This window comes from Pelodiscus sinensis, chromosome 31, assembly GCF_049634645.1.
Source record: "Pelodiscus sinensis isolate JC-2024 chromosome 31, ASM4963464v1, whole genome shotgun sequence".
In the NCBI taxonomy this organism is placed as follows: Eukaryota; Metazoa; Chordata; order Testudines; family Trionychidae; genus Pelodiscus; species Pelodiscus sinensis.
The window spans coordinates 1,467,279-1,537,796 of NC_134741.1; the positions used below are offsets into that span (position 1 = coordinate 1,467,279).

Consider the following 70,518-nt stretch of genomic DNA (forward strand, 5'->3'; position numbering starts at 1 on the left):
ATGGAACCTCTGTGAGGTCACTGCCTCCCAACCAATGACCTGAGGTGCTGCAAAAGGCCCTTGTGATGTCGCTACTGTTTGAGCTGCTTCTCCTGTTCCCCGTCCCCTAGTCACAGCTAGTTCTGGGGCTCAAGTAGGGAATATCAGAGGCTGCTCAGGGCACCATATGCAACCTGCAGACTTAAGGCCAGAAGAGACAATTAAATCATCTCATCTGAACCACTGCACCCCCCGAGTACCAGCAGCTTCCTGCATGGCACAGTAGTGAGGTTTGCACTCAATCAACTCTAGAAAGGCATCTGATCTTCACTGCCAGCCCCAGAGGTGGGAGAAAGCACCATGATCTTTGGGAGTGGGGACGGATTGAAACAGTGACAGAAAAGGACTTGTGAGTCTGTGTTACATGCACAACAGCCCTGGGTCCAGGCTGTACAGGCACCTTCATTCTGCTATTTCCTTGCACTGACAGGGCTGACTGCCCCCAGAGCTTGGTACTGACAGAACTATTGGGAGAGAGATGCACTAAGTTATTGATAGTGAAGGGCCCCCTGGTTTGCCACCTGAAACTGGGCCCCTCCCAACATCCTGTGTCTCCCCAGCCTGGGCCCCTCTCACCCTGTGCTGCCAGGATAAAGTGGAAATGGCCCCTAATGCTGCCCTCACACAAATATTTATACAGCCTGGGCCAGACCTAGCTGCAGCTACTCCCATCCCCAAAGCCTGGTTCTCCAGCCCTGTCCCATCTTGACCAAGTCACAAGCCTCAGCAGTGTAAGTGTGCTACCCGGGGCACTCACCCCGCCATGTTGTGAGGCCAATGCACCAGCTGTTGTTCCTGCACAGGTTCCTGCAGCACATCTAGCAACACACCGTAGTTTAGAAAAAGGCGAAAAGCTCTATCAATCCAGAGATTGGCTGGAGTGATGTGAGCACACAGGGCAAAGCAGATCACGCAAGAAATAAACACAAACACCATCTAAACCTCAGAAACAAGATAGGCTGAGAATGAAGCAGCATCTCACCCTCATATACAGCAGGAACAGTTCCCCAAGCTTTGATACACAGGCAGGCAGAGGCTGAAGGAGCTGAGTTTCTCTGAGACCTTAGGGACCCAGCATAAGGCACCATCCCTGGCATCTCTCTGAAAGTGGCAGAAGGGGATTGATGGGGGATGAGGAGTGTGAGGAGAATGTCTTGGGGGTTGTGCAGCTTGCATGTGGCCAAAACACAGACCTCACTGGAAACAGGATTTTTACCTGCACTGGGAAACCACAAACTCCTGCTGTGCTTCGGGAGCCAGGTTTGCTGTTTGAATTCTGTGTGGCAGGTGATGTCAGGCCTGGGCACTGGGATTATTTACCAGTTTTCCTGGCCCTACGGCACTACTGCACTCATAGCTGTAATGCCTGAGTGGTTAAGGTGTTAGAACTGAAATCAAATAGGGCAGCAGTTCCCAAACTTTTCCGCATCATGCCTCCCTTTTTGTTTTTTGAAAAACCCGCAGGCCCCCCCTCGCCCCCGCCAAAAATAGCAGCAAAACTTCTCCCCAGTTTGGGAACGCATGCAATAGTTTCCCTGCACAGGTTCAAAGCCTGCTCACAGTGAGACCTGTGTTTTGGCCACACTCTTTCCACCACACACACTGAGTTGATGCAAACCTTTCCACATACTACAAGTTGCTAATGGACACACACAGTTAATTATATCATTATACCTGAGCCATTATGCTAGTGCAGCAGCTGGGGAGATCAGTTTTAATTACATTATAAAACAGATCAAGCATTGTGACTGTGTTACTCTGTCAAACTCCACTTTAAACAAAATAAAACTTTATGGCCAACACAAAAAGTTTCAATGTCTTCCTTTATTTAAGACAGGGGTGGAGAAACCATTTTTCAGTTGGGGGTCACTGATCCACAGAAAACTCAGCTGGACACCACACAAGTGAGAAGCCAAAAAACAAATAAAAAAAACCCTCCAAAACTTCCAGTGGCTGCTTGGTAGAAAGAGGGGCAGGGCTGAGCTCCTTCCTCTGCAGCACATGCCCATAAGGAGGTGGGGCCTGGCACTGACTCATGGGCAGGATCAAAGCCCTAGGCAGGCCAGATTCTGCTTGCTGAGAAGTTTTCCCCACCTCGGCTACGTCTACACTGGCCCCTTTTCCGGAAGGGGCATGTAAATTTCATGAGTCGTCGTAGGGAAATCCGCAGGGGATTTAAATATCCCCCGTGGCATTTAAATAAAAATGTCCGCCGCTTTTTTCCGGCTTTTAAAAAAGCCGGAAAAGAGCGTCTACACTGGCCCTGATCCTCCGGAAAAAGCGCCCTTTTCCGGAGGCTCTTATTCCTACTTTGAATACTTTGAATAAGAGCCTCCGGAAAAGGGCGCTTTTTCCGGAGGATCGGGGCCAGTGTAGACGCTCTTTTCCGGCTTTTTTAAAAGCCGGAAAAAAGCGGCGGACATTTTTATTTAAATGCCGCGGGGGATATTTAAATCCCCCGCGGATTTCCCTACGACGACTCATGAAATTTACATGCCCCTTCCGGAAAAGGGGCCAGTGTAGACGTAGCCCTCTGGTATTGGGTCTCTCCCCTGTGTGGGTTCTCCAATGTACAAGGTTTGAATTCTTACTGAAGTTCTTCCCATACTCAAGAGCAGATGAAGGATTTCTCTCCTGTGTGGGTTTGCCGATGTCTAACAAGCTGTGTCCTCCAACTGAAGCTTTTCCCACAATCAGAGCACTTGAAGGGTTTCTCCCCGTTGTGGATTCTCCTATGTGTATTAAGCTTTGATCTACAAATGAAGCTTTTCCCACAGTCAGAGCAGTTGAAGGGTTTTTCCCCCGTGTGGGTTCTCTGATGGATAAGAAGATATGACCTCTGAATGAAGCTCTCCCCACAGTCAGAGCAGCTGAACGGTTTCTCTCCTGTGTGGGTTCTCCAATGGATATGGAGATTAGAGCTACAACTGAAGCTTTTCCCACACTCAGAGCAGCTGAAGGGTTTCTCCCCAGTGTGGGTTCTCATATGGAGAAGAAGATTTGAGCTCCGACTGAAGCTTTTCCCACAATCAGAGCAGCTAAAGGGTTTCTCCCCTGTGTGCGTTCTCCGATGAGTAAGAAGATTTGAGCTCCGACTGAAGCTTTTCCAACAGTCAGAGCAGCTGAAGGGTTTATCCTCTATGTGGGCTCTTTCATGTTTAATAAGAGTTGCACAGTCACTGTGAGCACAGGGGGACTGTTGATGGGGGATTTTCTGTTGAACATTTTCTGTGTTTGTTTTCACCCCTCTGCTCTTGTGACTGGATTTACCCTGTCCCTTCCTTGGATGTTTTTCTTGCCGCCTTTGTGAGCTACACTGACTCTCACAGGCCTCTCCTTCCTCAGGACTCTGAGTAGCATGCCCTTCAGATCCTCCCAATAACATCCCACATGGAGCCATTCGTGCTGGTTCTTCCTGCTGAAAATTCTTCTCATGGTTCTCAGTCAGTGTCCCACCTCCTGTTGGGACAGGGAATCCAGAGAAGAGTTATTTCCTTTGCTTAGCTGAAAGAAAACTCTAAAACAGAAATAGAAAAGGGGGAACACGCTCAAAGAATGGCTGGAAAGATTGAAGCCAAGTAGACTCTTCTTCCACATAACCCTTTTGCCCACCCAGCACCCTAACACTGGAGTTGAAGACAGGCTGAAGGGTCAGTTAGACTTGATGAATTTGCACAAGAGCCACCTGCTACAAGAACAGAGAAAATGGATTGTGAATCAGTTTAGCTGACTAATCACCTGTGTGGGTGTCACTGGTGATCTCTCCTTCTTTACAACCCTGAAGATCCAGAATCTGCAGCTTTTCCCCTCGGTCCACCCTGGAGAACACATGAGCTTTAGAGAGTGAAAATCCTGTTTGGGGAGCAATTAAAGAAGAGTTGATGTTGTTCATTAGGGTCGGTACCATTATTGCTTCCAGAGCCAGGATCTGAGTCTCCCACCCAGAGAAGCTCCTTCCGTATCTTACACAGACAAGATCCCACGACCCACTCTCCTGGAGGCCAGGTGCATCCCCCTTGCCTCAGGAATAGCCCAGCTTATTCCCCAAGGAGCTGAGTGCTCTGATGCACTCTGTAGGGTACAACTAAGTGTCCTTCACACCCCATTCCATCCTCCTGGCATGCCAGGGCAGGACAGGAACACACTGCTCAGAAGGAGTTCTCAGGGTTGGCAGGTCTCACACTGAGGCCCCCAGGCAGGGGTCAGATAGCTGCTGCCACTTGGCAGGTCACTAGGGCTTGGAGAGAAAGGACCCAGCAGACCTCTAGAGCCCCAAAGGCTCTGTCCAGAGAGCTCCTGGCTGGGGGCTCGGCTCACCCTGCTCCTCGGCTCAGATGCTGTACTTGGGCCAGAATGAGGCAGGGGAAGTTGTCAGAGCAGGAAAATGAACCCTTGGCTGGCTGCTCCACACTCCTGATCCCGACTTCCTGTCGGAAGGGGGCATGGAGGGGACATTCTCTCACACAGGAGCCAGGATTATTGGGGCAAATATTCTTGACATCGCAGATGGGGGCAATGAGCAGGGCTCGACAAATCGCTGTTTCTACTCACCCATGGCGAGTAGATTTCAGCCCGTCGCCAATTTACTGGCGGTGCACACATGTGCAATGCGGGTCTTGCGCATGCGCAGTGCAGGGCTGGCAAGTAGATTTCACCGCTGTTTGTCAAGCCCTGGCAATGAGAGTCCCTGAACCAAATCTAACTCTGGAGCCCACCCAGCTTCTGATACCCGAGGGGACAGGAATCCTTACCCAGCCAGCTCACAGCCTCATAATTCTCCTGCATCACATCCCAGTAGAGGGCTCTCTGGCCCAGGTCCAGCAGAGCCCATTCCTCCTCAGAAAAAAACACAGCCACCTCCTCAAAGCTCACTGGCTCCGCCACAGCCATTTCCTGTCCCTGGCTGTGCAGGCCAGGGATTGAGCCGGAGACAGACATGGGTGTTCTGCAGCCTAGCAGGGGAAGAAGGGGAATTGGAGACATTTCAAAAGGGGCTTTAAATCCTTTTCCACACCCCCATTCTCCCCAGACTCTGTCCCTAGTGATGGATATGCTAGACTCTGCCATTGTGGGCAATTGCTGAGTCTAGATATTCCATAATCACCACGCACAAATTAGATGCCAAATCCACATTCATTTCTGTCACCTGGCTTGAGTTTCAACATTACTGCACCTGTAACAATGGGATTCAGTTCTGAGCACCCAGGCTACGTCTACACTGGCCCCAAATTCCGGAAAAGTGATGCAAAGCAGGTAAGTCAGAATAGGGAAATCCGCGGGGGATTTAAATATCCCCCGCGGATTTAAATAAACATGTCCGCCGCTTTTTTTCCGGCTTGTAGAAAGCTGGAAAAAAGCGGCGGACATGTTTATTTAAATCCGCGGGGGATATTTAAATCCCCCGTGGATTTCCCTATTCTGACTTACCTGCTTTGCATCACTTTTCCGGAATTTGGGGCCAGTGTAGATGTAGCCCCAGTGTTTTCAAGAAACAAGCCACTAATTATGCTGCCTGAGCATGGATCTAGGTGTCTAAATTTAGGTTCCTGCAGCTAAAATACCTCAATTTCCTCCATTTATTTGTAGCACAGACTCAGGCCTTCTCATAAGGACTAAACCAACAGAGACTTTATACCCCTCTCCACAACAGAGATGCAGTGAAGTTAATGCCAGTTAAGCATGCGTGATGAGTGTTTGCAGGATGAGACCCTAAAATTCATAGATTTGCAGTATCCAAGGGGAACGTTAGCCCTGCAGTCTGACCCCCTCTGTGGCACAAGCCACTACACTTAGCCCAGAAATCCAAGCACAAAGTTCTGTTTCCTCACAGCATGTTTTCTAGAAAGTTGCCAGCGTTGAGTTGAAGAGATCAAGAGAAGGAGAATCCACCACTTCCTGTGGCCATGGATTTCTGTAGCTCATCATCGTGCCTACCAAACATTTGTGCCTCTTTTCTAGCCTGAAATTGTCTGGCTTCAGCTTTCACACAGCCATATCCACTAGATCAGGGCTTCCCACTTTATACCACAGACCAGCAAACCCATTCACAAATGTTGGCAGACCAGGAAGATTTTATTTGCATATTTATTATGGAAAAATCAATATGCAAATATGCAAATGAAATGCTGCCAGTCTGTAATGGACCAGTTTGCCAATATCTACAACACTAAAAAAATCAAAATGTAAAGAATTCCCTTCTCGCTGCTGGGTGGACGACTGGTGCCTGCAGAGGGAGGGGCACCCACAGAGGCTGGGGGCATTTGGTGCACCCTAGTAGCAATTAGCAACTGAAATATTGTCCGGGACATGGGGTCCCCTATTGCTACCACCAGTCACCTCTGCCGTCTTCCCACCTGCCCCATGAGGTGGGAGAGTTGCCATTGTATCTCCCCCATTTCCTTCTGTACAACCTAGGTCTCTCGCTTCCTCAGCCAGGCTGCTCTTGCTCCCAGCTCTTGCATCTCCCCTGCCCCCACTTCACAAATCCCTGTTCCCGTCTTCAACCCCCTTCTGATTCCTTCCAGGGCTTGCTTCCCCACCCCACACACACTGGGATGTGGTGGCAGTTTCCCTGGGTCTTGGGCAAGGAGCACAACAAGTTCCACTGGAAGCAGCCTCGGGCCAACCTGCTCATCTGCAGCTCTGGGCACCGGGGAACTGCTCCTGGGGAAGGAAGGGGAAACTCTTACATGCCCTGCAAGGCTCCCAGGGAGCAATGAGACCTGTGGTATGTAGAAAGCTGCTCCCTGTACAGCTGTGCTACTTACGGAGAATGTAGGGGCACTGAGCATGCTCAGTAATTCTGCTGTAGCCTCTGCCCTTCACCCTGCCCACTCTAAGGCTATGTCTACACTGCAAAGAAACGTTGAAAAAAGTATGCAAATTTTGCTTTCTTTCTGTTTTTTTTTTTTTTTTTTTTTTTAAAGAGGCTTTTCCAAAATTTGGCCCGTGTATACCACACCAACTTTCAGTAAAACCTTCTCTTTTGAGACATCTCTTCCTCCTCCTCAAACAAGGTTTAAAAGGATGGTGAAAGAACATGTCTGTGTTCTCAGAAATTTTTCTGAAAAAGCAGACATTCCTTAGACTTAGGCATAGCTTTTCCCGGATCCCTCCTATATCTGTCTATATCTGTCCTGTAGTAATGCTCTGAACACTGCACCACTATCTCAATGTGGAGGTGAATTTGGGGGTGACTCACTGAGGGAGGATGCCCAGGCCAGAATGTTTACAATGACTGAGGCTCATGGTAATCTTAGCCTTGGAGGGGTGTATAATTAGAGGACACCATTTGCCTGGGAAGCTGGACAAAGTTTCACATGGGGCTAGCTGCAGCAAGGGATGAGCTGCATGTCTGGGTTGGGGCCAGAGATCTGAGCTCTCTTCTCCCCAAGTTGAATTAGCATGTCCCCTAGGTATCTGACTCTCCTGTTCCTCAGAAGGAAGCATGGTGATTCAAGTGTCTTTCACATGGGGATTGTAGGTCTTACTCCACTCTAATTAAATTGAGCCGATGCAGAAACGCTGGCCCCAGGACTTTGGTAGCTGAGGTAACAGGAATCCTTACCCAATGCAGCCACCATCTCGTAGTTCTGCATGACATCCCTGTAGAGGGCTCCCTGAGCAGGGCCCAGCAGCACCCCCTGCCCCGCAGTGAAATACACAGCCACCTCCTCGAACGTCACCAGCATCTGAAACAACAGGGCTCCTCATTCAGCATCTGCTGCCCCAGCCAGAGCCCCACTACTCACAATAGAGGAAGCCGGAGTAGAATCTCACCTCAATCCTGCCCAGAAAGGCCAGGAGGCTCCAGGGGAGAGAGAAGGGAGAGATCTTTGTGCCTCCCAGCAGGGTCTTCTCAGTCACTCACCTGCCAGCCACAGGCTACCAGGGAAGCAGAGTTCTGCAGAGGCCACGGGGACAGGAATCCCAGCAGCCTCTGGCTAGTGAGCTCGGTCTCCAATGTGAGGAACAGCAACAGGAAAGGCCAGGCTGAGTCAGACCAAAGGCCTCTCTAGCCCAGTGTCCTGTCTGCCCACAGTGGCCAATGCAGGTGCCCCAGAGGGAATGAACAAAACGGAATCACCAAGTGATCTACCCCCTGTTGCCCATTCCCAGCTTCTGGCAAACAGAGGCTCGAGACACCCTCCCTGCCCATCCTGGCTAGTGTAGTAAGTTGTGGGTCAGTAATATAGAGTCAGCAGGCCTAAATAGAGGCCTGTAACATAGTGAGCAAGACTTTGGTTCAGCAGTATATTAGTCAAGCAAGAGGCCCGAGGGATGACTGTGTGAGCAGGTCAGTTAGGACGTAAGGAGGCACCAGGTATAGACTGTACACTAAAAGAGATTTGCAGAACATCTTAGTAAGGAATGTGTCGGTACAAGGACTCCCTGGGAGCTATGCAGTTACCGACCTAGGTTCAGGACCAGGTAGGAACTGACAGCATGAAGGTCACTTACGTAAGTAAGCCCTCCTTCTGTTAGGTAAGGGTGGTAACTAGGCAACAGAGGGTGGTAACCTGGTATGTAAAGAAGTGATGCACCTGTACCTGTCTCTAAAAGAACACCACTAAGGGTGCTCTCTAGCCGACCTTGGGGGGAGGGAGAGAGGGAGGGGCGCACTAGGGGCCTGAACGGCAGGTGTCATTGCTAAAACGTACAGAATGTACAGCGGCTTAACTCTGACTAACTGCTGTTAATGTCTGCTATATGGCAATAGGCCTGCTAGGTGTTGGTACCTTGTCAACGCAGGCCATAAGGCACAGTGGTGTAGCATTGTAGGATCTCTGCTACCAACTATTAGAGCTTTGCATTTGACAATAAACCTGCTCGACTGAATTCAAACCTGCCTGCATCTGTTGTTTCCGGGGGCTCTCAGAGATATCCTGTGTTGACCCAAGTGCACGGGCTCTAACACTCTAGATAAAGTGAGCACAGATAGTTTGGCATGCAGCCGAAAGTTTATCATCACCGATGGAGTAGACTGAGGTTCTGTCAGGAGTGCTCCGGGAAAACCCCAAGAACCCTGACCAGATTACGCTGACGCTGACACTCACACTGACAGTATAGACCACTGAAGTTACTGAAGTACGACAACAAGTCGCTACTGATAGACCAATAGAGACTCTGGTTAGTTTCCCACACCTGTCCATGGGGTGTTTTCTCTTTCAGAAATAGAACTTCATCCCCCTCCCAATGGGCCTGTTCAGACCATCAGGCCCTAGGCTAAGCATGTACCAGAAGTTTTATCCCACCTTGCCCATTTCATAGACACATAGGCTGCGTCTAGACTGGCATGATTTTCTGGAAATACTTTTAAAAGGAAAAGTTTTTCCATTAAAGGTATTTCCGCAAAAGCGTGTCTAGATTGGCAAGTGCTTTTGCGCAAAAGCATCTGTGGCCAGTCTAGACGCGATTTTGCGCAAGAAAGCCCCGATTGCCATTTTAACCATAGGGGCTTTTTTGCGCAAAACAATTCTTCCCTGTCTACACTGGTCCTCTTGAGCAAGTATTCTTGCGCCAGAAGGCTTTTTCCTGAGCGGGAAAGTATTTGCGCAAGAAGCACTAATTTTGTACATTACAAAGTCAGTGCTCTTGCACAAATTCAAGCAGCCAGTGTAGACAGCTGGCAAGTTTTTGCACAAAAGCAGTTGCTTTTGCACAACATCTTGCCAGTCTAGACACACCTATAGACTTTAAGGTTAGAAGGGACCATTTTGATCATCTAGTCTGACCCCATGCACAATGCAGGCCACAGAATCTCACCGACCCACTGTGGCCTGCACATCTAAGAAAATCTGAGCCCTATTATTATTATCAGTATTTGCTCTCCAGTCTATATCTGGAAAGTTGAAGTCTCCCATGATTAAACAGTTTCCATTAGTATTTACTTCTTTAAAAACATTAAAGAGGTCTCTATCCATACCCAAATTAGATCCTGGTGGTCTATAGCACACCCCAAGCACTATCCCAAGGGAGGATCTAATAGTTTTCTTCCCCAATGTGATTTTTGCCCAGACAAACGTCTTCTCCATTCCTTCACTTTTTAATTCTTTGCAATCTACCTCATCATTGATATACAGTAAAACTCCATTAGTCCAGCATCCAATGCTCTGGGACTCCGGATGGTCCAGCACCATCAGGAACCCAGAAGTGCTGTGGCAGCCAGACAGGCTTCCCCCTTTCAGCTGCTGCTGAAACTGACCAGCAGCTGAATCGGGGAAGCTAGGAGCAGAGCAGCTGGGGTGCTGCCAGGTTGGTCCCGCAGTGCCAAAGGACAGCTCTGCCCCGGGCTTCCTGCAATCAGCCGCTGATCTGTTTCAGCAGCGGCTGAATCGGGGACCCCTGGGGCAGAGCAGCTGGGGTCCTGCCGGGTTGGTCCCACAGCGCCGTCCTTTGGGCAGCGCCCCAGCTGCTCTATTGCAGGCATCCCCGATTCAGCTGCTGCTGAAACTGACCAGCAGCGGCTGAATCAGGAACACCTGGGGCAGAGCTGGACTATCGTAAGGGTGGGCTATGAGGGGTCTGGGGTGGCATCCTCTCCCACCCCACTCCAGACCCCTCATAGCCCCCCCTTCTGATAGTCCAGCATAGCTGATAATCTGGCACCCCCTGGGTCCTAAAGGTGCCGGATTATCGGAAGTTTACTGTACAATGCTACTCCACCACCTTTACCTTTATTCCTGTCTTTCCTAAACAGTTCATACCCTTCAATACCTGTACTCCAGTCATGCCTAGTATTCCACCATGTTTCTGTTATTCCTATAATATCTGGTTTCACTTTCTGGACCAGTAGCTCTAGTTCCTCCATTTTGTTACCTAGGCTCCTCGCATTGGTGTACAAACATCTTAATTTTTGCTGTTTCACCTCACTCACATTCTTTACCCCATTTGGCATGGACATTTTACCTCCGATATGACCTATTAGACTAGTATCCACTCTGCCCTTCCTCCTTATGTACATTCTCCTACCCTGGCTATATCCTTTCTTACTTCGTTTTCCTCCCTCTCAATGCTAAAATCCGGCGTAGAGATTACCTGGACATCTCCCAACCATCTCCCCCAAATTCCTAGTTTAAAGCTCTCTTAATCAGTTGTGCCAGCCTCCATCCTAGAAATGTGTTTCCTTCCCTACTTAGGTGAAGTCCATCCCGAGAGAACAGTCCTCTGTCCGTGAATGCCTCCCAATGGCCATACATCCCAAAGCCCTCCTTATAGCACCACTGCCTGAGGCACCTATTGAGCATCATAATCCTATCACAGCTTTGTTGCCCTTCTCTAGGAACAGGCAGAATCCCACTGAAAATCACCTGAGCCTCGATTTCCTTAAGCGTCCTCCCCAACCTGACATAGTCTCCCTTGATTCGTTCCAGCGAGAATCTAGCCGTATCATTTGTTCCTACATGAAGGATGATCAATGGATTCTTTCCTGCTCCCTTTAGGATCCTCTTCAACCTTAGTTCCACATTTCCTGCCTCACCTGGGTATTTTCTGCCCTCCCCCTCTACTAAGCCCCCTTCACACACACAGCTCTCACAAAATTCCTTACCTGAGCTGGCTTCACCACAGCCATTTCCCTGCCCTGCCTCCAACAAGATGGGACGATCTGGAGCAAAGTGTGGATGTGATACTTCAACCTGTCAGGGCAACAGAGGCAATTGAAGAGGTTTCCAAAGGGGGTTGATCCATTTCACACCCTCCTCCAAGAGGGGTGCCTCTGGTACCCCAGCCCCTGAATCCCCAACCCTCTGCATCCCTACCCCAAGTAATCCAAGTATTCTATACCCCTGCTCCATCCCCATACACTGTATCCCTTCCTACACTCATAACCCACGCTCAGACCTTGCACCCAAATTCACTACCTTTGGTCACAGCCCAAATCCCTGCACTTCCGCCCCAGGTCACGATTCCCTATTTCAGTGTTTCTAAACCAGTGGTATGACTACCCTTGGGGTACTCAAGGGAAGTCTGGCGGTACTTCAACACAACTGAAATTTGGAGAAAATGGAATTTTTGTTTTAAGTTCTACAGTTCTTTATTATTTTTGTACCTTTTACACCCAAAAATTTCATCGCATGCTCAGCTATGATGAAGCTATTTAAACAAATGTGTTGTAATGGTAGGAAAAAAAATGTGTGAGAGAAAACTGTAGTTACTAGGAGTATTTTTTTTTAAACAGGTACTTTATAAAAAAAGGTTGAGAAACAATGGTCTATTTCACCCAAACTTCCTCCCAGATCGCAAACCCCAAGCTCCCTTCTGCACCCAACTTCTCTCTCAGACCCCATAGATCCTCCATTAATAGCATGGAAGAACGGCAACGATTAAGTTGTTTAAACAAACGTGTTGCAGTGGTAGAAAACAAATTATGTGTCTGAAATCAGTAGGTACTGGGGTACTTTTTTTAAGGGGTACTTATAAAAAAAGGTTGAGAAACACTGGTCTATAGCAATAACAAATTAGCTTTTGGTTATCGATTAATGAACTGCACTGTTACATCCCCTACAGGTCACACCTGTCTCCTACACCCTCCCCTCCCTACTGCCCCCATCCCCTCCTCAGATCCCTCCCCGCAACCTCCCACTCATACCCCCCACTGGACCTTGCACACCCCCACACACCCCACTACCCTGCCCCAAGCTCCCTTCTGCTCCCACCCCCCTTCAGACACCTCAGGAGAGCTGCATCTTTGACATGCTCACCCCACCAGGCTAGCAGAGGAAGCCTGACCCACAGGGTGGGGCCCAGCCAGAGAAATTCTCTCTGCCCCAGGTAACAACCCCCCCCGTCACCAGATTGGTGCCAGTGTCATGTGATCTTTGATCCCCGCCCCCCCGCCATGTGTTACACCCCCACGCAGCCCATCCTGGGGAATACCTCCCCTCACAGGCCCCCCCCAGCAATTGATCCACCCCAGCCTCAGCCAACCCCCATTCCTCCTTAGCACCTCCCCAGTGGACACATGACCTGTCCCCACCCACACTCCTCCTGACTTCCTTGGCCGAGCCCCACAGCTCCCGATTCCTCTGGCCCCATCCCTAACCCAGCGCTTGCCAGAAGCAGCTGGCGACTAACTGCAGCAATGGCTCCCTCATAATTTGCAGCGCATGCTGTCACATTACTGAATTGGAGGGAAGCAGCCAGATCGCTGCTGCACCCATAGGTGGGGGTGCTGGCCCCAACAATGATATAGAAGGGGGCCATGTGGGGTATTGAATGGGAGCTTGTTGTTTGCTGATCCTGTGTACACTGTTTATGTGAGTATATAATGTCTATGTGTGTAGATAGGAATCTGTGTGGGAGCTGAATATTTCTTGGAATGTGGTTAAGCATTGCTATGGACAGGCTGAGTAGGGAAACCCTGTAGAACATGGCACTTGATGGGCCAAAGACACACCTATAGCAGGAGGGCGGAGACCCAAGAGCTGCCAGCAGAGAGAGGCTGAGGACCAGGTGACCGGCTGAGACCAGAAGAGGCCAGGAAGGGGGTATAAAGAGGCCATGTGGTCAATGCCATTTTGTTCTCAGCTCAGCACTTCATCCCAGAGGCAGCATTGCAGGGATTGAAGAGCCTGGAAGACCTGTGAACCCATCCTGATCGTAGGATGTGCAATAAGAACTTTTAAACCAGCAGCTGCAACATCTCTGCTAGAGCCTGCATCGAGGACTGGGAGATTCGGTGCATGTAACGTACTGTACTTTAATAACCTTACTCTCATGCTTTTCTTTCTTGTAATAATAAACCTTTAGATATAGATTCTAAAGGATTGGCCCAGCGTGATTTGTGGGTAAGGTCCAGAGGGTAAATTGACCAGGGATCTGTGGCTGGTTTCTTGGAACCGGACAGAACTTGTTCGGGGTAGGTGGGATTGGGTGCTAGGACCCCCCACCTGTGTATAGGCCCGGGGCCATCTGGGGCACGGATATTGCTGGGGTGTTGGAGGGGTTTTGCTCGGGAGGCTTCAGGCAGGTTGCTGAAGTGCTCTGTGGGACTGGTTTGTGGCCTATTTGGAGAGGTCACCAGTCTGGGGGGGCTGTAAGGAGCCCCGGATTTGAGCAATTCGCCCTGAGCGGATGCCCTCAGCTGTGCCCAGACACGGCCCGGTCCATCACACATGCGCAGTGACCGCTGCGAGGGATCAGCTACCTCCCTCTGTTCTCACCCCGGAGTCAGAGGCTGCTGCTGGCTCCCTCCAGGGCTAATCACAGCAGGGGTGCGTGGAGCCTGAGCAGGGGGCAGGATGCACTGAAAACCCAGCTGGCACTGTATGGAATCTGGGGTGGGGTGAGACTGCGCGTGCGCAGCGGGTCAGTGACTCCGGGGCTGTGTCTACACTGGCGCGATCTTGCGCCAAAGCGGCCGCTCTTGCACAAAAACTTACTGCCTGTCTACACTGGCCGTGTGTTCTTGCTCAAGTGAACTGACATTCTACTGTATAAAAATCAGGGCTTCTTGCACAAGAACTATGATGCTCCCGCTCAGGAATAAGCCCTCTTGTGCAAGAGGCCAGTGTAGACAGGCAACATGAATTTCTGCACAAGAAAGCCCTAAGGTTAAAATGGCCATCAGAGCTTTCTTGCACAAGAGAGTATCTACACTGCCATGGATGCTCTTGCGCAAAAGCACATCTCTTCTACAAAAACTCTTCCAGAAGAGAGCGTCTACACTATCATATGCTTTTGCACAAGACCTCTTCCGCAAGAGTTCTTGTGCAAGAAGCTGCCAGTGTAGATGTAGCCCGGTTTCGAGCCAGCACCAGGTTCTGCCTGGGCATGCTCCAGCCCTGCGGGGTGGGCCAGGGTTATTTCCAGCATGTGTAACAAGGGGGGGGGGGGAATAGTGATAGAAATGTAGCCGTGTTAGTCTGGGGTAGTTGAAGCAAAATGCAGGACAATGTAGCACTTTAAAGACTAACAAGATGGTTTATTAGATGATGAGCTTTCGTGGGCCAGACCCACTTCCTCAGATCAAATAGTGGAAGAAAGTAGTCACAACCATATATACCCAAGGATACAATTAAAAAAATGAACAAATATTGTTGTCTCCCCCTTCCCTGTCTCTCCCTGCTTGACAGCAGGCCAGGTCCCTTGGTACGGACACAGACGCAGAACAGGGGCTGCTGCTAAAACGTTTCCCTGCGTCCGGCCAGTCAGATGCCCCCGTCCCCCGGGAAACCCCCCGCCCTACGGGCCGCTTTGCAAACACCACGGATGGGTCCCCGTGTCATTTACCCCCTGGCCTCCTCACCACTTCCACACCCATTTCCAGCCCGTGCTCCCTTTGCCCCCTGTGACTCCCCCCCGGCCGCACGGTCAGTTCGGCCCCGACCAGCACGCACCGGGATACAGCGGCCCCAGCAGCTAGTCTCAGGCCTGAGGCTGCCCGATTGGAGCAGGCGCAGACCGGGCTGGATCGTTCCGCGAGGCCCTCCGAGTGCGGCGGCAGCTGCTCAGCGGGCGAGGGGCCGGTCACGCGCATGAGTGGAGGACGGGGGGCTCGGCCCCGGGAGCCCAACCCAGCGGGCCAGGCAGCTCCCTCTGGAGCTGGCCCGCTGCGCACGCGCGGCCTGAGCCCCTCCACTCCGCGCCCCCCGCGTACTGCTGGGCGGCCGGTTCTGAGGGGGGCGGGGCAGGACTGGGGACTCGGAGAAGCCCAGGTGAGGTGCGGGGGCGCCTGTGGGCGGAGCTCACGTGACCCTCCGTCCCGGCGCGGGGGGAGTTTCTCACCCAACAGCTTCGGCCTCGCGCTGCAGGACTGAGACGGGGCATCTGGGTTCAGCCCCCCCATCTCACACCAACCGATATTACACGTGACACGTGTGTGGGGAGCGGTGCAGGGCGGTTAGAGTTTTACCGGTTGCTGTCAGAAGCTCAGAGATTTTGGGGAGCGGGAGGCAGGAACCCCGGCGCCAGGGGCGAAATCTGAGGGAGCCGTTACTCACCGCGCGGCTACTTCCGCTTCCGGGCAGCGTCGGGCACAGGAGGGGGGGGGATGAGTGGAGGAGCAAAGGGGGGCGGAGGTGGGACTGGGGCCGGGGCCGGGCGGTTTAATCGCTGCGGGGGGGCGGCTCCTGACACCAGCTTGGCTGGCGCTTTGTGGGCAACGGCTCCAATTAACGCGCGGGGCAGGGAGAACGGGCGGGGGCGGGGCGGTCGCTCCCTGATGCTCCCACCAGGCTGGGTGTGGGGGGACTGCGGGCCAGGGCGCAGAGAGGCTGCAGAGTGTGCGGAGAGGGGGATTTGAACACAGGGTGAGGAGGGGCCGTGGCATGAGGGCCGCAGAGACGGGAGGGGCGGTTCTGGCTGGAGCAGGTGGCTGAGGGGCCTGAATGGAGGCCCTGGCGTGGGCGGTGGGTGAACAAAACTTTTTGATTTTTTTGATTTTTAATTCTGACTTTTTTTGTATCCTCAGTGCTGGTACCTCACACACCGCCCTCTGGACCTGCTCCTCCATTGCTGAGCTCAGGAAAGTGACACAACCCCTGCTCCCCAGCCTGGAGGCAGCCATGGAAAGTCTCTGTGTGGAGGATTTCACAGCCCCTGTCACTCTTGAGTGTGGGCACAATTTCTGCCAGGCTCCCCTCAGACTTCACTGCAGAGACACTGAGCAGCAGAGACCCCTCCAGCCCAGTTGGTGGTTGGCAAACGTGGTAGAACTAGCCAAGCCACTGAGTTTCCAGGCAGCAAAGAGATCAAGATGGCTACGCAGTCACCTCCCAATGAAAGGGCCCCAGGCTGCATCCATACCCCAAGCAGCCCTCTCCCTGTTTTCGTACAGAAGCAGACACAAGTCGAGAGGCAGAAGATTGTGGCTGAGTTTCAGCAGCTGAGGCAGTTCCTGGAGGAACAAAAGCTACTCCTGCTGGCTCAGCTGGATAGGTTGAATGAGGAGATTGTCAAGCTCCAGAATGGCTCACTCAGGAAACTCTCCACACAGATTTCCCATCCTGAGGGAAAGTGTCAGAAGCCAGTGAGTGAATTCCTGCAGGTGAGACAGAGAGAAACATCCCAGCTCCCTACACGGGAAGGAGTCTTTTATATCTCAAGCACTGGGATCCAACTGTCAGATCTCTGTGTAACACCTTGTGCGTTGCTGACATGTGAGTGACAGTTAATTTTTGTAGGGTTGCAGGCATAGAGACATTAGAGATGGCAAAGCCACATTTGCTAAGGGAATCGATGGCCCTGGGGTCAGGCCAGGATGTCTCTTCCCTGTATTTGCAAAATCCCTTCCCTGAGGTCCCCTGTGTGTCTCCGATGGGGCTGAGTTTCTTTTCTGTCTCTTTTCTCTAGGACATTAGAAGCACCTTGAGCAGGCTCTCACTCCCCTCATACTGCACCACACGTAGAAAGCTTGGAGCTGATGTTAGCACCAGATGTTGGATATAAATGTCTCTGACTCATTTAATTCTGAGTGTCTCACCATTTCACAGAAGACTCTGGAATTCCCCATTCAGGGACACAGTTTGATGTCATGAGTTTCCTAGAGCTGTCACCTCCCCAGGACTGGCTGTCTCAGGACTGTGGGGCTAGAACATGGCCCTGTCACTGCTGGGCACATTGAGCCCAAGGCAGCAGGGATCAAGAGTCTGTCCCACCCGAGAGCTGCTTGGAGACCTGTGTGGAAGGATCTGGGGAGCGGGGAGCTGGTGTCTCAGTCTAGTTCTCAGTGGGCAGATTTCTACAGCCCTTAAGGTGCTGAGGAACAGGAGGTTCCCAGGTGGAGGCCAAGGAGTGAGATGGCCATGGAGACTCAGTTCCACTTTTGTTCCCTAGCTGGTCTCTGGGCCATAGGTGAAGAACAGTGATGGGACCTTTGAGGGGAAGGTTTCATGGCCATGGGCTGTGTTGCTCCTGTTCTCAGGGTAGGAGAATTAGAGGAATTCTAACTCCACGCCTGTTAGAGTTGAAACTAACGGGCCAAAAATTGTTTCTGTCCAGGTATGAGATGGGGCAGTTCCAGTTGCCAGAGGAGATTTCTCCTGAACTAGAAGAACAAATCAGCAGTTTTTCCCAGAAAAGGATTGTGCTGTCGGAGACTCTGAGGGAGTTCAAAGGTATGTAGAAGGGATGGAGGAGGGGAAAGTGGTTTACCATGTTTGAGCACATATAACCTGCGAGTTATACAAAGTTTTACACACACCACAACTCCTCTCGTGGGATCTATATGTTTATTTTTACTTCTCTAGGCGTGAGTTCAGCTCCACTCCTGCTGGCTGGCCAGCTGGCTTGCACTCTCTGTTCTCCTCCCACCCGGAGGATGGTGGGTTACACCTGGCTGAGTGGAGCCTGGGCACGAGCGTGGCTCCCCTTCCGCAGGCTGGCCCACTCGCCTCTGCTCTCTGATCCTCCCCTCCCCCACCCGGAGGAGGATGAGTTGTGCCTGGCTGTGGCTGCACGGAGCCTGTGTGCAAGTGCGGCTCCCCTCCTGCAGGCCGGTCAGCAATTACCAGGTACCTTAAAGTAGGGTATATAACCCATGGGCTATACACGTGCATGGATTATCTTAGAGTTTTTTACACATTTAGGAAAAACCGCAGGTTATGAATGGGTGTGGGTTATACACGAGTGCGGGTTATATACGCTAATTTATGGTATGTATCTGAGACTATTGAATTTGGGCTGGGCAGTCAACCATCCCCTGCCTCAATTCCCATGTGGAGAATGCTGGCCCCATCATGCTGTTCTCCTTAGAGACACTGAGCAAATAGATCCAACTCCTTGAAAATTGAGCCAGGGGTTTGTAAACTCTGAACACTCCCATTAGTGTAAAAGGGATCAAAATGGGTAAAGTTCCTGTAATAGCAACACCTAGGTTATAATAGGAGGCAGTAAGTGACTGAGAAACCAAGTGGGAAGGTATGAGGAGGGAAAAGTAAATCTCATTTACAGCTTGTCTCTCCTGGGACAGGTGTGAGGCTTCAGGGATGTTGGCTTCATTGCTGGGAGGTGCCTGAGTGAGAGAGGAAACAGAAGATTTCAGACCTTTTCATATTCGATACCTGAGTGTGTCTCTGTCTGGTCTCTAATACAACTGAAAAGCAGAGTTCGTAGTGGGGACATTGTTATAAATAGGAGAGCCTGGCATCGCACCTCTCTTATCCCTTCCCCCACCAGACACTCTGCCCTCTGCACTGGAAAGAGCAAGAGGAAAATTCCTAGGAGCTTTCAGACAGGGTGAGTTTGCAGGTGGGGATTCTTTAAATGATGAAAAAATTCCTTGTGAAAACAAATTCATGGGATTGTCATTGAAGTAACCAACCAAACCCAGCGACCACGGCAAGCACAGCCCTAAATCTCATCCACTGATCAGTGAGGAGCCCTAGGGGCACTGCATGGGGACCTATGGACACTTTGAGAAATGCTGGTCTGTGTGGTGTGATACTAAAGCTGGTCCCCAGCTGATTTTTTTTCTGCAGGTCAGTGACCCCCAACCAAAAAATGATTTTCCACCCTTGCCTTAAATAAAGAAAACGTTTACATCTTGTGTGTTGGATATATTTTACTTTATTTAAAATGAAGTAACACAAGGAAGTCAAAATGCTTAACCTGTTTTATAATATAAATTAAACTGATCTCCCCAGCTGCAGCACTAGCAAAAATGGCTCAGATGTAATTATATAAAAGAGAACTAGATAAATTTCATGGAGATTAAGTCCATTAATGGCTATTAGCCAGGATGGTTAAGAAATGGTGTCCCTAGCCTCTGTCAGAGGATGGAGATGGATGGCAGGAGAGAGATTGCTTGATCATTACCTGTTTGGTTCACTTTCTCTAGGATACCTGGCATTGGCCCCTGTCAGTAGACAGGGTACTGGGCTGGATGGACCTTTGTTCTGACCTAGTATGGCCATTCTAATGTTCTTCTTATGGTCTTATTAATGGTAAGTGTCCATTCGCAACAGGTGGTCCATTGGGTGTGCCATGGAGAGCCCTTCCCCCTCTCCCAGGAGAGTGGTACAGCTCATGGCAGGAAGGTTAAATCTTTGCACACCCCTGTTCTAGTTCTTCTAAACAACTGGTTGAGCAATCCCTAGGCAGGGCTGTGGGTCTGTACCTCATTGGAGGTCACTTTATTCTGATCAGTCAGGGATTGAAACTCCAGACTGAGGATGAATTTCAGAATCAGGGCTTCTGTGTGACTGGCTGTGTGACTTTAGACAAGGCCCTTTGCCTTTCTCAGCCTTTGTTCCTCCCTCTGTCAGTTTGGTGCAACAATCCTCTCCTGCCTACACCATGGCAGGGGCAGCTGGGGTGCTGTGAGGAGCCATGTGAGGGTGATATTAGCAGCAGGTGTCCTATCACCTGGAGACAGTACAGATACTGGGATTTGTGTGCAGTAGAGCCCTGTTCTGACCCCCCTTCCATTGTGCTGCTTGCTATGTGAATCCCCCAACCAGTGCACATAGGGCCTGAAACAGGTGACTCCTCCTGTGGCCACTAGATGGAGCCACAGCCCCCCAACTCCCCATTCTCTTGATTATCAGGATACTTGATAAACTGATCTGGGCCTGTCCTAATTCCATGTGGCCAGTGGGGCCTCTGCCCTGTAACAGCTGCTACAGCCAATGGTGTTGCTGTTGTGGGCAAATGGACTGTTGGCCCCTCACTAAAACTCAGGGCCAGCAGGGTGGGTTAAATAGCCCCCAGTACCAAAAGGAAGAGGAAGGTGGTGGGATATGTAAATAATTAATATGTGTCCGGAATGGCTCTGTTTGTGGGTTAGGGTCAGCCACAGCATTAACCTTTAAACACATTTTCCTTTTTTTGTTGATAGTTTGGGAAGAGTCTGGTCAAAACTGGTAGTATCCTTTCTCAGTGAGAATCGAGGGGGACCCCTCTTGCAGTCAGACAATATCCTATCCCTTGAGCTGCTGTCCAAGACCTTCCCACTGCCATAGAAATCCTGGAGCAGTGAGGTCTCATTGGAACAGGAACCTGCAGGTTCAGTGACCCAATATGGTCCATATATAAACCTGGTCCTGGAGGTTACCACCAACTACCGAGAACTAAACCATGTCACTCCCCTCCTTGTTTGTTTGGTAGACTGCCTCCCTGAAATGATTGCCCAAACCCAACCAGGACACGGATGGTTCTTAGTGCAGGATGTTTCTAACAGCTCGTGGTCTATTGCTTTGGCCCCAGAAAGCTGATGGAAAACTGCTTTTACTTTACAGGGATCACAGTGCAGTGGTGTGTTTCACCCCCAAAGCTACAATAATATCCCCACCCTATTCCACTAGGAACTTAGGTGAATTCTGGATGCACTGGGACCTGTCAGAGTGTGTCTACACTGTAGAGTTTTTTGGAAAAACTGCTGGATTTCTGACAGATACTGAATTACATCCACACTGCAGTTGCGTTCTTTCAAAAAAAAAATCAGAAGAGCAGAGGAGTTTTTCTGACAGCAGCAATCTTTTTCTATGAAGAAGAAGCCTTTTTCCAAGAGAGCTCTTTTGGAAAAAGGCATGTGTGAATAGGAAAGAGGGAACTATTTGAAAATATAAGGAAAGAGGAAAAAGCAGTTGCACTTGTGGCCACTCCATGCATAGTAATCATAGCTTCAGTGTGGGTTCTATCTTTCACAAAAGCAGATCGCTTTTTCGATGAGCTTTTTCTGTGTGGATGCTCTCTTTGAAAAGGAGTTTCAGTTGTAGGTCACATCTTGCTAGTCTGCAGTTTAGATGTAGCCTGAGACAGGGGATGCCAGGGGCAGCAAGATTTTGTCTCCTCAATTGAGGGTATGTCTACACTTGCATCCCCTTTTGAGAGAGGAATGCAAATGTACAGGGCTTGACAAATAATACAGTCTACTCATCCATGGCGAGTAGATTGCAACCCGGAAGAGCCAAGTTTGGGACAGTGCGGCTGGCGAGCGGGGCTCACCGCGGTTTGGCAAGCCCTGCAAATGTAGACGTTCAAAATTGCAAATGGAGCTGTGATTTAAATATCCTGTGCTGATTGGTCTCCAGCCTGTAACAATGCTTGGGATTCTTCCGTCCCAAGTGCAGGACTCTGCATTTGTCCTTGTTGAACCTCATCAGGTTTCTTGTGGCCCAATCCTCCAATTTGTCTGGACCCTATCTCTGCCCTTGAGCGTATCTACCTCTCCCCCTAGCTTAGTGTCATCTGCAAACTTGCTGAGGGTGCAATCCACCCCCTCATCCAGGTCATTAATAATGGTATTGAACAAAACCAGTCCTAGAACCGAATCTTTGGGCATTCCGCTAGAAACCGACCGCCATCCTGACATCGAGACACCTGCTGGGCCAGGCCTTCTAGCCAGTTTTCTATCCATCTTACTATCCATTTATCCAATCCATAATCCCTTAACTTGCTGGCAAGAATATTGTGGGAGACTGTATCAAAAGCCTTGCTAAAGTCAAAGTATAGCACATCCACTGATTTTCCCATGTCCACAGAGCCAGTTACCTCATCATAGAAGCTAAGCAGATTGGTCAGGCACAACTTGCCCTTTGTGAATCCATGCTGACTATTCCTAATCATTTTCCTCTCTTCCAAGTGCATCAAAATGGATTCCTTAAGGATCCCTTCCATGATTTTTCCAGGAACCATGGTAAGACTGACCGATCTATAGTTCCCTGGATCATCCTTCTTCCCTTTTTTGAAGATAGGCACTACATTTGCCTTTTTCCAATCATCTGGGATCTCTCCTGATCTCCATGACTTTTCAAAGATAATGGCCAAAGGCTCCTCAATTACATTTGCCAACTCCCTCAGTACCCTCAGATGCATTAAGTCCGAACCCATGGATTTGTGTACGTTTAGCTTTTCTAAATACTTCCTAACCTGTTCTTTACCCACCACAGGCTGTCCATCTTCATCTCATCTTGCGTCACTAGCGCATTAGTCCGGGAGCCAACCTTATCAGTGAACACAGAGGCAAAGAAAGCATTGAGTACTTCAGCTTTCCCCATATCATCTGTCACTAGGTTACCTCCTTCATCCAGTAGAGGCCGCACACCCTCTCTGATCACCTTCTTCTTGTTAACATTTCCTGTAGAAACCTTTCTTGTTATCCTTCACATCCTTTGCCAGTCGCACTTCCAATTGCGCTATCACCTTCCTGATTACTCTGCAGGATTCTCGAGCTATACATTTAAATCCTTCCCTGGTCATTCGTCCAAGTTTCCACTTTTTGTAAGCTTCCTTTTTGTGCTTAAGTTCACCAAGGATTTCCCCTGTAAGCCAATCCAAACCTCACCAAAGTGGTTCCGGGCTCCTGCTTTTGCGCAAGAATGTCCCGCCAATATAGGAGCTCTCTTGCGCAAAAGCGTATCGCTCTGACGATGAGTTCTGGCCAATGTAGACGCTCTCTTGTGCAACTACTTTAACACAAGAACTCTTGCGCTAAAGAGTTTTTGCACAATATCGCGCCAATGTAGATGTAGCCAAAAAGTTCAAAATTATAGAATCATAGAATACTAGGACTGGAAGGGACCTTGAGAGGTCATTGAGTCCAGTCCCCTGTCCTCATGGCAGGACCAAATACTGTCTAGACCATCCCTGATAGACATTTATCTAATCTACTCTTAAATATCTCCAGAGATGGAGATTCCACAACCTCCCTGGGCAATTTATTCTAGTGTTTGACCACCCTGACAGTTAGGAACTTTTTCCTAATGTCCAACCTAAACCTCCCTTGCTGCAGTTTAAGCCCATTGCCTCTTGTTCTATCCTCAGAGGCTAAGATGAACAAGTTTTCTCCCTCCTCCTTATGACACCCTTTTAGATACCTGAAAACTGCTATCATGTCCCCCCTCAATCTTCTCTTTTCTAAACTAAACAAACCCAATTCTTTAAGCCTTCCTTCATAGGTCATGTTCTCTAGAGCTTTAATCATTCTTGTTGCTCTTCTCTGGACCCTCTCCAATTTCTCCACATCCTTCTTGAAATGCGGTGTCCAGAACTTGACACAATACTCCAACTGAGGCCTAACCAGCGCAGAGTAGAGCGGAAGAATGAGTTCTCGTGTCTTGCTCACAACACACTTGTTAATGCATCCCAGAATCATGTTTGCTTTTTTTGCAACAGCATCATACTGCTGACATATTCAGCTAGTGGTCCACTATAACCCCTAGATCCCTTTGTGCCATACTCCTTCCTAGACAGTCGCTTCCCATTGTGTATGTGTGAAACTGATTGTTCCTTCCTAAATGGAGCACTTTGTATTTGTCTTTATTAAACTTCATCCTGTTTATCTCAGACCATTTCTCCAATTTGTCCAGATCATTTTGAATTATGACCCTATCCTCCAGATTAGTTGCAACCCCTCTGAACTTGGTGGTATCTGCAAACTTAATAAGCGTACTTTCTATGCCAATATCTAAATTGTTGATGAAGATATTGGAGAGAGCAAGTCCCAAAACAGACCCCTGTGGAACCCCACTTGTTATACCTTTCCAGCAGGATTGTGAACCATTAATAACTAATCTCTGAGTACAGTTATCTAGCCAGTTATGCACCCACCTTATAGTAGCCCCATCTAAGTTATATTTGCCTAGTTTATTGATAAGCATATCATGTGAGATCGTATCAAACGCCTTACTAAGTCTAGGTATATCACATCCACCACTTCTCCCTTATCCACAAGACTCATTATACTATCAAAGAAAGCTATCAGATTGGTTTAACACGATTTGTTCTTTACAAATCCATGCTGGCTGTTCCCTATCACCTTGCCACCTTCCAAGTGTTTACAGATGATTTCCTTAATTACCTGCTCCATCATCTTCTCTGGCACAGAAGTTAAACTAACTGGTCTGTAGTTTCTGGGGTTGTTCTTATTTCCCTTTTTATAAATGGGCACTATATTTGCCCTTTTCCAGTCTTCTGGAATCTCTCCTGTCTCCTATGATTTTCCAAAGATGATAGCTAGAGGCTTAGATTCCTCCATCAGTTCCTTGAGTATTCTAGGATGCATTTTGTTAGGCCCTGGTGACTTGTAGGCATCTAACTTTTCTAGGTGATTTTTCACTTGTTCTTTTTTTATTTTATCTTCTAAACCTGCCCCCTTCCCATTAGCATTCCCTATGTTAGGCATTCCTTCAGACTTCTCGGTGAAGACCAAAAAAAGAAGTCATTAAGCATCTCTGCCATTTCCAAGTTTCCTGTTACTGTTTCTCCCTCCTCATTGATCAGTGGGCCTACTCTGTCCTTGGTCTTCCTCATGCTTCTAAAGTATTTATAAAAAGACTTCTTGTTTCCCTTTATTCCCATAGCTAGTTTGAGCTCATTCTGTGCCTTTGCCTTTCTAATCTTGCCCTTGCATTCCTGTGTTGTTTGCCTATATTCTTCCTTTGTAATTTGTCATAGTTTCCATTTTTATATGACTCCTTTTTTATTTTTAGATCATGCAAGGTCTTGTGGTTAAGCTAAGGTGGTCTTTTGCCATATTTTCTATCTTTCTGACACAGCGGAATAATTTGCTTTTGGGCCCTTAACAATGTCCCTTTGAAAAACTGCCAATTCTCTTCAGCTGTTTTTCCCCTTAGGCAAGGTTCCATGGGAATCAAGACTATCAGCTCTCTGAGCTTACCAAAATCCGCATTCCTGAAATCCATTGTCTCTGATAGCAGATTTTCCATCCATGGGAGGAGTTTCATAATGTGCACCACTAGTGAGGTCGTGTGCAGTTGTGCACCACCATGGTGCCCACTGATTGCTAACAAACAGCTTAGCTAGAGATATTTTTATAATGTAATAGAAGAAAAAATACTGAAACAAAGGATAATTAACAAAGCATGTGACTTTATTTAATATGAAATCAAATAAAAAGAACATTAACACTGCAACATGTTCAGTTGCCATTTGGTATCTGTTCCTTTGAGGCCTAAAATGAAATTGTCCATCTTCTTGATTTAGCAGACAACATGATTCGTATGGATACATGAAATGAAATAGGTTCACTTTATGCTTGAAATTAAAGGTTCTGTTATTTAATGGTCTTGATGCGGAGTGCTGTTTGTGCCCATAATGCTCCGTTATCTAGGAAACAGAGTTTTACATCTTTCAGTTGTTTCCATAACACAAATCTTTCCTTCTTCAAAGCTGGGGCAGTTCAGCTCTGTGGAAGGCTGAGGGATGAAATCCTTCTGCAGATTTTATTCATTTATTTGTATTTGTGAACCTCATCAGTGACTGAGGATACATCTACACAGCACCCTAAACTAGAAATATGATGAGCAACTTGTGTAATGCAAATTGCACATCTCATTTAGAACTTATTTCAAAATAGCTTATTTTGAAATTTGGTGCATGTACCTAGTGTCAAATTTCAAAATAATGTGCTATTTCAAGCCATCCCTTATCCCTCATGCAAAAGGTTTATTGCGATGGTGAAATAACAGGTGGTGTGTGTAGACACAGGGTCGCTATTTCGGGATACCACTGTTATCCCAAAATAGCCGTGCAGTGTAGACATACTGACTCACATGGGCAGACAGTGAACTTCAGGATGGCAGCACCCAGTTAGCGCAGAGTCATTCTTAGGTCTGGGTTGCTCTCTCTTATGGGCGCTTCCTGCCTGGCCCTCTGAACAGGAGCCAAGCAGCTGGAGTTACCTGTTGAGAGATGAGGAGGAGGTTTTTTTAAAGCAGCCCCACAGAACAGGGCTGTGGATGGAGAGAGGGAAGTGGAGGGGCGGGGGGCACAGAGCTGTCTGGCCAGCTGCAGAGGCTTTTTTAAAGCAGCTCCCACTCTCCTCCACCTCTATTCCCCCAACCAGGCCCCCCAAGCTTCCCCACATCCAGTGACAGTGCCCAGAGCCTGCTGGGAGAAGCCCTTCATTAATGCAGGGCTGCCACATGCTGCTGTATGGCTCTTCCCACCAGGCGGGTGGGTCTGAAATTCTCCCTGTGGGGCCGCACAAGCGCCCGGCCTACAGGGACCTGTGGTGGAGGGTCCAGCTGCCCCTTTACTGCTTGGCTCCCAGCCCCAGTGTGACATGCCAGCTGCCAGGCACTTGGAAAGGGGAGTGGAAGGAGGCAGAGCCCCCCCCCCCCCCAGGAAGAGTCTCCGGCTTCCTCCCAGCTACTCCCAAAAGAGAAGTGGGGGCCCCAGGGCCAGAGGAGCAGGTGAAGGTGATGAATCTCTCAGCTGGCTGGGAGTGTGAGACTGAAAAGCTGAAGCTCTGTGGAGAGCCTGGCTGTGCTTTTGAGCCATCCACAAGCCAGCTAGTCCTTCCCCTGCCTCAGCCAGAGGAGGGGGAAGGAGAAGGAACTCTCCTTGGAGACCTTTGAGGGGCAGCTCTGTCTCTGCAGCTCCTGCCATGGCCAGGCCAAGGGAGGCTGGGGCCCAGCAGCTTTCTGCCCCAGCAGGGCTGGCTTTTGGGGAGAGCAGGTAGGAGCCGCTGGAGGCCCTTAGCCTCCTGGCTTGCTGTGCCTGTGAAAAGAGAAATGGGGATTTCCCATCACTGAAGAATGTGGCATCCATCTCACTGCAATGCACATGCTAAGTGAGCACTCTGCCATTTGAGCTAATTCCCCCATCTGTAAGCAGTGCTCCTGCCCCCCCATTCCAGAGCCCACAACATCCCTGCAGCTGCCTGAGGAGCCTTTCTGAATGGGCCACTTACAAGCTTCACTCCTGTGATTTGCTAGCTCAGTTGGCTAGAGCATGGTGCTAAAAACACCAAGGTCATGGGTTCAAGCCCCATGCTGGCCATAGGGACCAGTGGGGTGGTAACGTATCTCTCCTTAGCGCCTCTCTCCCCCCCCCCCCCCCCCCCCCCATAGACAGAGATGTGAAAAGAAGCCCCACGTCTGTGGGCATGTCTAGTCTTTCTGTGATATTGGAGGTATCTAGGGAACATGAAATAAAACTTTGGTGGCTATTCTGTGAATGGCAATCAGAGCTTTCTTATGAGTGCGTCCACAGCATGGTTCTAGGATGTTTTAATTATTAATGGAAACCCATGTAAGTCCATGATTCTTGAGGCCTTTTAAGGCATCAGGCACTAACGAGTAGCAGGGCAAGTAGCTATTATTGAAATGGTGGGGTTACTAGTTTCCTCATAGTTGTGGTCATCTGTGTATGGCTTTATTCAGAGCCGGGCCCAGTATGGCTGCTCAACACAATCAATCCTAGTATTTTATACCCTTAACCAAACAAGTCTGATGCCAGGGCATTCCATCAAAGCAAACTTCAAAGAGGAATTATTATCAACAAAGAAAAAAACAGGTTTTAGGGAGTGAGAGTTTCAGCTCAAAATAGTTCATTAACACATTCCAACAGCGCATCCTTCTGGCCTCTCCCCACCTCAGTGAAAACCAGTTCACTCCCTCTAGTATACATGCAGACACAAGAAACTGAAATGGCTTTTGTTATACAGAATGGCTTCTAGCTAAATATGAAATGGTTTCCACAAATGTTACAGGCTTACTTTTGAGGGACAGTAGGTTTTATATTTCTTTGAAATAGCTGAGGCAGCCTGTAGCACATACAGAATAGTGATAGAGATGTAGCCGTGTTAGTCTGGTGTAGCTGAAACAAAATACAGGACTATGTAGCACTTTAAAGACTAACAAGATGGTTTATTAGATGATGAGCTTTCGTGGGCCAGACCCACTTCCTCAGATCAAATAATGGAAGAAAATAGTCATAACCATATATACCAAAGGATACAATTTTAAAAAAATGAACACACATGAAAAGGACAAATCACATTACAGAACAGAAGGGGGATGTGGGGGGGGGGGGGGGGGGGGGGGGAGGTGAATGCCAGTGAGTTAATGATATTAGAAGTGGGGAAGGGGAAATGTCTGTGAGTTAATAGTATTAGAGGTGATAACTGGGGAAGCTATCTTTGTAATGGGTGAGATAATTGGAGTCTTTGTTAATTCCCCTGCGGAGAGTGTCGAATTTTAGCATGAATGCCAGTTCAGAGGATTCCCTTTCAAGTGCAGATTTGAATGTCTTCTGAAGTAGGATGCAGGTTAGCAGGTCATTCAGACAGTGTCCTTTCTGGTTGAAATGACAAGCAACTGTTTTTTCTTTGTGATCCTGTCTAATGTCTGTTTTGTGGGCATTGATTCTTTGGCGAAGTGTCTGAGACGTTTGTCCAATGTACATAGCAGACGGACACTTTCGGCACATGATAGCATAGATTATATTTCTGGAGGCGCAGGAATATGTATTCTTGATCTTATAACTCACTTGGTTAGGCCCAATAATGGTGTCAGCAGAGTGAATATGTGGACAAAGCTGGCAGCGGGGTTTGTTGCAAGGGAAAGTACCAGGGTTGGTATTAGTGTGGTATGTCCTGTGGTTGTTGGTAAGAATCATCTTGAGGTTAGGTGGTTGTCTATAGGAGACTATGGGTCTGTCTCCCAGAGCTTCTTGGAGCTTAGTGTCCTGTTCCAGTATAGGCTGTAATCTATTGATAATGTGTTGGACAGGTATAAGTTGGGAGCTGTAGGTGATGACAAGTGGTGTTCTATTGTTGGTTTTCTTGGGTCTGTCTTGTAGTAGATGGTTTCTAGGTATTCGTTTGGCTCTTTCAATTTGCTTTTTTATTTCTCCAGGTGGGTAGTTGAGGTTTATAAATGCTTGGTAGAGATCCTGAAGTTTTTGGTCTCTGTCTGTGGGATTAGAGCAGATGCGGTTGTATCGAAGGGCTTGGCTATAGATGATGGATCGTATGGTGTGTGCTGGATGGGAGCTGGAAGCATGTAAGTAACTGTATGAGTCAGTGGGTTTTCTGTAGACGGTGGTGTCTAATTTTCCATTGTTGATTTGTACTGTGGTGTCCAGGAAATGGATCTCTCGTGTGGAATGGTCCAGGCTGAGGTTAATGGTGGGGTGTAGGTTGTTGAAATCTCTGTGGAATGTCTTCAGTGTTTCTTGGCCATGCGTCCAGATCATAAAGATGTCATCGATGTAGCGTAAGTAGAGAAGGGGTAAAAGGGGACGGGAGTTGAGGAAACGTTGTTCTAGGTCAGCCATAAAGATATTAGCATACTGTGGGGCCATGCGTGTACCCATGGCTGTGCCGCTGATCTGGAGATATAAATTGTTCTCAAACTGGAAATATTTGCGGGTGAGAACGAAGTTACATAGGTCTGCTACCAGGTTGGCAGTGGTGTCCTCTGGGATAGTGTTTCTAATAGCTTGTAATCCGTCTTCATGTGGGATGTTACTATTAACTCACAGACATTTCCTCTTCCCCACCTCTAATATCATTAACTCACTGGCATTCACCTTCCTTCCCCCCCCCCCCACACCCCCCTTCTGTTCTGTAATGTGATTTGTCCTTTTCATGTGTGTTCATTTTTTTTAAATTATATCCTTTGGTATATATGGTTGTGACTATTTTCTTCCATTATTTGATCTGAGGAAGTGGGTCTGGCCCACGAAAGCTCATCATCTAATAAACCATCTTGTTAGTCTTTAAAGTGCTACATAGTCCTGTATTTTGTAGCACATACAACTTTGGATCTGAAAGGAAGCCAAAAAATGTTATCAACTCAGCCTTGAACAGAGACACAGTGAAGTTTCTGGGCTTGGATTCTGAAAACAATAATTTGTTTTCTTAGAGAGCAAATTTAACCTTGAGGATTGAATACCCCGAAAAAGCAGCACTAATTAAATTGTGCTTTGTCTGTTTGCAATTTTAAGTGAGAGGGCATTATTCAAAATGAAATAAAACCAATTAATTTGAAACTTACAAAGCAGATTTACAAATTTACAATGTATAGATTTCATTCTTTTATGCAGTTAACCAATTAAGTGTCAATAGAATTCCTTATTTCCCCTTTAGCAGATTTAACCAAGTGTCTGTAGCCAAATGTTTAAATTTGATTGTTTCTTTGCCTGGATTATTGAAAGAGGCTGCAAGAGATAGGTAGTCATTTTTAAAGCAGGTTTTCTCCTCACACATACAATTGCTTAATTCCTTCCACTCTCCCAAGGAGTCAACTTCTCACCTTCGCATACCCTTAATCACTTGCTTTGTTCCTCAAATGAAAACTTTCCTCATTCCTATTAACCCTCCAATGTCGGCATTACTACTTTCCTTATTCCTTCTATTTTGCCCCCACAGGGCTCCAAACCTCTAACCCCCTTAACACATGCTTTTTCCTTCTATTGTCTGTCTTGATTCCTGCTAAATGGCTTTTTCAATGACACAGTTGTTGTCCATTATTAATTTAATAAGAAGGGTGGGCTTTTTAATTAGCCTCCACAGTTTCTGGTTCCTTTCATTCGGTAAATTCAAATGTTTATTGTTGAAGTCAGCTAATAATTTTTAAACTTCTTAGTACAGGGGTTTTCATAGCAGCCAAGCTGCAGCAGGGGTGTTCCAATACTGCTGACTCTGGGGTAGATCACTTCCCCTTGCTCTGTAAAGAGATCTACGCTGCAAAATGTGTCTCCTTGTTAGGGCAAATTAGCTTTTAGTGATTACATCTTCAAATTCAATTGCTACCGGTTGACTTAGGGTGGCTTTTAATTTACCTTCGCCCATGCCCTCAAGCCAAATATAACGGCATATGAGGGGAAGGTTTTGACTATTTATTAATATTTTGCCAGACTGGCCCCCATTCATGCCTTGTGAAATATCCTTGGGTTGCCTGAGGCTCCAGCCAGAGAGGCTGTTGTATATTTTTCATGCCTCTGTAGATAAATCTATGTATTATATATATTACTTCATATAACTTGGCATTGTGCCTCTCCATATAACCTTGTAACTTTGTATTAGAACCCTATATAAAAAACTTGTAGAAAACTGAGTATATAGTTAAAGTGATAAAAATGTCTTTTGCTAGGAGTAGAATAAGATCTTCCCCCTACTCTCTCCCCCCCCACTCTGTAATCAATTGCCCTGTTGAATGAATGAGGTGTGAATGAGTAAGACTTGGGAGCCAAGCACCTCCAGACAGCCTCAACAGTTGAAGAGGGGGTGGAAGCTAGACCCAAGGTGTCAAGTGGGCTCAAGATAGAAGAGCAGACATATTGACGGCTTTGGGGATTAGAAGCAGGCACCTTCTTTGGAAAACACCCTCTCTGCAGCACAAAGGGACCAACGGACACAGACCTAGATTTTGAATCTGGGATATATTTGCATATGAAAGGGCTGCTATAAAAGTGAGGTGTCTTGCAGAGGACCCCGGGTTTCATCTTGTCACCATCGGAGCATCGATCCAGATCGGCAGAAGCCCGGCTCCACCCCTCCCCCATCTAATTCACCTGGCCAGTGAAGTTAAGGGGAGCAACTCGTTGGTAACAACAGCAAGACGGAGTTTGCTTGTGTGTGTGTGTGTGTGTGTGTGTGTGTGTGTGTGTGTGTGTGTGAGTGCATGAGTGACATATATATATATATATTGCATATGATAAGTGTTGATTATTCTATGTGTGATCAATAAATGTGGCATGTTGCCTTATCCCCCCTGAAAAAGATCCCGAGTACTTCTTTTAAGTACTCCTCCTGCTGTCTATCTTCATTGATGTCTGGCAATGGTCCATATGGGGCTGGGCATAGAAAGGAATAGGGGGGTGATGTTGTGCCAAATTCCCCCCTTAAGCTTGGGAGAGGCGGCACAGTTGATATGGGTGCACCAGCTGAGAAATCCTTTCCTCCCTCTTCTAATACATTATTTTGGCACAGAGGCGCTGCTGTTTGTGAGTTCTCTCTCTCACTGTAGGGAGGGGTTTTTTTGTTTTGGGTTTTTTTGTTTGTTTTTTTTTGCTTTTCAGAGCTTCAATTTCATTCCTCAGGGCTCTAATTTCTTCCTCCTTTAATGCAAGGGTTTTTAACAATGTTATTACTACTTTCTTGATGTTTCCACTTTCCTTTTCAGATCCCCCACTTGATTAAATCTCTGAGGCATAGAGTTTTATCTAAATAGATGGATTATCACATGTATAAAATTCCACTTTGTCAAATGCCTACAGTTCCTTGGACCATGATGCATGTACATGTAGTATGCAGGAGTGCCTTTCAGCAGTGTGGGGGTATTCTTAGACTGACTGCCACCCATTTTAATCACTCAGGCTGTGACTAGACTGCATCCCTTTTCCTTAAAATAAGGAATAAGGGATCTTTCGGAAAAGGCTTTATTTTCCGAAAGATCCGCGTCTAGACTGGCGCTTTTTTCCGGCAAAGCTCCGAGCCGGAAAAAAGCGGCAGCCATTTTTATGCAAATGAAGCGGGGGGGATTTAAATCCCCGCTTCATTTGCATTTGCGATGTGTCTAATTTGCATCCCTTTTATGGAAAGGGGATGCAGTCTAGACACAGCTTCAGGGGAGTATCCTGTCCATTCCCCACCTGCTAAAGCGGTTCATAGGAAACTAACTCCACGCACTCCAAAGAAGGGGTCTGCTGGGTCTAGAGATTCAGACCTTATCAGCAGCTCATAAAATAAGTAGTCATCACTCCCTCACATATCCGCTGGGTCTCAAGGTTTGGCTGACCCCCTTGCATTCAGAACTCCCTCGTGGGGTAGCCCTGAGGCAGCTGGAATCAGCTTAATTCTCAGATATCAGGGCAGTGGCATTCATACTCCACTCATTACATTCATGCTCATTCATTTTCCTCACACAAAAAATTTTTTTCTCTTTTTTCCCCCTACATTTTCCACATTAGATGCATCTCTCATTATGGACCTTATCTATATTTGGGGGCGGCAAACAACACTTTCCCCCAGAACCACTTGAACCTATAGTTCTCTATGTCCAGACTCAATACACTTTCCCATACTTGGGGTGGTATCACAACCACATCAACAAAATCATATCAACTAACCCTACTAGGGGGTGGCACTACAAAAATTCCCCAGAACCGCAATAACTTAATCTACTTGGGGGCATGTGACGGACCGGGCTGGGTCTGGGCACAGCTGAGGTCAGTAACATGGAGTCAGCAGGCCTAAATAGAGGCCTGTAACATGAAAATAGCAACAGGCCTGCAATCTAGTGAGTAAGACTTTGGTTCAGTAACACAGGAGCCAAGAAAGAAGCCCTATTGATAACTGTGTGATTGTGTAAGTTAGGTTGAGCATGGAAGGACACAGGGAGGCACTGGGTACAGATTGTAAGCCAAAGGGGAGTAATGGAACATCTTAATAAGAAATGTCTTGGTACAAAAACTCCCTAAAAACTAATGCACATACTGACCTAGGTTCAGGACCGGGTCGGAATTGACAGCATGAAGGATAGTAAGTAAGCCCCCCTTCCATAAGGTGAGGGGTGGTAACTAGGCAACAGAGGGTGGTAACCTGGTACGTAAAGAAATGATGTAAGTTGTTTGTACCTGTCTATAAAAGGACACCGCAGAGGGTGCTCTCCGGCCGACCTTGGAGGGGGCTCACTAGGCGCCTGAAAGGCAGGTGTCATTGCCTAAACTTACAGAATGCACAATAGCTTAACTTTGACTAACTGCTGTTAATATCTGATATATGGCAATAGGCCTGCCCAGTGTTGGTACCTTGTCAACGCGGGCCATAGTGCCCAGTGGTGTAACATTGTACTGATCTCTTTACCAACTGGTAGAGCTTTGCATTTGACAATAAACCTGCTCAATTGATTTCAAATCTTGCCTGCATCTGTCGTTTCCGGGGCCTCTCAGAGATCTCTTGTGTTGACCCAAGTGCACGGGGTGCAACACTCTAGATAAAGGGAGTACCGATTGTTACGCATGCAGCCGAAAGTTTATCATCACCGATGGAGTAGAGGTCCTGTCAGGAGCACGCCAGGACGACCCTGACCAGACGACGCTGACACTGACAGTTCAGACCACCGAGGTACGACACTCGATGCAGGCTCTAGCAGAGATGTTATAGCTGCTGGCTTAAAAGTCCTTGTTGCAGATCCTATAGCAGGATGGGTCCACAGTTCTTCCCAGCTCATGATTCCCCACGAGGCCGCATCTGGGGTCAGAAGCAAATCTGAAGACCGCATGGTGTCGACCACATGGCATATTTATATCTCCTTCCTCATTTCTTCCAGGCTTGCTAGAGTCACATGGCTAGTGGCCACGTGTGTCTTTGGCCTTCAGAGTTTCGCTTACTAGCATGTCCATAGGCAAACTTTCCTAGCCCATTACTCAAGCACATTCAGAGAGACTTCCAGTCTCCATACCGAGTACAGATTCCTAACTCCACACACAGCCATTATACAGATATATGAAGAGCAGATACAGAATCAGAAGAATGTAAGCTTTTGTTTGACCCCTCACATGGCCCCCTTTGTACCACTTTTGGGGTGAACAACCCTCCATGGGTGCAGCAGTAACCCAGCTGCTCCCCTCACAATCCAATAACGTGACAGGGTGGCAAAACAAATTCCCCAGCACCACTTTGCATCTGACCTTGTTGCAGATTCAATAAGTTCGGATGGTGTAAGCCCAAAAAGAAACAGGCGACCGCACAGGGAGTCCTCCTCCACACCCCAGTAGAGATTTCAAAAGGTCTCTTACCTCGTTTGGCACCTTCAGGGTGAAGGGGGATGGCCCGCAGCCCTCCGCTGTGTCAGTCAGGCATAGCCATCTGAGTCATGGCACCAAAATTGTGGAAGAAAACATTGTCCTCACTTTACATTTGTAAGCATCAAGTAGCCAGAGGCAGTTTATTTTGAGCTGCAGCAAGGGAAAAACTGATTCGTACGAGTGGGAGGGGGAGCCCCCCATCATAGAATCATAGGACTGGAAGGGACCTCGAGAGGTCATCGAGTCCAGCCCCCCGCCCTCAAGGCAGGACCAAGCTCTGTCTATACCATCCCTGACAGATGTCTATCTAACCTGTTCTTAAATATCTCCAGAGAGGGAGATTCCACCACCTCCCTTGGCAATTTATTCCAATATTTGACCACCCTGACAGGAATTTTTTCCTAATGTCCAATCTAAACCTCCCTTGCTGCACTTTAAGCCCATTACTCCTTGTCCTGTCCTCAGAAACCAAGAGGAACAAATTTTCTCCTTCCTCCTTGTGACACCCTTTTAGATATTTGAAAACCGCTATCATGTCCCCCCCTTAATCTTCTTTTTTCCAAACTAAACAAGCCCAGTTCATGAAACCTGGCTTCATAGGTCATGTTCTCTAAACCTTTAATCATTCTTGTCGCTCTTCTCTGTACCCTTTCCAATTTCTCCACATCTTTCTTGAAATGTGGCGCCCAGAACTGGACACAGTTCTCCAGCTGAGGCCTAACTAGTGCAGAGTAGAGCGGCAGAATGACTTCACGAGTTTTGCTTACAACACACCTGTTGATACAACCTAGAATCATATTTGCTTTTTTTGCAGCAGCATCACACTGTTGACTCATATTCAACTTGTGGTCCACTATGACCCCTAGATCCCTTTCCGCCATGCTCCTTCCTAGATAGTCGCTTCCCATCTTGAATATATGGAACTGATTGTTCCTTCCTAAGTGGAGCACTTTGCATTTCTCTTTATTAAACTTCATCCTGTTTACCTCTGACTATTTCTCTAACTTGCTAAGGTCATTTTGAATTATGTCCCTATCCTCCAAAGAAGTTGCAACCTCACCCAGTTTGGTATCATCTGCAAACTTAATAAGCGTACTCTCTATCTCAATATCTACATCATTGATGAAGATATTGAACAGTACGGGTCCCAAAACAGACCCCTGCGGAACTCCACTTGTTATCCCTTTCCAGCAGGATTGAGCACCGTTAACAACAACTCTCTGACAACGGTTATCCAGCCAATTATGCACCCACCTTATCGTGGCCCTATCTAAGTTATATTTGCCTAGTTTATCAATAAGAATATCATGTGAGACCGTATCAAATGCCTTACTAAAGTCTAGGTATATGACATCCACCGCTTCTCCCTTATCCACAAGGCTTGTTATCCTATCAAAGAAAGCTATCAGATTAGTTTGGCATGACTTGTTCTTCACAAACCCGTGCTGGCTATTCCCTATCACTTTATTACCTTCCAAGTGTTTGCATATGATTTCCTTAATTACCTGCTCCATTCTCTTCCCTGGGACAGACGTTAAACTGACTGGTCTGTAGTTTCCTGGGTTGTCCTCACCCAGATCTTTGAATACAAATAATTATGAAGCAGTTTATATACTGTAACTTCCCATTACAAACACCAATGGCTAACAGTTATTTTAGTTCCACCCAGATGCTTCTTATCTCAAGGTCCCTGCCAGAGTCAGCATTCTATCCTTATCTACTAAAGAAAAACAGAGACAGCGTCTCTACAAATATAGCGTTGTCAAGCCTCAAAATTAATAACAGAGCAAGAGTTAGGCTAACAAACTTAAAAATGTCTGCACACAAATCCCAGCTTCCACAGTAGAACAGATCCACCCCCTGTCAGGGAGCCTCTGTGCTGTAGAGGAAGGTAAAAGGTTCAAGGAAGGAGAACATCCAACTGGAACAGAGGGAAATGATCTCATAGTTGGGAGCCTCTTTCCAGATGATGTCACAGTATCCTCTCACACTGAGGATACCCCCTCAAGGTGAGGGAATCCCAGTTATTATGAAAAGGCAGGTGTTAGTAATATGGGATTTGATCATTAGAAACATAGACAGCTGAGTGTGTGATGACTAGGAGAGCTGTATGGTAACTTGGCTGCCTTGTGCAAGGGTTATGGATCTCTATAAAGGTGGTATGTATACCCACTAAAGCTCATGAAACCATCTACATGTTTTCTTAGTCTTCCAAGTGCTGCTAGACTATTTGTTGTTTTTCAAGATATCTAGATAGACTTATATGTAGTGATTGGGAGGAGCCCCATGGTCATGGTACATATAGGTACCAATGACATAGGGAAGAATAGGGGAGAGGTCCTGGAAGTGAATTTAGGCTGCTCAGTAAGAGATTGAAATCTAGGACCTCAATGTTAGGGTACGTCTAGACTACATGCCTCTGGCGACAGAGGCATGTAGATTAGGCTACCCGACAGAGTAAAATGAAGCGGCGATTTAAATAATCGCCGCTTCATTTAAATTTACATGGCTGCCGCGTTGAGCCGACAGCTGATCAGCTGTTTGTCGGCTCAGCGCGATAGTCTGGACGCTCCCCTGCCGACATCAAAGGGAGTTGTCGACAACCCGGGTATGCCTCCTGAATGAGGCATACCTGGGTTGTCGACAACTCCCTTTGATGTCGGCAGGGGAGCGTCCAGACTATCGCGCTGAGCCGACAAACAGCTGATCAGCTGTTTGTCGGCTCAACGCGGCAGCCATGTAAATTTAAATGAAGCGGCGATTATTTAAATCGCCGCTTCATTTTACTCTGTCGGGTAGCCTAATCTACATGCCTCTGTCGCCAGAGGCATGTAGTCTAGACGTACCCTAAGTCTTCTCTGAAATGCTTCCAGTTCCACAGGCAGGGCTAGGTAGATAGGCAGAACTGCAAGGTCACAGTGTCTGCACAAGATAATCATGCAGCTAATTTTAGATGGGTTGTGGCATTGCCTCTCTTTCTTCTGTACCTGGTAGCTCTTGGCCAGGTGCCCAGCTCTGAATGCAACACAGAACGGTAGCAATACCACAACTCTCCCAACAATGTTGTGGCACCTCTCCACCCCCAAGAATTCCATTTTTGGTCAGGACCCTTACAATTATAGCACAGTTTTTTAAATCACCTGACCGTAACACAGGAAAAATTGGACCATGAATGTGATAACGAATTCCGCTTTTGTCTTTAGAAGAATTTTTAGACTCATGTACATTTATAATTTTTGACCTGAAGTTATGAGTATTGGCTCCGTACTTGTATTTCACATTTGCTTCTGGGGGATTATCAACAGGTTTCACCCACCTATTGTGAAATGGTCGCTAGTCAAATGAATATCAATTCTTCACTGACATTGCACCTCAAGTAGTGCCAGTCCACAGCTGAAGACTTTGATGTGTAACTTCAGACCAGCATGTATGCCATGGCTACTTGTCTAAAAGGACAGTCATGCATGGACAGGTGACTTGCTTATGTGACAAACTCCATTTTGTGAGGTACTTTCACACAATGATTACAATGGAATACCCTACATGTGAGCAAGGGTATAAAGAGATCCCTGGGGATTCCTCCATCTTTGTCTTCATTCCAGCTCATCACTTCAGGAACATCTTTGCTATGAATTGAGCACAAAAGCGATGTACGCCAGAGAGATTTAAGATAGTAGTTTATTCTACCTCCGCTACAAGCCTGCACCAGGAACAGTGCAATTAGTGTATTCAATTTGTTTTGTTTAAAAATTTTACTCTCAACATTTTCTTGTTTTTGTTATTAATAAATCTTTTGGTTTTAGATTCTAAAGGACTGGCACAGCAAGCTCTTTCAGGTAGGATCTAAAGTATAAATTGATCTGGAACTGTGGCAGATCCTCTGAGATCATGAGAACCTACCTGAATATTGTGTGACTAGTTTTTATAGCCTTCATCTGTGTAAAGTGTGGTACCAGCCGTGGCATAGGAGATGCTGAAGGGTTGTTCTTCAGTGTGGATTCTCCTGCATCTAAGTTCCTAACTCTCGCTGAAGGTTTTTTAACACTCAGGGCAGTTATACAATGTTCCACTTAATTTTTTCCACATGTGCAGAATGAGTTTTGTTAGGGGTACCCATAGGGAGGGATTATGTTACACACCATCTCTGTATTGGCACAAAAGGAAGTTCATGTGGCAGGAGTGAGGCTCAGGGAATTTAGATTGTGGGAAGGGACATAGGGCTGGGGCAAAAAGTTGGGGAGCAGAGGTATGAAGGCTGGCTCTGGGGTGGGGCTGGTGATGAGAGTCTCAGGGCGGCCATACTGGGTCAGACCAAATGTCCATCTAGCCCAGTAGCCTGTCTGCTGATAGTGGCTAGCACCAGGTGCCCCAGAGAGGGTGGACCGAAGACAACAATCAAGCGATTTGTCTCCTGCCATCCCTCTCCAGCCTCTGACAAACAACGGCCAAGGACACCATTTTATCCCCTGGCTAATAGCCTTTTATGGACCTAACCTCCATGAAATTATCTAGCTTCTCTTTAAACTCTATTATAGTCCTAGCCTTCACAGCCTCCTCTGGCAAGGAGTTCCACAGGTTGACTACACGCTGTGTGAAGAACTTTCTTTTATTAGTTTTAAACCTGCTACCCATTAATTTCATTTGGTGTCCTCTAGTTCTTCTATTTAGGGAACTAATAAATAACTTTTCTTTATCGGCCCTCTCCACACCACTCATGATTTTATAGACCTCTATCATATCCCCCCTCAGTCTCCTCTTTTCTAAACTGAAAAGTCCCAGTCTCTTTAACCGCTCCTCATATGGGACCCGTTCCAAACCCCTAATCATTTTAGTTGCCCTTTTCTGAACACTTTCCAAGGCCAAACTATCTTTTTTGAGGTGAGAAGACCACATCTGTACACAGTATTCAAGATATGGGTGTACCATAGTTTTATACAGGGGCAGTAAGATATTCTGGGTCTTATTTTCTATCCCTTTCTTAATAATTCCTACCATCCTATTTGCCTTTTTGACCGCCGCTGCACACTGTGTGGAAGTTTTCAGAGTACTGTCCACGATAACGCCAAGATCCCTTTCCTGATTTGTTGTAGCCAAATTAGCCCCCATCATACTGTACGTATAGTTGGGGTTATTTTTTCCGATGTGCATTACTTTACACTTATACTTTAAACTTCATTTGCCATTTTGTTGCCCAATCACTCAGTTTGGCGAGATCTTCTTGGAGACCCTCTGTCAGGCGACGGTCAGGGCAGTGTGTGTGTGAATCTACCATCTATCTGCTGGTCGGGTTAGGTGTTTGATCTCCCGAGGTTCCAAGGGGACGCCCACCTCGTATTCATCTTTCCTAGGAATTGAGAGACCGGCCCTGGCCTGACACGCTGGAGTCGAGAGGCACAGAAAGGGGTAAAAATTGTACCTGGATGTGGTCCTTTGCTTAAGTATATATATACATAGTGTTAGAGCTCTTTAAAGATTAAGCTGCCACTTGGTACCATTATTTCTATTTTCTATCTTTACCTTTTTTCCTGTAATCATTGTTAAGACCTATATATATATATATATTTGCTAGCATTTAAGAAATAGAGCAATAACCATTGTAACCATATGATTTATAAGCTTCTTTAATAAACCTGTAACTGTTTAAGCTTTAACCTGACTCCTTCAGTTGCTGTAATAGAACCATGCACAATTTAAAAGAACTTCAGCCGGTCAAAAAGGGACAGACATAGGGAGAGTTTGGGCGTTTGGATCTGTGTCACTCCCAGGTGACAAGATCTGTTGGGGCACCTTTCCAGCCTTTCCTAGGCTGCCCGCTGCGAAGGAACCCCTGTGTTCTAGCAGTTAAAATCTAAGGTGTAATAAGCTCTTCCTATATAACGGGGCATCTGTTGGCCTGCTGGCCACCCTCTGCGATGGGACCCCGGTCCTAGCAGTAAAGACACGGATGTTAAACCTTTTCTCGGAAACACACACACACACACACACTGTCCTGACCGTCAGCTGACAGAATTGGCATAGTCGGCAGGATTGTGCTATTGGTTCAAATGCAGCAGCATGAAGCCTGTCATGCTAGACATGGATTTTAGCTGTATAGAAAAGGAGTTTGCCCGAGAGGGATGGGGCAATCCTAAATGGGATAAAGAGATTTTAGGGAAAGGCACTTGCATCTGGCTGTTAAAGGGTGTGTGGCAAGCAGCCTGCTCTAGCTACTGGAACTTAGAAACAGAGCTGATCAGAGTGCAGAGAGAGAGAGAGACGAACTCTGGGAGCAATGCCAGAACCTGGATACCCGGGTGCGAACCCTAAATAAGGACATGGAGCACCTACAGGAACAGCTCCTCCTGAGGCTAGAGAGGGGAAGGAGAAAGTAATTAATAGAGAAAAATGAGCTTTTAGAGCTGGCTTTAGAACGTTGCTGGCTCAAGCCCCCGCTCTCCCGCCTTCCAGTGTAACCAAGATAAAACAGTGCAGCATTCCAGCCGAAGCTATGGCTCCAGTCTGTGAACTAATTAAAGATCTGGAAAAACGGGGAACCTTAATTCGTACCTACTCCCTGTATAATTTGCTCAGGAAGCGTACTCGCTGGGAACGAGCCCCCACCCACAAGGAAGCTCTGAGACAGCTGATAATGAGATACGCACTTATCAGTCTATGGTTCCGATTCACCTGAATGCCCCATTTCATTTGTACCTTACTGTGGGAAACACAGGGATGTCCTATGCCTTATGGCAAGAAGGAGAAACTGTACCCTGCCGCCCCAAACAGTTTGGCTCGAAGTTATGGAAAGGGTCACAGTTAAATTACTTGCCTTATGAAAAGTGCTTCTGGCAGCCTACACAGCACTAAGGGAAACAGAAGAGCTAACCCAAGCTCAAGCCATAACACTTCACACTCCTCTCCCAATCATTAAGCCCATATTGGAGGGAAAGGAGTTGCCACCGGGAATAGCCCAAAAGAAAATGACTGTCCAAAGATGAGCACTCTATTTACACCACAGACTCTGCTACAGCATGGATGTTATGAAAACCCTATGCTAAGAAGTTTAAAATTAGTAATAGCTGACTGCAATAAACAGTCAGATTTACCTATTGAAAGGACTCAGGAGGTGTGGGGGGAGCTAATTGGAAAGCCCACCCTCCTTACCAAATTGATACTAGATAAACCTGTGTCATTAGGAAAAGTCATTTAGCAAGAATTAAGACAGACCATAAGAGTAAAAAGTGAACTCTGAGGGAGTGTAGAAAGAATTAAGCGATTGTTGTAATATGTGAAGGGAAACCTGCTTTAAAAATGACACCTTGTTTCTTTGCAGCCTCTTCTCTTTCTTAAGCACTGTGCAAACCATCTAGGCAAAGAAACAATCAAATGTAAACATTTGTCTACGGACACTTTTGTTAAATCTGCAAGAGAAATTAAGGATTCTACTGAAACTTAATCGGTTAACTACATAAAAGAATGAGCTCTATATATTGTAACTCTATTTTGTGGGTTTCAACTGAACTAGTTTTATTTTGTTTTGAATTATGTCCTCTTGCTTAAAATTGCAAACAGACAAAGCACAAATTAGTTAGTGCTTGTGTTAGGCATTCAACTTTTAAGGTTAAATTTGCTCTCTAAGAAACCAAGTTATTGTTTTAAGAATCCAAATTCTGAAACTTCACTGTGTCTATGTTCAAGGCTAGTTGATAATACTTTTGGCTTGCTCTCAGATCCAAGGTTGTAAGTGAGTGTCAATCTACCATCTATCTGCTGGTCGGGTTAGGTGTTTGATCTCCCGAGGTTCCAAGGGGATGCCCACCTCGTATTCGTCTTTCCTAGGAATTGAGAGACCAGCCCTGGCCTGACACGCTGGAGTCGAGAGGCACAGAAAGGGGTAAAAATTGTACCTGGATGTGGTCCTTTGCTTAAGTATATATATACACATAGTGTTAGAGCTCTTTAAAGATTAAGCTGCCACTTGGTACCATTATTTCTATTTTCTATCTTTACCTTTTTCCTGTAATCATTGTTAAGACCTATATATATATATATTTGCTAGCATTTAAGAAATAGAGCAATAGCCATTGTAACCATATGATTTATAAGCTTCTTTAATAAACCTGTAACTGTTTAAGCTTTAACCTGACTCCTTCAGTTGCTGTAATAGAACCAAGCACAATTTAAAAGAACTTCAGCTGGTCAAAAAGGGACAGACATAGGGAGAGCTTGGGCATTTGGATCTGTGTCACTCCTAGGTGACAAGATCCGTTGGGGCACCTTTCCAGCCTTTCCTAGGCTGCCCGCTGCGAAGGAACCTGTGTGTTCTAGCAGTTAAAATCTAAGGTGTAATAAGCTCTTCCTATATAACGGGGCATCTGTTGGCCTGCTGGCCACCCTCTGCGATGGGACCCCGGTTCTAGCAGTAAAGACACGGATGTTAAACCTTTTCTCGGAAACACACATACACACACACTGCCCTGACCGTCGGCTGACACCCTCACAGTCTGCTTCGGTTTTGACTATCCTGAACAGTTTGGTATCATCTGAAAATTTTACCACCACACTGCTTACCCCTTTCTCCAGATCATTTATGAATAAGTTGAACAGGATTGGTCCTAGGACTGACCCTTGGGGGACACCACTAGTTACCCCTCTCCATTCTGAAAATTTACCATTTATTCCTACCCTTTGATTCCTGTTTTTTAACCAGTTCTCAATCCATGAATGGATCTTCCCTCTTATCCCATTGCCATGTAATTTACACAAGAGCCTTTGGTGAGGGACCTTGTCAAAGGCTTTTTGAAAAAGCTAAGTATACTATATCTACTGGATCCCCCTTGTCCGCATGTTTGTTAACCCCTTCAAAGAACTCTAATAGATTAGTAAGACAGGATTTCCCTTTACAGAAACCATGTTGACTTTTGTCCAACAAATTATGTTCTTCTATGTGCTTCACAATTTTATTCTTTACTATTGTTTCTACTAATTTGCCCGGTACTGAAGTTAGACTTACCGGTCTGTAGTTGCCCGGATCGCCTCTACAGCCCTTTTTAAATATTGGAGTCATGTTGGCTACCTTCTAGTCATTAGGTACGGAAGCTGATTTAAAGGATAGGTTACAAACCACAGATAATAGTTCAGCAATTTCCCATTTGAATTCTTTTAGAACCCTTGGATGAATGCCATCTGGTCCCAGAGATTTGTTAACATTAAGTTTTTCTATTTGTTCTAAAACCTCCTCTAATGTCACTTCAATCCGGGACAGTTCCTCAGATTCATCACCCACAAAGTACAGTGCAGACTTGGGAATCTCTCCAACATCCTCAGCCGTGAAGACTGAAGCAAAGAAATCATTTAGTTTCTCTGCAATGGCTTTATCGTCCTTGATTGCTCCTTTTATAGCTCGATCATCTAGGGGACCCACAGGTTTTTTAGCAGGTTTCCTGCTTCTAATGTACTTAAAAAACATTTTATTTCTTTTTGAGTTTTTGGCTAACTGTTCCTCAAAATCTTTTTTTGCTTTTCTTATTACATTTTTACACATGATTTGACAGTGTTTATGTTCTTTTCTATTTATCTCACTAGGATTGGACTTGCACTTCTTAAAAGATACCTTTTTGTCCCTCACTGCTTCTTTTACATGGTGATTAAGCCACAATGACTCTTTTTTAGGTCTCTTGCTATGTTTTTTAATTTGGGGTATACATTTAAGTTGGACCTCTATTATGGTGTCTTTAAAAAGTTTCCATGCAGCTTGCAGGGATTTGGCTCTAGTCACTGTCTTTTGTTTAACTAACCTCCTAATTTTTGTGTAATTCCCCTTTTTGAAATTAAATGCCAGGGTGCTGGACTGCTGAGGTGTTCTTCCCACCACAGGAATGTTGAATGTTATTATATTATGGTCACTATTCCCAAGCGGTCCTGTAACGGTTATTTCCTGGACCTGATCCTGCACTCCACTCAGGACTAAATCGAGAATTGCCTGTCCCCTTGTGGGTTCCTGCACCAGCTGCTCCAAGAAGCAGTCATTTAAGCCATTGAGAAATTTTATCTCCGCTTCTCTTCCTGAGGTGACATGTATCCAGTCAATATGGGGGTAATTAAAATCCCCCATTATTATAGACTTCTTTATTTTGGTAGCCTCTCTAATCTCCCTCAGCATTTCAATGTCAGTATCGCTGTCCTGGTCAGGTGGTCGGTAATATATCCCTACTGCTAATTTCTTATTATTGGAGCATGGAATTACTATCCATAGCGATTCTATTGAACATGTTGATTCATTTAATATTTTTATTTCATTTGATTCTACATTCTCTTTCACATACAGTGCCACTCCACCACCCACCCGGCCTGCTCTATCCTTCTGATATATTTTATATCCCGGTATGATTGTGTCCCACAGATTTTCCTCATTCCACCAGGTTTCAATGATGCCTATTATGTCAGTCTCCTCCTTTAATACGAGGTACTCTAGTTCACCCATCTGATTAGTCAGACTCCTAGCATTTGTGTAGAAGCACTTTAAAAATTTGCCACTGCTTATCTGTCTGCCCTTCTCTGATGCACTGGATAGAGATTTGTAGTGTGGAGGGTTGAGGGTATGGTTCCCTCTAAGGTTGAGGCCCACTCACCTCCAAAGCAGAGCCTCGCCATGGCTACTCAACTGCTCTGGGGTGGGTTGAGTGGCACACCGTGCTTGTTCTAGTGGCCCCAGCCAGGGCCAGGGCAAGAGCCACAGTGGGAATCTGCTCCAGCAGCCCAGCTGGAACCAGAGCCGTAACTGTGTCATGAGCAGTGTGTGCTTTGGTGCCCTCAGCCACAGCCTGCAGCCAAGGCCAGACCCAGAGGCACATGATGGTGAGGGACTGGCCTGTTCTAGCAACCAGGGCTGTGTGGTGAGGAGGTCTGGTTCCAGATCTCAAAAGGTAAATCTGCAGGTTATTTGAGGGATAAAATAGATGGCAAATGACTAGAAAAATGTTCTGTTCATATTTAAGAGCCTAAACCATGTCAAGAAGAACAATTATCTCTGACGTACAATAGTCTTGTCACTTGTGAAGGCATCAACTACATCACTAGTGCTGATTGTGCCAATGACTTTTTTTCTCCCCATGGAAGTTATTTCTCTCAGTCACACTCTCTCACACACGCATTGCATAGAAGCAACAAAAACTTTCTTAATGGACGTTGATTATTTTCTATTCATGCTAAATCAATATGCAATTGATGATGACATATTAAAGGGACTTTTCTATGATTCAAAGGGGTCTAAAGCATGCAGATACTTTAAGAAATAATCTAATTATAGATTATATGCCCTATATACAGTGTAGTAATATGGACTGAAAAAAAACACCTGGATGAAATTTTCTGGTGATATTCCTAAATTCATCTTCTGAATGTCATTAAGTTGCAGCTGCAGAATGAGCTTTAGAGTTAATGGTGAGGGATGGGGCATACCTTTTTATAGTTTACAAATTACTACACTGACTTGATTAGACTGGGAGGAAAGTGCAGGGGTTGGGATGAAAGGACACTACAGAAGTTAGGGGCAAAGGGAACACAATGCAGGGATGGTGGTAAAGGCTACACAGGATAGGGGTGCAGCGAATGGGGAGCTCATGGATGCAGGAACAGTGGAGCAAGGCTGAGTGGGAATGAGACTAGGTGCCAAGCGGGGAAGTTTCCAGGGTCAATGTGTGCAGGGACATGCACCTTGTTAATTATCCTTTGTTTCAGTATTTTTCTTCCAAAACCATTTGAATTGTGTGTGTGCATGCACGCGTGTACATGCACGCACGCAAAAATGCTCACTAACTCGTGTGTGGCACACATCCAAACAAGCACACAGGATGTCACTCTTTGTGCATAAGAAAATACTCACTCTATTCCTGGAAGGAAAATCTTAGAGCGAATACTGGTTGAGGGCTTCAGCTGGGGGTGTGATCTCAAAGATGGAGGGGACTGATGTGCAGGCCACTGAAAGGCTACATTGAGGAAAGAATTCCATAACCTCTCACTCCCCCAACTTAGGTGCTACTGTGAACAGGGAGGAGGAAAACACACCTCTCCCTGCCATGGTAGCTCTGGGGCTAAGGCCGTGGGATAGTCAATTGTACTCTGGCCACGGCAGGTGTGGGCTGGGGTTGAGACCACTGGGTAACGGTATCCCTCCCCACCAAAGCCCTATGAGCTTACATGGCATTTAGTAGGCTGTGGCACAGCCACCTGGCCACACAGCTTAAAGGGAACTCAGGTTATACGTTTCGCCCCTCTGTGGGTCATCCGAAGGCTAACAAGATTTGAGCTCTGACTGAAGCTTTCCCCACAGTCAGAGCAGCTGAATGGTTCTCTCCCCTCTGTGGGTTGTCGTATGTTTAACGAAGTCTGACCTGTGTTTGAAGCCTTTTCTGGAATCAGAGCTGTTATGAGGTGACTCTCTTGTATGTACTGTCCCATGACTAGTAATGCAGGAGCACTGACTGAAGCTTTTCCTGCAGTCAGAGCAGCTGAAGGGTTTCTCCCGTGTGGGTACTCCTATGACTAACAAGGTATGAGTTTCTACTGAAGCTTTTCCCGCAGTCAGAGCAACAGAAGGGTTTCTCTCCTGTATGGGTCCTCCTATGCGTAACAAGGTGTGACTTCTGACTGAAGCTTTTCCCGCAGTCAGAGCAATTGAAAGGTTTCTCTCCTGTGTGGCTCCTTCTATGGGTAACAAGCTCTGAGCTCCGACTGAATCTTTTCCCGCAGTCAGAGCAGCTGAAGGGTTTCTCTCCTGTGTGAGTCATCCTATGGGTAACAAGGTGTGACTTCTGACTGAAGTTTTTCCCACAGTCAGAGCAATTGAAAAGTTTCTCTCCTGTGTGGATCCTCCTATGTCTAACAAGGTGTGACTTTTCACTGAAGCTTTTCCCGCAGTCAGAGCAGCTGAAGGGTTTCTCTCTTGTGTGGATTCTCTTATGGTGAACAAGGTCTGAGCTCCCTATAAAGCTTTTCCCACAGTCAGAGCAATTGAAAGGCTCCTCTCCTGTGTGAGTCCTCCTATGGGTAACAAGGTGTGAGCTTCTACTGAAGCTTTTCCCACAGTCAGAGCAGTTATGGGGTGTGTCTCCTGTATGTATTTTCTGATAGTTCGTAAAGTCTGAGTGTTCATGGAAGCTCTTCCCAGAGTCAGAGCACTTGCAGGGCTTCTCTCCTGTGTGGGTCATCCTATGGGTAACGAGGTGTGATTTCTGACTGAAGTTTTTCCCACAGCCAGAGCACTTGAAAAGTTTCTCTCCTGTGTGGGTCCTCCTATGTCTAACAAGGTGTGACTTGTCACTGAAGTTTTTCCCACAGTCAGAGCAATTGAAAAGTTTCTCTCCTGTGTGGGTTCTCCTATGTCTAACAAGGTGTGACTTGTCACTGAAGTTTTTCCCACAGTCAGAGCAATTGAAAAGTTTCTCTCCTGTGTGGGTTCTCCTATGTCTAACAAGGTGTGACTTGTCACTGAAGCTTTTCCCACAGTCAGAGCAGCTGAAGGGTTTCTTCTTTGTATGGGTTCTCTTATGATGAACAAGGTCTGAGCTCCCTATAAAGCTTTTCCCACAGTCAGAGCACTTGAAGGGCTTCTCTCCTGTGTGGGCTCTTTGATGTTCAAGAAGAGTTTCACAGTCACTACAAATGCAGGGTGACTGTTGATGAGGGATTTCCTGTTGAGGGGTTTCTGTGTTTCTTTTCTCCCCTCTGCTCCTGTGACTGGAGTTACCCTGTCCCTCTCCTGGGTGGTTTCCCTGCTGCCTTTCTGGGCTATGCTGACTCTCACAGTTCTCTTTTTTCTCACATATCTGGAAAACATACCCTTCAGATTTTCCCAATAACATCCCACATGGAGACACTTGCTCCGGTCCTTCCTGCTGAAGACTCTTCTCATGGTTCTCAGTCAGCATCCCATCACCTGTTGGGATAGAGCAATAATCCAGACAGGAGTTATTCTCCATGATGAGCTGAAAGGAAGCTCTGAAAGAGGAATAGAAAAGGGGACACACACTCAAATAATGATCAAATTATCACCAGCTGAGTTCATCCTCCTGCTTCACAACCCTTCCACAGAGAAGAGAACCCAGTCTTTCCTCACCCACCACACACTAACTGGAGTTGAAGACAGACTGAACAGTCAGTTAGACTTCATGAAAACACAGAAGTTACATCTGCTATAATGAGACAGAAATTAGTTTGGAGAAATGGAGACTGATTGCTCACCTGTCTGGGTGTTGCTGATGATCTCCCCTTCCTCACAGCTCTGGGGATCTGGGACCCGCAACTCCTCCTCTAACTCCATCCAGGAGATCACATCAGTTTTGGAGACTTGAAATTCTGTTTGGAGAGCAATGAACCAAGTGCTGATCTTGTTCATTAAGGTCTGTGCCATTACTGCTTCCAGAGCCAGGATCCGAGTCACCCACCCAGAGAGTCTCTCTTCCCCACCTTGCAGACATTGGGCTCTGGCTGGTACAAGATCCCAGGATACACTCACCTGCAGTAAAGGTGCATCACTCTCCCCTCCCCCCCCCCCACCTTGGGAATGGCCCAGCTCATTCCTGAGGGGAGCTGAGCACTCTGTTGCACTCTCTAGGGTACAACTCAATCCCCCTCAGAGCCTGTTCCATCCCCCAGGCATCCCAGGGCTGGACAAGAACACACTGCTCAGAAGGGGAGCTCTAGTGAGGGCTTGCAGGTCTGACACCAAGGTCCCCAGACAGGGCTCAGACTGCAGCTGCCACATGGCAAGTCACTAGGACTTGGAGATGAAGGACCCAGCAGAGCTCTAGATCCCCAGGGCTCTGTCCACAAAACTTCTGGCTGGTGGCTGGGCTTCCCTTGATCTTTGGCTCAGATGCCCTACTTGGGCCAGAAGGAGACAGGGGAAGTTGCCGGAGTATCTAAGTGAATCCTTGGCTGGTTGCTTAAGGTCCTGCCTATGCACCATACTCCTGATCCCAACTGCCTATGTCTGGGTGGGTCCTGCTAGCTACCCCAAGAGAAGCCCAGCGCCACCCTGGGCAGCCATGGGAATGGTAAGCCAGGGCAGAGCTGGGCCATGCTGCTCCTCTGGTACTTGGGGCTGTTGCTCAGCTCCCCCTCTGCAGCCTCAGTTCTACTCTGCCAGCAGCAGCCTTTGTGTGGTTTCCCAGTCTGGCTCTTGTGGCGAGCCTGGCCTTTGATTTGGTTCCCCTCAAGGCTGCACAGAATCTATCACCCTTACACCTTGTGAGTGTGTTCCCCTCAGCTTTGGCCCCACCCCTTCTCAGAACTTCATTTAGTGTTCAGAAGATCCACCTGTGACATGACCATGGAGATCATTATGCTACCGCTGTTACACAACTGCAATAAACCTTGTGCAAAGTGTGCTGAATGCTATGTCAATGGGAATGTTCTGATGTGATGACTATGATTATCTTGTTTATGTCCATTATTTTTTAACTAGAACAGGCTGGGCTTTGGCAGAATGGTGGGGCAGTGGGTACCAAGTAACCAGGAAAGTACATTCCTGAGCAGGAGGAAGCCAATCAACACAGAGATCTCCGTAGTTAATGCAAACACATAGTCCTAAGAGATGGCTCAGAAAGACATTGACCCTTGTGCACAAGAGTGGGATGAGGGGATAATGGATACGGATGTTTTGTTCAAACAGGTGGTAGAACAAATGGAATGCAACATGCATCTTGTTTGTGTCTATGTATGAGAGGGGAAGTCACAGGAGGGGCATGTTGATGCTGGCTGAGGGACAGCATTCTGACTGCTGACTGAGCTAATACTGTTATTGGGCTGGGACAAGTCTCACTATACCTGTGCCTGAGGAGCTGGAACACTAGCACCCTGCTCCTTTTCACAATAAACTTGGCTGAGTGCCTTAGCCTCCGAATGGAGTCTGGGTCTTTCTTTGCATAACCCTGAGCTGTGCTGCATGGGCAAGCCACACGCTCTGCCAGTGCTGCTGGCATCAGAGCTCCAGAAAAAGCCACCCTGAACAGCCGTAATGACGCTCTGTGGCGCTAGCAGCAATTCATATGGCACTGCAGTCTCTACGGGAAGCAAAATTATCAATCACAGCAGTACCTGGGAATTCTGGTGTAAATCAGGACCCCACTGTGCTATTGGCAGGGCTCGCCAGCCGCACAGAAGCGCACATGCGTGGCCCCGTCAGCTTAAAATCTACTCGCCACAGGCGAATAGTTTGAGTAATTTGTCGAGCTTTGGCTATTGGGGTGCTCATATGGAGCTAAGCATCACTATTCTTTATTGTAGGTATCCTTCCCCAGCTCTGTGAAACAGGGACACACTGTAATAGCCAAGGCTCGACAAATGAGCTAATCTACTTGCCCGTGGCAAGTAAATTTTAGGTTGGCAGGGCCACATGGTCAGCTATTGCAGAGAGAGGTGATCACACACAGAGTCTAAGGAACTTCATCAAGGTCCCGCAGGAAGTCTGTGATGGGCAGAAAACTGAACACACGTCTGTTGAGCATGAAACCAGACATTCCCATAGGAATAAAAAGGATATTTCACTCTAAAAAGACAACACAGATTATATGATTTATCTCCATTGCACACAGAGGCAAGTGAGCCCTAGAGAGAATGAAGCTGAACTTTTGAAAGGAAACCCAGCCTGTGCCTGAAATGCGAACGTGAGCAGAACTTTCCTTATCTACTACAGAGCTACCTCCAACAAAATACTTGCAGAGCTTGAACTGCCTCATCCACCCTCCCTCAGCCCCAACATCCAGACCCTCCCACTGGCAAGAACAAGCATGTCACAGACATTAGCTACAGGCAGGGAAGGACTCTGTGAACCGCAACCTCCTTCCAGTGGCTCAACAGACTACCACAAGGGGACACTGCAGCCAGACCCAGAACTCTGGTACCTGCTGTTCCTGCCTGAGCCCTTCTACTCACACCTCCGGTCAAGGCACTAGATGGGCAAGACAGGGGGAAGCGCAGTGAGACCTTAGATGTGGGAAGAGCAGCACCGCTGTTATGTCCCTAAACCTGCTCTCCCTGGGAGGGGGCAGGGAGGTGACAGTCTTGCACACAAGAACCAGGATGATTGTGGTAGATACTCCTGACATTGGGGGCAGAGGCAACAAATGACCCTGAACCAAACCCAACCCAGATGCTCCAGAGCCCACCCAGCTTCTGTTACCCAAGGAGACAGGAATCCTTACTCAGCCAGTTCACAGACTCATAATTCTCCTGCATCACATCGCCGTAGAGGGCTCTCTGGGCCGGGTGCAGCAGAGCCCATTCATCCTCAGAGAAATAAACAGCCACTTCTTCAAAGCTCACTGGCTCCACTTCCTGTCCCTGGCTCTGTAGGCCAGGGGCTGAGCTGGAGACAGACATAGGTGTTCTGCAGCCTGGCAGGTGGAGAAGAAGAATTGGAGACATTTCAGAAGGGGCTTTAATCCTTTCCACACCCCCATTCTCCCCAGACTCTGTCCCTAGTGACACGTGTTAGACTCTGCCATTGTAGGCAAAAGTTTTAGTCTAGAAATTACATAAACAGCGCATAGGAGTTAGATCCCAAATACACATTCATTTCTGTCTCTACCTGGCTTGAGTTATACCAACAGGCTGCATCTAGACTGGCAAGTTTTTCCGCAAAAGCACCTGCTTTTGCGCAAAAACTTGCCAGCTGTCTACACTGGCCGCCTGATTTTGCGCAAAAGCAGTGACGTTCTATTGTCCGAAATCAGTGCTTCTTGTGCAAATGCTTTGATGTTCCCGTTTGGGCAAAAGCCATTTTCCAGAAATGTTTTTGCACAAGAGGGCCAGTGTAGACAGCTAAAAACTGTTTTGTGCAAAAAAGCCCCGATGGCGAAAATGGCAATTGGGACTTTCTTGTGCAAAACCGCGTCTAGATGGGCACGGACGCTTTTCTGCAAAAAGTGCTTTTGTGGAAAAGCGTCCATGCCAATCTAGACGTTCTTTTCCACAAATGATTTTAACAGAAAAACTTTTTCGTTAAAAGCATTTGCGGAAAATCATGCCAGTCTAGATGTAGCCTTACTGCGTCTGCCACAATGGAATTTAGTTCTCAGCACCCAGTGTTTCGGATAACAAGCCTCATATTCACCTGCCTGAACATGGATATAAGTTAAATTTAGGCTGCTGTATTTAAAACCCTTAGTCTTCATTCATGGATTTGCAGCACAAACTTTGTTCTCTCATCTGACAGACGTTATAAACCCTTTCCACAACAGAGTCAGTGAAGTTAACACCACCATTCAGATGCTTATTATTAAACATGTGTGCTGAGTGTTTCCAGGGTGAGATCTTAAAATTCATGGTTTCATGGGATCAGAAGATACCCTTACTCACACAGTCTGACCCCCTCTGTGGCACAAGCCATTATACTTAGTCCAGTTACCCAGGCACAGAGCTCTGTTTCCCCACTGTGTATTTTCTAGAAAGTCCCCCAGTGATTTGAAGGTATCAAGAGATGGAGAATCCACCAGTTCTTTGATCATTTGTTTCAGCAGCAAATCCTCTTCTCTATCAAACATTTGTTCCTCTTTTCTAGCCTGAAATAGTCTGGCTCCAGTCGTCATTTATTGGCTCTCACTAAACCATATCCAGTCGATGGGGTGGGCAATTCATTTTGATGGGGGGCCAAATGGAAAGTGGCTAAGAGCTGCACTCTTCCATGACATTAATGCAGGAAATGCAAGGTCTGGTATGGACATTGGAAGAAGAAGGAAGTTTGGGGTAAGGATTTGGAATGCAGGAGTGATAGAGAGGTCTAGGAGGGAGTTTGGGTGAAGAAGGCAGACTGTGATCTACATCACTGGATTAGCCAACCACTCAGATAATTAAAGTAACTTTAATTTAGAGAAGTGACTTAGTGGACAAATAAGGGGCTGTGGGTTTCTGACCTCTGAGAGCTCTTGCATATATAGCTGCAGGAGGAGGACAAAGTTTGGGTATGCGGGGAGAGGGGGGGGGGGAATTAGGAGGGGAAGAGAGAGGTTGAGGTGCCAGAGGTAAGCTCTGGACAGGAAACTTATGAGTGATTCCTGGCCAAAGGCAAATCACCTCAGGCAGGCAGGGAGCCTGCCCGATCCTCTCACAGGCTGCAGAGCCATGTGGGTATGTGAATAATTATGATCCAGAGGGGAGGGGACGCAGTGCTTTGTTTCTGGCCAGAAATCAGCCAATGAGATTGTCCTGGGGATGGAAGCAGCCCCTGAAGCCTTTCCCCCTCCCCTCCGGGCTCACAGTCCCTTTCTGAGTGACTTACAGATGGGAAGTGGCATCCGTGGGGTGGATCCAGCCCATGGGCTGTATTTTGCCCAGGCATGCACTAGACTTAACAGTCCTTGGGGACTCAGCAGTTTCTTGCCTTGAACAAACTGATACCGTGGAAGCCAGTCAGTTCTCAGCCTTTCAGCCTATTTATTGTTTGAAACCAATCCCATATGAAACTGACTGAGTAGTGAAATCTGAGCCTGAAGGTGCCATCCCTTGTGTGCTTTAACTTCACCCCTTTAGCATCACAAACCCATAGACCAGTGTGTCTCCAAGTGTCCACAGGTCCCCATGCAGTGCCACTAGGTCTCCTCACAGATCACCGGGTGAGATTTAGGGCTGTGAGCACCGTGGTCGCTGGGTTTGGTTGGTAACTTCAATGACAATCACATGAAGATGTTTTCACAGGAATTTTCTCACAGTTTAAAGAATTTCCACCAGCAAACTCACCTTGTCTGAAAGCTCCCAGGGATTTTCTTCTTGATCTCTCCAGTGCAGAGGGCAGAGTATCTGGTGGGAGAAGGAATAAGAGAGGTGAGATTCCAGGCTCTCCTGTTTATAACAATGTCCCACTCTGAACCCTGTGTTTCAACTGTATCAGAGACCAGACAGAGACACATGCAGGTATTTAGTATAAAAGAGTCTGAAATTTTCATTTCCTCTGTCACTCGGGAACCTCCCAGCAATGGAGCCAATATCCCTACAGCATCACACCAATCCCAGGAAAGAGAAGCTGTAAGTGAGACTTACTCTTCCCTCCTCACTCCCTCCCACTTGGTTTCTCATTCACTTACTGACTCTTATCATAACCTGGAACTGTGGTGGTGGAACATGTGGCTATCACAGTAACTTTAGCCATTTTGATCTCTGAATGGGCGGTTCAGAGTTTGCAGACCCCTGGCTATATCTGCAAGCAGATGGGTCTCTTCGCTCAGTGTCTCTAAGGAGAGCAGAGTGATGGCACTGTCATTCTCCATGTGAGAATTGAGGCAGGGCAAGGTTGGCTTCAGAAGCCAGATTCAATAGTCTCAGATACTTGAACCACTTTCCCTTCATACATCCCTTCTAGGTACCTTTGAACTCCCTCAGAGTCTCTGACAGAGCAATCGTTTTCTGGGAGAAACTGCTGACTTGTTCTTCTAGTTCAGGGGAAATCTCCTCTGGCAGCTGGAACTCCCCTGTCTCACACCTGGACAGAAACAATTCCATGTGATTGTATTTTGTTTACTGCTGATAAGTTCTGGCTAGTGAGTCTCAGCTCTAACTGTCCTGGAGCTAGAATTCCTCCAAATCTCCCATCCTGACAGCAGGGGTAACACATCTAATGGCCATGCAACCTTCCCTTGAGAGGTCCCACTGCTGTTCTTCACCTCTGGCCTGGGGAGACTGGCTGGGGGACTAAGGGGAAATTTAGTCTCCATGGCCAACTCACTCCTTGGCTCCCAGATGAAGGGCTGAAGGAATCTGTCCACTAGGGACTAGACTGAGACATCAGCTCCCCGTGCCCCAGCTCTTTCCACAAAGGTCTCCAAACAGCCCTTGAGTGGGACAGATTCTTGGTCCCTGCTACCCTGGGCTGAACGTGCCCAGTGCCCAGCAATAACAGGCCCATGTTCCATCCCACAGTCCTGAAGATGCCTGTCTCCAGGGAGGTGAGAGTTCTAGGAAACACTTTAGGTCAGACTGTTCCCTGAATGGGGAATTCCAGAGCCTGTAGTGCGAGGATGAGACTCTCAGAATTAGAAGAGTCAGAGATATTCATATCGAACATCTGGCTGTGGAGCGCTGGGAAGATGTGGTGCTAACATCAGCTCCAAGCCCTTTCCCTGCGCTGCACAGTATGAGGGGAGCAAGAACCACCTACCTGCTTAGGGTGCTTCTGATGTCCTAGAAAAGAAAAAGACACAGAAAAAAATTTCAGCCCCATTGAACACACACAAGGGGACCTCAAGGAAGGGATTTTGCAAACATGGGAAGAGAGGCCCTGCACTGGCCCCAGGAACATGGATCCTCTGAGCGAATGGGGATTTGCCATCTCTAATAGTTCTGTGCCTGTATCTCTACAAAGCACAACAGTCACTCACATGGCAGCAATGAACAAGGTGTTACATTGAAATCTGACAGCTGGACCCCAGCACTTCGGATTCAGGAGCCTCCTTTCCCTGTGTGGGGAGATGGGATGTTTCTCCCTCAGTCTCACCTGCAGGAATTCACTTGCTGGCTTCTGACACATCTCCTCCAGCTCACCGATCCACTCACTGAGGGAGGAAATCTGCATGGAGAGCTTCCTGAAAGTGTCAGCCTGGAACCTCCCAATCTCCTCATCCAGCTTCTCCAGCTGCGTTAGGAGTCGCAGCTCGTGTTCCTCCAGGAACTGCCTCAGCTGATGAAACTCAGCCACAATCATCTGACTCTCAACTTGGATCCATTTCTGTGTGAAAACAGGGAAAGGGCTGGGCAGGGGCATGGACGGAGCTGAGGGCCCTTTCATGGGGAGCTGAGTGCACAGCAGGGAGACTTTCTTGGAAAACCCTAAAATTTGTAACATTTGACTATACTTTGTGATTACTAGGTAGAGGCATCTCTCCCAGCATCTCCTTTGGCCCGTGTACCTCTGAAACGGATGTTCCCATGTCTGTCATGGGCAGCATCTTCTGTTATTCATGGGCTCTGGGAATTCAGATCCAGAGCAGCAGGAGGCAGGACTTAGCACCAGCCTGACAGAGATACTCAGGGAGGAAAAAGAAGAAAACATGCTAATGTACCAAGTGAGCAGACAGCCCTTTAGGGGGACATTCAGCTCCCTTGGGGAGGATGTCTGAGACAACTAGAAAGGTTGGAAATTATCTCATGCACTGACATGGATGCTCAAGGCCTGTCTACATATGGATCTCAGCCAGCAATCCATGATCTAGGAGAAACACAAAGAAGCCCAACCTCACCAAGGCCACACAGGATTCTGCTTCCTAACACAGCCCTCCCACTGCCAGTCCCTACTGGTTCATAGCCACAAGAACCTACGAGATACTCCTGGCTTTTCCTTTCTGCTGTTGTTTTCCTTCTCAGCAGCTTTTCTCTCTCTTCCCTCAGCGCCTTCAAATGGGCCTCCAATTTTTCCTGAAGAAACAGAAATAAACACGAGGGCAAACCCTATGAGATGTTTGGAGCCCATTTGTCTGCCTTTAAGAGAATCCCAGTTTTGTGGAGCTCTGCCTCTGTCCAGCAGGGACTCAGCCCTGGATGTAGCTTTGTCCATAGAAAAAGACACAGAAAGAGACTGCAGATAAAGGACACCCGTTAGGGTGGTGGACGGATTGGTGGTGGCACCTTCATAAAGAATGATGCAGGTGGTTAACAATACTAATCATGTAACCAATTACAATTTTATCAGTGACAGTAATTTTTTTAACCTACTAACAGGCAGAGCAGGCAGTGGAAATGGGCTCTCCTGGTTCCAGGGTTCTCTCGCGAGGTCTGACGGGGGTGGCCACAAAAACTGCTGGCCGATGGTAACTCCCAGCAGCTGCAGACTGACGTTAGCTGCCTGAAGAACGCAGGCAGTGGGGAGTTTAACCGGTAACTGGCACCAATAAATATTAGCTCATCAATTAACCAGTTTGAACTCTTGCTACAATCCAGTTGAATCCTAGTTGTGCCTGGCATTGACCTGCACTTCCTGAAGCCCTGCTATGGGTGGAGTGAAGGTGCTCAGGGCCCCACACAGTATCCAGCCCAGCAACCTCATCTAGTGCCAGTTGCTGCATCAGAGTTTAACCCCTCATGGAGCAGCCCAGAAGCTCAGCATCCCAGTGGGAAACCTCTTCTCCCTGCTGGGCCTAGGGCTTTATCAAGGCATCTTTCTCGTCTAACAGCCACACTTCATCACTGTTCAGAGATGCTGAGAGAGAGAGAGCAGTGTAGTCTAACAGTTGGACCAGGGTTTGGAAATAAACTCTATCCCTGATGTGTTTGGCGACTATGAGCAACTTGCTGCCCCACCTACCCTCCCCACAGTTTGTCTAACTGGACTGTGACCTGCTCAGAGCAGGAACTTTCCCTCACTGGGTGTTGTGCAGGGCCCAGATCCCATTGTGGATCTATAAGGCAAATGACAGATTATTATTCCTGTTCATCCAATCAGTAGCAGCTTGTAACCGCCTCTTCTTCAATCGCAAGGCAGCTCTCTGACAGAGTAGCCTGTAGCTCCTGTAATCTAAACCTCTCTGATTAACACGTTCATTTGTGCAAACAGCCCTCCTGTCACCAGTGAGGGCTGGGTCTCAGGATTAAGAGAAACATTTCCCACAGGAGGTATCAGTAAAGAGTTGATGTAAGTTGCCACAAAGCCAGAACATTTACTTCTTACAGAATCTCTTGTATCATGAAGGCTTTTCAGACTTATTTCACACATGCTCCCGGTAACAGTCAATGAAATTAGCCTGTAATTAAAACCCAATGTTATTTCCCATTACATTGGACAGCAGTTCTGTACCTTGTACTCCTGGGAAGCTTCTTGTAAGGGCACCACCATGTGAGCTTGGGATCTGTCATACGCCACACAGATGGGAGTTTGATCCTCTTCACAGAACAGCTTCATAGCCTCCTGGTGCTCCTCGCACATCCCGTCCCATCTTGCTCTCTTTGCTGCTTGGAAACTCAGCTGCTTGGCTAGTTCCACCACCTTTACCAGCTGCTGATTGGGCTGGAGGGGTCCCTGCTGCTCAGTGCCTCTGCATTGAGGGCTGAGGGGGGCCTGGCGGAAATTGTGCTCACACTCCAGAGTGACAGGGGCTGTGAAATCCTCCAGACAGACAGGACATGTCACTTCCTCCCAGAAACTTTGCATGGGGCTCTCTAAAGCCATGGCTGCCTCTGGGCTGGGGAAGAGGAGTAGTTTCACTTTCCTGAGCTCAGCAATGGAGGGGCAGGTCCGAGGGGGCAGGTGCATGAGGTACCAGCACTGAGGATAAAAAAAAAATCAAAATTAAAAACCAAAAAAGCTCCCAAAGCTTTGTTCACCCACTGTCCACGCCAGGGCCTCTATTGGGCCCCTCAGCCACCTGCTCCAGCCAGACTCCCCCCCCCCCGTCTCTGTGCCCCTCATGCCAGGGCCCCTCCTCACTGTGTTCAAATCCCCCCGCCCCGCACACTCTGCAGCCCCCTCACAGCCCCTCTGTGCGCCCCCGGACTACACCCAGGTCTCAGACCGCCCCCACTTCAACAGCCCAGCCTGAGCATCAGGAAGCACCAACAGCCTGAGAGAGGGAGCTACACGAGCGGGGCTGGATGTTTGTGACGCGACCGCAGAGCCGGCCATTGCCCAGCCGGACCCCCCGGCTCCCAGCCGGACCCCCCAGCACCACAGGACGGTGGGTCACAGCCCCTCCCTCTGCCCCAGCCGCGCCAATCGCCACCCCCAGCTTCCTCACGCTGGGCTGCGGCCTCCCCCGCTCTGGCGCCCCCTTCCCCAGCCCCGCTGCGAGTAACGGCCCCTCCGGCCCCTGAAAACGGCTCCCGGCTTAGAGAGCGCGGCGCATGCGCACTAACCGCGGCGAAGTCCGCTACCTTTCCCTACCCGCGCGCGGAGTCAGACGCTGCTGCGGTCCGCAGCGGGATGGGCGGGGCCTGAACCAGGCCGGGGAGTGACAGCGGCGGAGCAGAAGGGGTGGCGCTGTCAGACCACGCATGCGCAGCAGCTCAGTGACTCCCACTGGGGTCCAGCGCCAGGGCGTAGCTCTGACCGGGAGCTGCCTGGTCACACCTCCGCCGGGGGGGGGGACTGTCCCTAGGCCAGAGGCTACTTCTGTCTGTCAGAGGCGGGCCGGGCCGGCCTGCAAGTGGAGAGAGGCATGTGCTGCTGGGCTGAGAGCTGAGCGAAGGGCGGGGGCTCGGTGCTGCCCGAGGTGGGAGGTTTCTGGCGGGGCCGGCGCGCGGCGCTGGGGCTCCAGGGTCCGCTCTGGGCCCCACGTGGCTGCGGCGGATTCGCGCGCGTTTGGTTGGTTGGTCTCGGGGCGGCGCGCGGCGGGAGGGGGGTGGATGCTCACCTGAGAGATTGTGCTACTTCCTCCTAGTGTGAGATCCGGGCACTGCGCATGCGCCGCAGTTCTCGTGCAGCTTTTGCCCTTCTCTCTGCCCGCACGCGCTGTGAGTTTTGCTTAGTCCCTGTTAAAAGCCTTTCGCAAGGGGGGAAAGTGGCTCAACGGAGGAGGCGGCTTCACATTGACTTGGCAGGGGGTGGAGCAGATGCAGGCGGGGCTAGGATGGGTTCTGGTGGGGGGAGGGGCGCCAGGTAAACGTTGCAACACAGAGAGCAAAGCCCCAGCACAGGCAGGGCAGGAGGACTTAAAACAGCTTCCCCAGTGGAAATGAGGCACAAGTCAGAGTGGTGGCAAAAGGGCTTTTTTATTTGCTTAAACATTTATTTTAATCATTTATTCACTTCTGCACAGAGCATGCTCAATAGGCCTGCAGACACCCCTGCACTTTGCCATGCCCACTCTATAGCTCTTGCGCAAAAACTTGCTGCCTGTCTACACTGGCTGTGTGTTCTTGTGCAAGAACACTGACGTTCTAATTTATAAAATCAGGGCTTCTTGCACAAGAACTATGACATGCCCGCTCAGGAATAAGCCCTCGTGCGCAAGAGCTCTTCCAGAAGAGGCCACTGTAGACAGGCAACATGAATTTCTTGTGCAAGAAAGCCCTATGGTTAAAATGGACATCAGAGCTTTCTTGCGCAGGAGAGTGTCTACACTGGCATGGATGTTCTTGCGCAAAAGCACATGCCAGTGTAGATGCTCTCTTCTGGAAGAGTTTTTGTACAAGAAGCTGCCAATGTAGACTTAGCCTTTATGTTTCTACTTACTACATTTTAAAGGTGTTCTAAAGACAGGACATGAAATTTCATAACATTTCTCTTGTCTTATTCCCGGGATTCCCAGAATTGCACTCCTGTCTCTGTATCCCATATTCATTGTTTTGCTCCTTGTAAATGTCTTGTACTGTAATTACTCTGTGCAATGCACAGTGTTGGGGGAAAAGATACGTAAGTCAAAGTACTGCTACTTTGCAACAAATATAAGTAAAAGCTAAAGTAACCTTCTGTAAATCTACTTGGCTGCGTCTAGACTGGCATGATTTTGCGCAAATACTTTTAACGGAAAAGTTTTTTCGTTAAAAGTATTTGTGCAAGAGTGTCTACACTGGCACAGATGCTTTTGCACAAAAACATTCGTGCCAGTGTAGACACTCTCTTGTGCAAGAAAGCTCCCATGGCCATTTTAGCCATCGGGCTTTCTTGCTCAAGAAATTAACATGGCTGTCTACAGTGGCTTTCTTGTGCAAGAATACTTGCGCAAGAGGGCTTATTCCTGAACTGGAGTGTCAGAGTATTTGCGCAAGAACCACTGATTTCATACATTAGAACGTCAGTGTTCTTGCGCAAATTCTTGTAGCCAGTGTAGACAGGTGGCAAGATTTTGTGCAAAAGCAAGTGCTTTTGCGCAAAATCCTGCCAATGTAGACACAGCCCTTGAGTAAAAGTACAAAAGTATCACATCTTAATTTGTACTTAGATACGCAAAAGTAAAAATTAGTTGTCCTATGGAAACCTATGCTTAACCACCTATGTTTTTGCAGGTAGCCATTATTTCTCTCTCTCTCTTTGTGTCACATACACAAACATGACCGAAGCCCCTCCTACACTCCAAACCTGTAGGCAAAAGCACAGGGCGTTCTCCCTAAACCCCTATCCCAGCCTGGTGCAAGTGATTGAGGTTGGGGGAAGAAGAGGGTTGCAGTGAGCATGGTGAGACCTCAGAAGGGACAGAGGAAGGGCAGGGCCTCAAAGAGGGGCTGGAATAAAGTGGGTGTTTCAGTTTGAGGAACATTTTACTTGCAAGTGATCTTGCAGTTAAAAAGGTTGGAGAGCAATGTTATAAGGAATGTGAGGCAGGAGAACACCAAAATTTTAAAAATGGATTTAAAGAGGGCAAAAGAAACTGCTCCTGAAAGAAAATACTGGAAGTATCACTTTCCTACAGGGACCAGTGAGAAAGTAGTAGTGGAGGTAGGACATTCCTATGGGGAACAGTTACTTAGCCTGCAGTATAAGAAACTGCTATCATCTTTCACCCTAAGACCTAGCAAATTTCCATTCACCACTGTAGTGAGAAAGTCCTAGTGGAGATATGGAGAACAGTTACTTAGTCTGCAGTGTAAGAAGCTGCTACCCTCACAAACGCTAAGGCTATGTCTATACTGTGCATGGTTGTGCAAGAAGATATGCAGATGAAGTGCACAGCTCATTTGCATACCTAATGAGCCACCATTTTGCGGAAGGGGTTTTTGCGCAAGAAGGAGCTGCGTACACTACTCCTTGCACAGAAAACCCCTCTTGTGCAGAAGCCATTCTGCCTGAAAATAAGCAGCAGAACAGTTCCTGCACAAGAACGGTTCTTTGTGCAAGCAGTAGTGTAGACAACTCCTCCTTGCGCAAAAGTCCCTTCCGCAAAAATAACAGCTCATTAGGTATGCAAATGAACTGCAGCAATATTCATTGCCACAGCTCATTTGCATATCTTCTTGCACAGCAATGCAGAGTATAGACATAGACTTAGGCTGATTCCCGTCTAGCAAATTCCTGGAGTTCAGACCAACAATGACATTTGCTTTTTTTGGAGGACTTTTACAGAGTCTTTTACACTTTCATTAAAAGTATTTATAAGTGCACTTGTGTTATTTGTTTAGAGCTGTGTTTCTCAACTAGTGATATGTATGGGGGGTACTTCAGCACAACTGAAATTTGGAGAAAACTGAATTTGTTTTAAATTGTACAACATTTTATTATTTTTGTACATTTTACACGAAAAAAATCTCCTGCCAGACTATGATTAAGTTGTTTACCAAAAGTGTTGCAATGGTAGAAAAAAATTGTGTGTCTGAAAACTGTAGGTAATGGGGGTACTCAAGTTTTTTTTAAATGGGGTACTTATACTTTTTTTTGGAAAAGGGGTACTTTATAAAAAAAGTTTGAGAAACACTGGTTTAGAGTAATCCTTTGTAAACAACTGATGGTCGACTCCAACATTGTTTTTAGACCAGTATTTCCAAAATGGTGTTCCATGGAATACTGGGGTTCAAAGATGAAAGTGATATTTCCAGTAGGAGTTTCTTACAGTAGCAATTTCTTATTTCTGGAAATCAGTAACTGCCCCCAAGAGCACAATCCTACAGGGAGCTGTTTTCAACACAGAAATTTTAGGAACTGCTGCATGTAGGATTGTGCTGCCCTAACAGCTGTTTCCTACAGTAGCACTTCCTTATGATCGTACCAATAAGACCGTGCTACCTATAGCACATTCCTATAAAGTAGAAGCTTTCGACATTACACCGACCATGGATTAACCTCGTGGTGGCCCAAGGGGGCCTGGTGGTTTGCTACCCAAACCTCTTCACGAATAAACAGTTCACACAAAAGGTCAGCCTACCACGCGTCATCAGTTCTGGGAGCACTGGAGTTCCAGTCCCGTGTATTGAGTTCCTGCTGGGGGCACGTGCCTCATAGGGGCTACGGCATGTCACTGGTGAACCTCTGTGCCCTGCTGCTCCACCTGGGTTCCTCTCCTGGCCACAGGTCTTCTACCTGTGTTGGTCAGAAGCATGTCAGCTGCGAGGGGGGTGTTCTGCCCATGATACTGCATGTGAAATTACTCAGGGGATGTTTGATTTGAGGATGATGAGAGGCACAGGCAGAATGCTGGGCGCACGGTGGGAATCTGGCTTCACCCCTGGTTATGCAGAATCCAGTGTTTTTCCAGAGTGAAATCAGACACCTGCCTGCCACTCTGGGACTGTCCCTTTCTCACCGTGTTCCCTCTTTGGAGCCTCAGTCTCATCCTTCATGAGCAAACCCAGGACTTCCTGGAATGTCACCTGCAGGAAACAATGTCAGCAACATGCTCCTGAAACTTACCGGAGTCAACAAAATATCTCCCTGATGTGACATCTGCATGGATATCTCCATCAGTAGATCAGGGCGGAGATGGCAAAAGATCTCCTGCAGGATTCAGTGATCCTTAATGAATATGGAGAGAACTGAGATTTCCCTCTTGTACCCCTGGGCAGCTTCTGTCACAGGGACTGCAGTGTGAGCCCCAAGGCCTGGCCTGGCCTGGCCTGCAGCCCACAGGGATAGGAGCTGATCCCCATCACAGCCATTTTAAACTCCCATGGAATTTCTCACACGATTGTCCCCTCCAAGGGTGACAGCTGGAGACATGCCCTACAACTGCTCCACACTGGGGTCAGCCAGGAATATTCAACACAAGGCCAGCAGTGTTACTGAGCTGTTATTGGCCAGCACAGCAAAATACACAGAGTAATAAAACAAATCTCAGATATTTAATTTATATTTAAATTCAAACTTACATTTCACATTGCAAAGAAAGATTCATACATTTAGTGGGACAATGCAAGTTCTTCCCTTGCTGACATTGTTCATATGCAAATGTTTTATCTTGGTATGGGCCCCTCACACTGAAGACAGTTTTATGGGGAAGAGTCTCTATTTCCAGCTTAATCTTCCCCTGTATGAAACAAGGGGAACAACAGGCAGCACTGGAACCTTGTGCCACCTGGAAACCAGTTCACTGGACAAAAACAACATGACTCCCTTGGTAGGTGATTATAGGGGATTTATTTTCAAATAATTTAGGTCATTCTTGAGCACCATGCCAGGAACTGCACATCGTGAATAAAGCTTCCAAATTCAATTACGACTCTGAAAACGTTCACATGGCATCAAATGGAAAACAGAACCAAGCCGACCTACCAATTCTGTGTGATATGTCTCCCCTCAGCCTTTGCTTGTTTGGTAGCTAATACCTCCCTCAAGAAATCAGCCCAATAAGTTATTTTTATCGCAGCACACTGCAGAGAGGAGATGAGTGGTGGAACCCGGAACAATGTGGATGATTTTTTTTTAGACATTTTATATTCTGTATGCCCTCAATAACCATCTTGTCACCTTGTGACAACAGTAATGTTTAACTGGGACCATTGGTATTTCTGTCTCTATGTTACATGGGATCTCACAGGGGTAGAACATTCTGACAGGAGGGTCCCAGTTTATCACCATTTGCTGCTCTGAGCCAGGTGGTGGGGGAAGGGAAACAGGCAGAAAACTTGGACAGAGCAGAACAAAACAGCCTGTAAAAATCTGCTGGGGCTGTCTCCCATGAGTGGGGGCTCCAGTCATCCAGCCTGGGCCTATCTTTCACACAGCCCTGAGGCTGGGGTCCCCCCTTCACCAGCTCACCCCTCCCCTCACTCCATCATGTTGGGACCAGCTCCCTCAACACAAGTGGGTTTGCAGCACAAAGCAGCCCCTATAGCAAGGCCACAGACCTGCACTCCCGCCCCTGTGGCTGTTTGAGTCCTATCTTGGGCAGAGACTCCCCCAGGGCAGGAGATGCCAGGGCATTTCCTTCTTGCATTGGCCCCATTGCATGCACTGGGCTCCTCTGCCTGCTCTGTCATTTCTGCCAGGGGCTCTTCCTTGTAGGGGCTCTCTCACTTGCCTCTTCATTAATCCTCCATCCCCTTGTGATCTGGGCTCTTCCCTTCCTGCTGCTGCACCCACTCCCCAATCCTGGCCTCAACAGTTACCCCGCCGTATCCGCACAGCTCTTGTCCCTGCGCCCCTCTGCCTCTTACCCCACAGCCTGCACCCCCTGCTCCTGACCCACAGCCCCCACGCCTTACAACCAGCAGTCTTCTCCCCCCTCCCCATCCCTTCTGCTGACTCTTCCACCCCTTCTCTGCCACTTTCCCCTCCCCCAGGTCACTGGTCTGGGGCTGGGAACAGAGGGGAAGGTCGGGGGTGGGGGGACGAGACAATGTCTTTGGTTCCATCTCCATGGGAACAGGCCTGGGGTTGGTGCTTGGGGGTTGCTGGTTCCATCTACATGACAGCCTGGGCCCATGCTCTGAGATCGACCCCCTGGCACTGGGTTTAGGGGGTGCAGTGAAGACCCTCCAAATCAAGCACTGGCCACTCTGCAGTTGCCCCCAGTGCTCTACCCAGAGGGGACGAGCAAGGGGACCCGGCAGATGGTCAGGGGAGTAGCATTTACACCATCCTCATCGTAACCAGTGTAGAAATACGGGTGGAGCATCCTGGAGAAGGTGAAGGTGAAGAGATGGGTCCTGTCAGTCATATTGTAAAATGAGACCTCACCCACCTCGTAGTCCAGGAAAATCCCCACCTGGCTGGGCCTGGCGCTCACGGGGAGGGGAGTGGAAGGGGCTCAGTATCCAACCTCAAGTGAAAGTGCGCTCTCCCCCTTCCTGCTCACAGATTCCTTGCAAACACCTAGACTGTGTCTACATTGGCATGATCTTGCGCAAATACTCTTTAACACAAGAGTTCTTGCATTAAAGTATTTGCGCAAGAGAGCGTCTACACTGGCATGTGCCTTTGTGCAAGAGATGTGCTTTTGCGCAAGAGCATCTGTGCCAGTATAGACACTCTCTTGCACAAGAAAGCTCTGATGGCCATTTTAGCCATAGGCTTTCTTGCGCAAGAAATTCATGTTGCCTGTACGCTGGCCTCTTGTGCAAGAACAGTTGTGCAAGAGGGCTTATTCCTGAGCGGGAGCATCATAGTGCTTGCGCAAGAAGCACTGATTTCACACATTAGAACGTCAGTGTTCTTGCGCAAGATCTCCCCACCAGTGTAGACAGGAAGCATGTTTTTGTGCAAAAGCGTCTGCTTTGGCACAAGATCATGCCAATGTAGACACAGCCCTAGAGCCCAGTCAGTTTTGTCTCCCACCTCCACCTCCCAGTAACACCTCCCGCTTGCGAACCCCTCAGCGCCCAGAACTTCAGGGTAAGTGTCAAATATCTCCGGGTTGTTGGGCAGAGCCTGGCACGTGTCTCCGTCTCTCACACGTTTCTGATCCTAAGACAGGACGAGGTCGGGATTTGCAGTGTCTAGATCCAGAGTCACGTCCACTGGGGAGGGACAGGTGATGGGGCCCAGGGGATGAGCAATGGGGCAGGTGCCAAGACCATGGGCAGGAGAGAGTGGGTAGACACGGGGGAGGGGGGGCTGGCTGGGGCAGGGGCAGGGAAAGGCAGAGGGGCAGGTCCCAGAGGCTGTAAGGGGGTGAGGAAGGGGCAGGTGTGGGGGACAGAATGGGGTGATGGGAGGGGTGGGCACTGGGGGAGGTTAGGGGGAAAGGAGGGGCAGGCACAAAGGCCATAGGGATGCTGCCCACTGGGAAGACACAAAGGAGGGGGCATCAGAGCTCAAAGAGGAGGAGGAGGAGGAGGAGGAGGAGGAGGAGGAGGAGGAGGAGGAGGAGAAGAAGTGACGGTCAGGGCAGTGAGTCCCTTATGACCAGCTGAAGTTCTTTTAAATTGTGCTTGGTTCTGTTACAGCAACTGAAGGAGTCAGGTTAAAGCTTAAACAGTTACTATTTTATTGTTACAGGGTAAACTTATCTGTAACACAGCAGTAGCATTTAACAGCTAACACAGCCACTACAAAGGACAGGACAGAAATTACACTAATAAGTCACTTACAGGTACCATGAAACCCCTTTGATTCTCTGAGCTCTTATTAAATGCATGCAAAATAGACACATAGCAGGTATATATTCTTACCCCTGCGTTCCAGACTTGGCATGGCCAGCGTCTTTCTCTCAATCCCTCGGGAAGAAGTAGGGCGAGGTTGGGCGTCCCACAGACCTCGGGAGACAATCAATACCTGCCAGCAGGTGTAGATGATTAAAGCTCAAATGGGGTAGGCTACTAAACCCCTCTTTATACCCCTTGGGTCATGTAGGCTTCTTCCTGGTCTCAAGTGGCCAATTAGAAAAAATGGCTTTGAATGCCAAGTTTCCCACGAAGGATGCAAAGCATAATTCACACCTGGGAAAATGCAGACAATGGGCACCTCTGATATGTGATGGGCGAAGATTTCTCTCCTGGGACAGTGCAGGCGTGTCAATTACTGGTACTAGCCATCAGGGCGACGGAAGCTAGCCCATTTACTGTCTGGTTTCTGTTTATGGTAGAGTCAGGGACAGGCAGCACACCTGCATTCCCAGGGCATCAAAGGCTGACTGCCTTTCTCTTGCTCTCTGGGCGGAGGGGGGGGGGACAAGATGGGGTTCATGTCTGGCTACAAGAAGGCACGGGCAGTGGGGCACAGAACAGGGAGAGGGGAGGGTCTGGCACTGGGGAAGGTGCAGGTGACAAGGAGACAAAGAGGGGTGAGGGGTAGGGCAGAGCCCAGGAGATACCAGGGCAGTGAGGGAAGGGGCAGTTATCAAGGGGGAGGGAGACAGAGATGGGCGAGGGAAGGGGAAGTCCCCAGGAGGAGTGGGAGGAGGGGCAGATGCAAGGAGGGCAGAGAGAAGGGGTTGGGCACTAGGAGGTAGAGGGGGACAAAGGAACAGGGAGGAGAGAGAGAGAGAGAGAGAGAGAGGTGTGGGGAAGGGCAGGCTGTAGGGAGGCAGAGGGGTGAGGAGATGTGAGCACCAGAAATGGGGTAGGGAAAGGGCCTCCACCACAGGGCCCAAAGAGGGGGCCAGGGAAAGGACTCAGGCAGGCAGAGGGGCAAAGGAAGGGGCAGGCCCTAGGGAGGCAGGGAGTTCACACTAGGGGACTAGAGCAGGGTGAGGGGTGCAGGGAGGCAGAGGGAGAGGGGAGGGGCAGGCGGCACTAAGGAGAAGGTGGCAGAGGAGGGGTGCAAGGAAGGGGCAGGCATCAGTGGGTGGGGGGACAGCGAAGGGTTTTGTGCAGAGGGCACCAGGGCAAGTGAAGATGGAGTAGGCAGCAAGGAGCAGAGTGGAGGAGAGGTGGGGGAAGGGAGGGGACAGCTGATGCTGGGAAAGAAAAGGGTGAAATGTTGGGACCCTTTTAGTGTCTGAGTAACAGGCCACAGAGCTGTACTTAGCCTGCCCAATTGAGAGGATCCCCCAGTGGCTGGGCTCAGGGTACCATCTGTGACTCTCCAGAACGGCCCTGATCTCAGCCCACAGACCCGACTGCAGCCTGAACTCTGCTCAGAGCGACATGTCTCCTGGGCCCTGTGAGCAGCACAGATCCTCTGCCGCTGCCCCGGTGTCTCCCAGCACGGGCACTGGCTACAAAGCCCCTCTGAGCCCCAGGGGTGCAGGGGTCTCTAGCGACCGACCACTCCAGCCACCCCCCGGCTCCTCCCACCCAGCCCTGAGGCAGACATGCTGGGGATCTCACACCAGGCTCTGCGGGCACGGCAGGTTTGGCTACACAGCTGGACAAGTACTTCCCAGAGCCAGGGGAGGGGCAGACTCTGGCTGTGGGGTTCGTGCCCCAGCACTAAATAGCCCTGCAGAGCTTGGGGCCCAGGTGCTGTCACTGCCGATCTCATGTGACCTTCTCTGCTGAGCCCCCACCAGGTGTTGGGGCCTGCACAGTCACCCCCCTGCTGTGCGCAGTTAGAGCCTGCCCCCTGGCTTGGAGACTTGCTGCCCTGTGCCAAGCAGACAGACCCCTCGGCATTGTCTAGATTGGCCAGTTTTTCCAGAAAATCAGCCGCTTTTCCGGAAAAATTTGCCAGCTGTCTACACTGGCCGCTTGAATTTCCGCAAAAGCACTGACTTCCTACTGTAAGAAATCAGTGCTTCTTGCGGAAATACTGTGCTGCTCCCGTTTGGGCAAAAGTCCTTTTGCGCAAAACTTTGTGTAGACAGCTCAGATTTGTTTTCCGCAAAAAAG

The 70,518-nt window shown here is 48.0% G+C and overlaps 3 protein-coding genes and 1 non-coding gene across 8 annotated transcripts in view; 1 reads left to right on the forward strand and 3 right to left on the reverse strand.

The window, feature by feature from the left end:
• Window positions 1-2,481: 2,481 nt before the first annotated feature.
• LOC112544451 (uncharacterized) lies at window positions 2,482-15,997 on the reverse strand. Of its 4 annotated transcripts, none has more exons than XM_075912902.1 (6): window positions 15,378-15,712; window positions 11,588-11,675; window positions 7,607-7,730; window positions 4,791-4,991; window positions 3,778-3,891; window positions 2,486-3,498 (listed from the first exon to the last, which is right to left on the reverse strand). In XM_075912902.1, exons 1-6 carry the CDS (start codon window positions 15,515-15,517, stop codon window positions 2,648-2,650), a joined length of 1,518 nt encoding a protein of 505 aa, XP_075769017.1. In that variant the 5' UTR covers window positions 15,518-15,712; the 3' UTR covers window positions 2,486-2,647. The 4 variants fall into 4 exon arrangements, with proteins under 4 accessions (XP_075769021.1, XP_075769017.1, XP_075769020.1 ...); XM_075912905.1 differs by lacking the exon at window positions 15,378-15,712 and adding an exon at window positions 15,893-15,997 and having other exon boundaries at window positions 2,487-3,498; XM_075912903.1 differs by lacking the exon at window positions 15,378-15,712 and adding an exon at window positions 15,766-15,974 and having other exon boundaries at window positions 2,487-3,498.
• Window positions 15,998-27,649: 11,652 nt separating this feature from the next.
• On the forward strand, window positions 27,650-27,723 carry TRNAF-AAA (transfer RNA phenylalanine (anticodon AAA)). Its single transcript has one exon. It is a non-coding gene; the product is annotated as a tRNA-Phe (tRNA).
• An 11,418-nt stretch (window positions 27,724-39,141) lies between these two features.
• On the reverse strand, window positions 39,142-60,670 carry LOC102458887 (uncharacterized). The gene is given in 11 exon segments (XM_075912825.1): window positions 39,142-47,987; window positions 47,989-49,396; window positions 49,702-49,815; window positions 52,665-52,856; window positions 55,198-55,257; window positions 55,821-55,936; window positions 56,612-56,634; window positions 56,948-57,178; window positions 57,769-57,864; window positions 59,240-59,707; window positions 60,323-60,670. Coding segments are annotated over 10 exon segments (2,892 nt in total). The 5' UTR covers window positions 59,696-59,707; window positions 60,323-60,670; the 3' UTR covers window positions 39,142-47,791.
• A 3,516-nt stretch (window positions 60,671-64,186) lies between these two features.
• LOC142821566 (uncharacterized) overlaps window positions 64,187-70,518 on the reverse strand; it is an 11,288-nt gene continuing 4,956 nt past the window's right edge. For both annotated transcript variants that reach the window (XM_075912883.1, XM_075912882.1), the window contains 2 exons: window positions 68,419-68,521; window positions 64,187-64,680 (listed from right to left, as the gene is read on the reverse strand). The gene's annotated coding sequence lies outside the window, so the exon portion shown is untranslated. The remainder of the gene's footprint in view (window positions 64,681-68,418; window positions 68,522-70,518) is intronic.

Coding starts and splice junctions, on each gene's coding strand:
- LOC112544451 (XM_075912902.1), bottom strand. CDS start 15,517: ATGCGCGTGACCGGCCCCTCGCCCGCTGAGCAGCTGCCGCCGCACTCG. Junction 11,676..15,377: donor GCTGGGGCCGCTGTATCCCG/GTGCGTGCTGGT, acceptor TTGCCCTGACAG/GTTGAAGTATCACATCCACA. Junction 3,499..3,777: donor CACCAGTGACACCCACACAG/GTGATTAGTCAG, acceptor CTGTCCCAACAG/GAGGTGGGACACTGACTGAG.